The sequence below is a fragment of the Uranotaenia lowii genome, chromosome 3, assembly GCF_029784155.1.
Source record: "Uranotaenia lowii strain MFRU-FL chromosome 3, ASM2978415v1, whole genome shotgun sequence".
NCBI classification, from domain to species: domain Eukaryota; kingdom Metazoa; phylum Arthropoda; class Insecta; order Diptera; family Culicidae; genus Uranotaenia; species Uranotaenia lowii.
Window position 1 is genome coordinate 313,370,407 of NC_073693.1, and position 72,089 is coordinate 313,442,495.

The 72,089-nt window shown below is 36.4% G+C and overlaps 3 protein-coding genes and 2 long non-coding RNA genes across 5 annotated transcripts in view; 3 read left to right on the plus strand and 2 right to left on the minus strand.

The window, feature by feature from the left end:
• The first annotated feature begins 1,667 nt into the window (after positions 1-1,667).
• LOC129757829 (zinc transporter ZIP3-like) lies at positions 1,668-29,105 on the plus strand. The gene is given in 6 exon segments (XM_055755152.1): positions 1,668-1,953; positions 13,100-13,778; positions 14,215-14,221; positions 22,335-22,357; positions 28,357-28,442; positions 28,445-29,105. Coding segments are annotated over 5 exon segments (1,128 nt in total). The 5' UTR covers positions 1,668-1,953; positions 13,100-13,269; the 3' UTR covers positions 28,948-29,105.
• On the minus strand, positions 5,858-6,633 carry LOC129757830 (uncharacterized). The gene is made up of 3 exons (XR_008739820.1): positions 6,425-6,633; positions 6,037-6,279; positions 5,858-5,943 (listed from the first exon to the last, which is right to left on the minus strand). It is a non-coding gene; the product is annotated as an uncharacterized LOC129757830 (long non-coding RNA).
• Positions 29,106-43,432: 14,327 nt separating the features above from the next.
• Positions 43,433-43,725, minus strand: LOC129757832 (uncharacterized). The gene is made up of 2 exons (XR_008739821.1): positions 43,602-43,725; positions 43,433-43,531 (listed from the first exon to the last, which is right to left on the minus strand). It is a non-coding gene; the product is annotated as an uncharacterized LOC129757832 (long non-coding RNA).
• A 2,993-nt stretch (positions 43,726-46,718) lies between these two features.
• Positions 46,719-54,884, plus strand: LOC129757825 (uncharacterized). Its single transcript, XM_055755148.1, has 3 exons — positions 46,719-47,801; positions 53,798-54,195; positions 54,257-54,884. The coding sequence occupies exons 1-3, from the start codon at positions 47,581-47,583 to the stop codon at positions 54,808-54,810; spliced, it is 1,173 nt and encodes a 390-aa protein (XP_055611123.1). The 5' UTR covers positions 46,719-47,580; the 3' UTR covers positions 54,811-54,884.
• A 14,370-nt stretch (positions 54,885-69,254) lies between these two features.
• The window catches only part of LOC129753743 (uncharacterized), a 5,319-nt gene continuing 2,484 nt past the window's right edge, over positions 69,255-72,089 (plus strand). Inside the window, exon 1 of the mRNA XM_055749588.1 lies at positions 69,255-72,089. This exon is cut by the window's right edge and continues 2,484 nt beyond it. Within this exon, the coding sequence (XP_055605563.1) occupies positions 69,255-72,089 (2,835 nt within the window).

The window sequence follows — 72,089 nt, forward strand, 5'->3', positions numbered from 1 at the left end:
TTTACCGATTTTTTCCTAAGTTTTAAAACATGTTAAGACTATCTCATACCTGAATATAATTTTTGTTAAAATTGTTCTTCCAATAAATGAGAAATTTCAACTGTTACAACAATTAAACACGTTACATATTCGCCGATTTGTTGTCATTTTTCCCCAACCCCTCCTTTAGACGGGGTTTATATTTCTTCTCTTTTACCAAACCAAGTTTTTTTTTCTCGAAAATCGACCCTGAATGGCTGTGACTTTTAGACCAAACTGTTATAATTGACATGTTTCCATGAATCATCAAAAATAATGACCTAATCAAAAAATGGTGCAAGTCCAGTTTTTTCATGGTTTTAAGCTTCTTTAAGTTGTAGCTTTTAACAACAGCTTATCAAACAGTTGACATTAATGTTGATTGTTAGATTAACGTGGTTTAAAGCATAAGGAACCAAAAGTAAATTATGTTTGGACTTTGGCTAGTTGATTAAATAAAATAATGAGAAAATTCCAATTTTTTTTATAATATGCGATTGAAATAGTGATTATAATCTTTTCATATCGTTGTACAATGTCTTATTACGTTCATGAACATTTAGAACATTTAACTGCAAGTTTAATACCCAGGTTATGTTGAGTGGTCCAAAATAAGTCCTTAAGGAATTAAGTAGGACCTATTTTCGACAAGAGTCAAACGGCTATTAAACCAAGTTTTTTTTTGGTTCTTCGAGCTTTCAAATTAGTTTTCAAATGTTTTATCATAGCTGTGAACATGTTAGAAGTTGTTGAATTAATCACAGCTATGCAGAAAAACCTCTTGAAATTTGACTCTAATAATTCCACTTGAAATGGGCTTGATTCGGCCCAACTGTGAAAAATCAAAACTTTACTTTCGATTTTCTCTCCCAGCACATTTAAATGAAATTTTAGATGTAAATAGTATCATAAGAAGCAGCTCTAACTATATTTGTTGAAAATTTTCATGATAAACACGATTTATGAGAGAAATATTGGAAAAAGGTGCAAGGTGCTCCAAAATAAGTCCGTTACCCTACCATTGTTTTTCGTGAATTTTTAACGGCTTGTTTGAAAGAAAGCATTCGAAATTTTACACAGGTTTCTGAAGATTTTTTGTTCGGGCTTGTACATCTGTTCATCTGTGGCTCTAGTGAGCAAAACCTGCCATTTTCAGAAAGTAATTCGATAAATTGGAAAATGACCGAAAAAGAAACAATATTTCAATGAATCTTTTTCTTTTATCTAAAGTTTGATTTTTCCTCATGTTCATCTTCTGTTGAAGTTTCAAAGTTTTATAAATGTTTTAAAAAAGTTTATAACGTTGTTTTTTTAAAAGTTCTCAGTGTCCGTTTGTTGATTTATGAATATTTTCATCTGGTGCAACTGATTTTAAATTGAACATGTGAGTTTCAGGTAGGATGACTTACGTTCTTCCACCTGAACTATGGCCCAAGTTCGATGTGTCTTAAATCACGTTTATTTTATGTTCTATTGGACTCAAAATATCAAGCATGAAAGAGACAAAACAAATATGGCGTCGCTGTCAAACAGAGTCCATATGTCAAAACCGTCAAAACATAAACGAACACAGCCCCTCTCTAATTATACGATCTTTACAACAACAGACCAGGCAGCGGCCACAGTCGGAGGAGATTGTATCGAGGCCAAATTTTCTACCTTCCCTCTGCTTCGCTCGATTCTCAGTCAGTCACAGTCGTCAAGTGAGTCAGAGAGCCATCGCATCACTTTCTTGCGAAAAACAGTGGTGATGAAACGACAATAATCACAAAAAGTCTAACCTCCCATTTGGCTCCATTTGGTGTGACGTACCCAAAAGTGCTACTGTTTTCGGTGTTAAGTAACCATGTAAACCTCGAAAGGTTGAGTGCACAGTTTGGATTATTGTCATCTAGAACTGGAATCGACTCATTTCTCGCAGTGAACACGGAAAAGGTTAGTATAGAATCGTATCATAAAAGCTGTGCGAGTGTTTTGGAAATCCCCATGTTTATCATTCCAACGATTGGTTCAAAGCCAAGATGAGCAAAATAAGAAATGCAAATTTCTTTAGAATATTACTTTTACCAAAAGCCAAAACCGGTTTAACCCGCATAAATTCGCGATCCAGTTCGAACGGGCGCAACGATGTGTATATCCAGGAATCCCCGCCTGGCCTGGTCATTATTTTGATAATAAACCCGAAGCAGGCAAGCGAAGCGAGCAAGTATATCGTATCGCAAGTCGTCATCTTTGTCGTCGTTTCCAAAACTGTGCTCTGTTCTGACAAATGTGACCCAGGCGGCGGCAACGCTATTCAAACCGTATGGAGCACATCTCTCAGATTTCCCCTTTTTTTCCCCTCGTTTTGACAGATTTAAGCTTTTTTCCTCAGATTTGAGCTTTCGTCTCCTATGCTCTCAAGGCAAAAAAAGCTTAAATCTGAGGAAAAAAAGCTTAAAACCGAGATTCACGACCACTTATTTAAAAGATGTTGGTCGCACGATACATAGACAAATCGTGTAACGTTGCAGCCATCTGATGTGACCATGATGATCGTAAAAGAAAACACAAAGCATATGGAAGCAGATGGCTGCAACGTTACACGATTTGTCTATGTATCGTGCGACCAACATCTTTTAAATAAGTGGTCGTGAATCTCGGTTTTAAGCTTTTTTTCCTCAGATTTAAGCTTTTTTTGCCTTGAGAGCATAGGAGACGAAAGCTCAAATCTGAGGAAAAAAGCTTAAATCTGTCAAAACGAGGGGAAAAAAAGGGGAAATCTGAGAGATGTGCTCCATACGGTTTGAATAGCGTTGCCGCCGCCTGTATGGAAGAGACTGAGGTTGTATGAGTGTAGAGAAAATTCAAAACAACACCCCTCGAGTTCACTCATGGATAAATCCCCTGTGTTCTGTTTGGGTGTTGCTGAGGAAACACATTCAACAGTGGGTTTCGAGTGAACCCCAATGAACCACACCGGTCGATGGGATTTTAAGGTGGTTCACAATGCTTGTCATACAGGATATTTGCTACTGCTAATATTATTACACCACCTCTAACTTTTACTTCGGAAGTTCGCTCTTTTTCAACGTCATAATCAGCCATTGGAATATTGAAATCCAAATTCTCTCCAATTCATGAGCAGTATTATTTTGGAATGACCGATGTTGTAATGAAAAAGATTAATACATTTATTGAAGAGATTTTTATGAATTCGAGTAGATTTCCTCCTGCACAATCCGACAGAAGCACAGTAAGCGGAAAGGGGCGCACTTGATATTTTTTTCACCGAATTCTCAACATGTGGAGTCCTTTAATCAGTTCGGTTTTTTTTATAATGAGCGGTTCGACTGTGATTATGAAGGGTATTATTCGATTCAGGGTTGGTCGGCTCTTCTCAAACAACAAAGAGCCGGGAGAAACCAACACTGTTTTCAGTTCGGCTTCCGAGTGTAATCCTCTTTCGCTGATCGTGCTCCACTTGTTACCCGAGTTTACACGAGCTGTAAGTGACTCGGACGGCAAGTATGAGAGCATTTGCATCCGAGTGGGAGAAAGAGAATTCTAAACAAAGAGCGCCCTGTGTTTCAGTCATACACCTCAGAGTAAAGAAGGAAAAAAATATTTAGACTCCCACCACACAACGTAGAAAAAATATAAACAATTTCTACTCCGCTACCATGTCTGAATTTTTTTTTGCAAAAGGTAGCGTTCGAAGAAGAGGTGACAGGTGGTTTCATCATAGGACACCGCGAAGAAAAAAAACCAGGATTTTTCAAGACCCCAGTAGATTGGTGGAAATGAAATGCAGCTCTTCTTAGATTGCATAAATTAAGGCGAAATAGCAGTGCAATATACGCCTTAATTTATGCAGTAGAAGAGATATGAAGTTAGGTGGCTTTTAGTTTATACCGAAAAACACCGTTCAAATATCATTTGAACCGAAGATTACAATTGGTTTAAGAGGTTAAACTGTTTTTATTGCAAAATCAATTGCAATTAAGATCAGGACGGCTTCTAGAAAATCAGGACACCGCTGGGAGCTTTGATTCGGAAAGTAGCATCTTTTCTCGTGAACGTACCAAGAATAAACTGAGTTAGCTCTCGAATTCTCCTCAGCACATTGCGCAACAGATATTTCCGGAGAAGGGAATTCTCTTCATCAGCGGATATGAATGCTCTCGCTCACTCTTATGTGTTGACAATCTCACTCTTTATTTCAGTGCGATTTATCTCTCCCCGCACCGATTGGGGGAGCAGACCAAAAAAATTGCACACTCTCTTTCACTGGACAAGCCGATCTGAGGAGTTTTGCCACCCATGATTCGATTAAAAACAACCGAAACGATTTGAACTTTGCAATACCGAGTATTCGGTAATATATTTCGCCATTATTTTGTAAAATTTTACTGAATGTTCAGTAATTTTTTTTTTATTTACAAATGGTTTTATTAAGGCATTTTACTTATAAAGTTTTTATGTTCCTGGAGCATTTAATTTTTTTGATAATAATCTAAGCTTTTAACGACCATTTTATATTTTATCTATTCACCTACATAAATTTGATTTCATTGGTTTTAAAGTTGTTTAGTGTGTGATACAATTGTTGGATTATATATAAAAATTTAGTGTACTTACAAAAACGGTGTTTTCTTGTATTAATTGGGGTTTTCAAAATAGTGAAACTGTCATTTTGAGTAAAGAACATCGGCTTTGTGTTGTGGAAATTGACTGAAATATGTGAGGTTAGCTAATTCGTACTTAAACGAACGATTAATTTCACTGTTTTTGATTGGAGATTCTAACAGGTATTTTGAAAATGAACTGTACTGGCCGTTTCGAAAATGGTTTTGACTGCATCTGTGTTATAGAGTTGTTTTTGACATTTCTTACGCACACTTGCTTGAAATGTCAAAACATGAAATTAAACATTAATCCTTGCTTTTATTTAGTTTACCTAAACCAGTTGTAAACTCAACAGCGAAATAAGTAATAAACATTTAGACTTCCGAAAATTATAAATACACATACTTTCTTACATAAAAGAAAAATAGTTTTTTTTTACATTTTATTCTCAAACATACTGCAAAAAGTATTTTCTTTCAATTTAAAATTCATTTAGCATTAGTTTTTGTAGGGTAGCCGAGTTCTCTTACTTTTTTATTATAACACTGCTCATCAGCTTCTGCAGAGGGCTTTCTCCGACCATTTTTATCACTTTAGACCAATCTTACTTGAATTTTACAACATTGTCCTCTGGTTTAATGTATTTCCTCAGATTTGCCTTCGTCAAAGCCCAAAAGGTTTCGATTGGACGAATCTCTGAACAGTTTGATGGGTTAATGTCTTTCGAAAAACACGTGACCTTGTCGACTTCATACCAATTTATTGCATCCTTAGAATAAAGGCACGAAGCAAGATCAGGCCAAAAGATTGTAGGATTGTTATGCTGTTTGAATAAGAGTAGCAACCTTTTTTGTAAACATTCTGGCACCTAAATATTGCCAATCATTATATCTGTGGTTTTGAATGGACGAGACAGTTTACCGCATTCACACACACAAAATTTCCGAGGCCGAAAATTAGAAAAAATTTTGCCCAAATTTGACCAGCTAAAATCTTAGCAATCAATTTAGCAATTTATTTTAACTAAAATTTTAGCAAAATAACAAAATGTGTCCTGACTGAATGTTTACTAATTTTCAAGCAAACAAAAACCTTTGTTTGCTAAAATTTTAGCAAAATTTATTTTTCTAACGTTTGCTCGAATTTGAGTGAAATCCAAAATTAAATTATTTTTAATGAAGGGTTTTCATTTTCAAAAAATTAAAAAGTGAGATTTGATTTTTTTTTATCTTCTTTTTTATTATCGTTCGCATCACTCTGCGGGTTTCCAAAAGTGTATTCCATCATCGCGTTCTATTACATCTTCACCACTGAAATCTGAAAAAAACAGAAATAATTAAGTTTAGTGCATTTCATATTTAGAAGAATAGAAATAAAACTATAATAGCTAGACAGTCTATTTTTTGTTACCTGATAGTAAAAACACTGACCACCAAACAGGTCAACAACACACACAACCCGGCGGAACCACTACTGCTGCTTCCGGGTTCGGTTTTGCGCTTCACCATTTCTCCTCCTTTCTCGGTATCGCGTACCGGTATGTGCAGCGTTAGGATTCCGCTATTTTTCCACTAGTTACCGAACCGGTAACCGTTCCGCTTGAGGAAGAATGCCTACTTCAGCAGCATTCCCTCCCACGAGATGCTGTTGATCCTGGAAAAGTTCGGAAACCTGATTAGTCGATGCCGATTTGAGGATCTGCATGAATTGAATAAGGTATCGGAAGCTTTCTAAATTTTCTCTATTTTTCCTTTTAATTGCATCTACCAGTATTGTATGTACTACCAGTACTACTTACCTAATCCAAATTCTAACCAAACGACGAAAAACTGAGGAGCAGAACAAAAATGTTTTACCCGCGCGCGGTGCAAAATGAAAACAAGAATAATCTAACAGGTTCCCGCCTGTGTCGCCTTTCTAAAATTTGAGCACTTAAAGAACGCGGTTTGGGCACAGGCTAAAAGTTTGAGTCCATGCTACTATAAATGCTAAAATTAGTAGTAAATTGGTTAATTTTACCCAAATTGAGCAAAAGTCACGACAATTTGGGAAAGTGCTAACTCGACAGTAAAAAAAATTTTTTGCTAATGGAAAGTAACAGCTCATTTTTGCTAAGTGGAGCCTCGAAAGTTTTGTGTGTAGTACACACATAACTTTCGGGGCTCCACTTAGCAAAATTTCGCTGTTACTTCCCGTTAGCAAAAATATTTTTTTACTGTTGAGTTAGCAAAAAGCTAAATTTACTTGATTTTAGTAATAAAAAAAGTCATTTTACTTGATTTTAGTAAAACGAAGGTTTTTCAGCCGCTTTGTTCACAGACACCAGCCGCCGCGCCAGTAGGGAGAAAAATAAAAAGCTGTCGCGATTAAGTGCGGTTCCGGATGTTCGTTGCTGATGGTTCTTGTGGTGGCAAACTCCACAACGAAATGGTAGCTGAATCGACACCGGATGCTTACAGGGTAAGGTCTGATCTTAAAGTGTTCAGATTCTATAATTTCTCAATTTCTAATTTTTGTGTTTGTTTTTTTTTTTTCTACCAGGATAAAACCGCAACATGAAGCGCGCCACAGGCCGGTAATGAAGAAGGACCACAACTGGAAATTCAACAAGCTGCATCCGGCAAACACCCCGGTGCTTTCTTTGACGAAGGTGGCATGGCATTTCGCTCGCCAGTAGGTGCGTTCCCAGAATAGGAAAAATGTGAAAAAAATATAAAAAATGTGAAAAATAAATTATAAGTGAATGAAATTTGTGTATTTTATTCAATATTCAAACATTCCCCTGATTCTCCAGAGAAAAAATAAAGAAACATGAAATTACGGATCCGGGCAATCTTTTTCTCCGGTTTTTGCTAGAAATTTGAGTAAAAACTGCGGCGGCTAACTTTTGTACTCGTTTGCTAAAATTTTAGTTAAAAAATATTGCTAAATTGATTGCTAAGTTTCTAGCTGGTCAAATTTGAGCAAAATTTTGCTAATTTCCGGCCTCGAAAATTTTGTGTGTAATCTTTAATTTTCTTGCTCATTGTAAGTATGGTCAGCAGTGCCTGGTTTCCTACCGCGCCTCGGGGAATCTGCGAAAGTACAATATTCTCCATACTTTTCCAACGCGGGTTGAACTGCTCCGACACTCACACCTTCTTCCTTAGCTAGTTTTATTATTGAAAGACCGCTCAGAGTGCTTCATTTGTGCACAATCCGTTTTCTTCGCTAGGGAGTAAGGCTACGCATTTTCAGTACACCTACATTTTACAACGGAAACTCGTTAAAGCGTGGAATTCTTCAAAGTGTAAGCGGACTCTTTATCCGCGTGAAGCTGATGATATTGCATTTCACCACAATGACCGTTAAGCAATTCACTCCGCTCCAAAAATTTGTTCAAAATTTGATGTAACTCCAAATCTTCCGATAAATTTTGAGGTCATCAGCATACAGCATTCTGAAGCCCGACGGAAGGGCGTTGTATTAGATACAGAACAAGAGATGTCCAATATTGCTACCTTGAGGTACTCCGGAGCTATTCTGGAACACAAAAGATTCAACATTTCCCAGTCGCACAGTGAGAAAACGATTCGTGAGAAATGATTCGAACCAATTCACAAGTACGTCTCCAAGCCTAAGTTTTTGTAATTTCGGTGGTCAAATGCAGTCTTGAGGTCAGTATATACTTTGTCGACCTTACCTCCTTTGTCCATGGTACGGTTGCAAAATGAAGCAAACTCTAGAATATTTGTGTTTGTCGAACGTTCAGGGAAAAAGCCGTGTTGATCGCAAGAAATGTACGACTTGGCAGCGGTGAAAAGTCTCTGGGACTTAGAAATTTCCTATACCTTTAAACAGGAACACAGAGAAGTGATTCCTCTGTAATTCAGTATGTCGTGCTCGTTGCATCTCTTGTAAATTGGAAACATATACGACCTTTTGCGTGCACTTGGAAATTTATCAGTGCGAATAGACAGGTTGAAGATTGTCAAGAGAGGCTTCCACAGGGTATTGGCAGTTTTTCAGAACGTTGGCCGGAATTCCATCGGGACCTACAGAAATTGACGATTTGAGCTTTGGTATAGCATCTTTAATTTCGTCCTCCGAGAAGTAAATTGTTTTTAAATTGAACATACTGCTGAAACCGTCCTTCAGGTCTTCAACGATGGCAGGTGACGTGGCGTGCGATTTACTGACACGCTGGCAAAATGTTCGGCAAAAAGGTTACAAGTCTGTTTTAAGTTGGGCGATTTATGCTCGCCCAGAAACATCTCCGTTGGAAACCCAGTTTCTTTTCGCTTTTCATTGACGAAGGACCAAAAACGTTTCGGGTTGTGCTTAAACGCATTTTGCATACGCTCGACGTGCTAAGCATACAAGAGACGATTGTAGCGCTTGTAGTTGCTGCTAGCAATATTGAATCTACGTTTATTGACCATATTTTTAGCACGTGAAAAGCATCTCGTTGCGTCTGCTCTTCTTTATTTCAGCAAACGTCTTTATAGTGTATTTATGTATAATTATTGCAACAGTCTAGAATTATTTTTATTCGAAAGGAATCTATTATCAATATAAGGAGTAAGCCATGACTTTTGGGCAACGCACGCGTTTTGGTTTTCGTCCATATATTTTTTTTTAAATTAAATTAAAATAAATCTAGAAATCTTAGAACTAAACAGTGGAAAATGATAGATTAAGTGACTGGCGGTAGTTCTGGGAGTGGTTTGTGCTTTGTTTCGGAATGCTGAATCCTGGTTGGGGGAGTTTGGAAGGAATTTTAAAGTCATCTGGACTAGAGGAAGAGGGCGAGTCGAAAATTTTCAAGACTTATTTGGTGAGATCCAAACTTTTCCATTATATTAAACGTTGTTATTGTATTATTTTCCTAATACACAATGTCATTTGATTAGTGTAGCTATTTTTAAATTATGCTGTAGGTATATAAGTAATCCATTTGAAGCGTTTGGTAGGGAACTCCACGCTTTATTCCTCCCCTTGCTCCAGAATCTTTTGCGATATTCACCACATGGTTGGCCTGGCCGTAGTTATCTCAGCAATGCATGTTTTATGTAACAGAGATAAAGTTGAAAAGAAAAAAGAAGGACACAGGTCTTTCATTTTCCAAGATGTTTACACGTTTTGGCTATGTTAGTGAAAGAAGAAGAAGAAGGAATCTATTATCAATATACGAAGTTGAAAAACTAGATAACCATTATGTCGTAAGAGGTTATCTCCTACATAAAATCATGTACTTTATCCAACATTAATACTTATTGGCCAGTTACCTATATTACAGAGCTTTTGTCTCCATCAAATCAAGTTTGACTTATTTCTGACTATTTAGCTGCTGCGACAATTGACAGCTGACAAAATACGAAACATAATATAATTCAAAAACAGATTACAATAAAATCTTCGAATTTTCGGTCTTCAAGACCAAAATTTAGACAAGGTTTAAAAAATCATCGCTAACTTGATTGAAGTAAGTGGCTATAAAGTGGATCGGAAGTGTTCTAAGACAATTTTTAAAAAGATATTTAATAACGTTTTACAGCTAATAATGCTTTCACAGTCCTTTGACGAGCTTTAACCTTCCGTTAACCATCAAGAGTTTAAAATGTTTTAATGTTAGGCTTAAAAACCTTGAATTCGTTTTGCGTTCGCCACCATATCGCTGCGATATCAAAACTTTTGTTATGACGTGATCTTTATTGAGTTTTGAAACATTTTGATTGCCCAATCAATGTTTGACGGCCTGGTGTCAGTGTTTTTTCCTGATTTTTTTTTGCACATACACGCAATGATGAATAATTTTGTGCATATTTATCAATTGCGTGCGTGTCATCCGTTTAATTGTAATTTATGTTTTTGAATTGAAGTGAATGTACATTTACCAATCAATTTTAAATTAAGAAATCACCCCTTGTTGTAGGATAAACGTTTCATGTGTGTCTGTTGATTGCGTGTGCAATATGGTTGATTTGGATTCGTAGTTTGAAATTACCCTTTCTTTAGTTTTAAAAGGGTTATTTTTAATCGAAGATGGGCTAGTTTTCTCCTTTAATATACGTAAACGTCATAATTCTGGAAAGAATTTGTTTTCTCTGGCCAATAGCTTCCTTCAAAATATATGTATTTATTCCACTCTATTCTTCAAAACTCGATAAGTGTTGTTATTTTACTTGATTAGGGGAGATGGGGGCATAATGGCCACCTTAAGGAAAACAGTTGTTTAACCATAGAAAATAGCTATAATATGGAGGTTACATTACGTGAAAAACTAGATGAAAACGTTAAAAATGTATTTTAAAAAATTTTGCCAAAAGCTTAAAACCAGCCACTGTGGAGGCATAATGAGAACCCCCCCTGAGGCAGTATGAGCACCATTAATCAGAGCAAGATGTGCGTTTTTGCCGAGGAATCTAGCAGCGAATTCAATTCGATGAAGTCAGGTGAGTCGTAGATTCATCAAACAAAGCAATAACAAAATAATCTAGGTCTGTTTGTAGAATACAAACAATTCACGCACGCTCATACATTAAGTGCTTTGTTCGGAGGATGATGCTACTAGCCGTATAATGTAACAATAAAAAAAATCGACCATGAATTGTGAATGGAAAAAAATCACTTCGAACAGAAATCTAACTCTAGTCTTTTGATTACCTCTCCGACACCTTACCAATAGGGGGCCGTTCAGATACCACGTGGACAGAAAAATGAGATTTTTGACCCCCTCCTCCCCCTCCGTGGACAAGCGTGGACATTTGGCAAACCCCTACCCCCCTCCCCGGATGTCCACGTGGACAGATTTGAAATATTTTTTTTGAATACCCATAATTTGACAGTTAGAAAACACCACTTTTTGCCTTTTTGTTATAGAAATAGCTGATTTTGAAAAAAAAACCGTATAAAAATTTTCTGATATAAAATATTTTAAAAATTTTAAATTTCTAAATTATTATATTTATTCACGCAGTAAACAGTATTGTTACATTCTTGTTTATATTAGACTGAGAAACCAACAAACAACGAAAAGTATAAATCCAGTCATATTTATCCAAGGGATTGAAATCAAGAGAGAATTCTTTGCATTTGCAAAATTCCACAACTACAACAATTAGCACATTTTCACTCTCTCTGAGCTGGTTTCTCTCATTTCAACTCAAACCTTCTTATGTTCTCTAACAAATTACCACAAATTTAATCATTGGCTGCACAATTTGTGTGGTCATTGACAAATTTTCTCCCTTCATTTCAGTTCCCCGTATTTATCACTTGCTTTCAGGTAGCTACTAATTGTTTAAACTTAAACTGGTAAGCTTTGTCATTTTTAGATTTTGATTTAAACGTCTTTATATTTATTCACCTTTAGAAAATATTTTGAAAGAAAGTATGTCCACGTGGACATGACCCAAACCCCTACCCCCTCTCCGTGGACAAGCGTGGACATTTTCATACCCCCCTCCCCCCCCTAAGTTGTCCACGTGGTATGTGAACGGCCCCTAGGCTAAATTGTCGGATGAAAACTAGTCAAGGTGTGGCGCTATAAATCAATTTTAATTCGCTGCTAGATTCTACGGCAGAAAATGCTCATTATGCCTCGATAATATGGTGCTCTATATGCCCCTAGTCATCAAATTTAAGTAAAAACGTGTTTTAAAATTGATAAAAGTGAAAAATCAAAAATTTTATGATGGTAAAAATTGAGAAACAATGTGTACATCATGTTGCAGTGCGTACATTATAGATCAAGGTTATTTTAAGATCATAAGAGCTTATTTCGTGGTGCTCAAAAATTATAATATTTTCGTAACTTGAGAACCAAGCTAGTTTTTTTTAAATATCTCTGTAAAGATGATAAGGAGATTCCTTTTTTTGTGAAAAATTAATACTATAGGAAGTACGAAACAAATCCTCATGGAAATTTATTTAAGAAAATACGCACTTTCGTAGAAAAGCGTAGTTCTCATTATGCCTCGGGTGCTCGTTATGCCCTCATCTCCCCTATCGTGGTTCTGTGTTTTACTATTCAGCTGGTGATATCGTTCATTTACAAAGCCGTAAATTTTTTATATGCAAAAACAAAGATTCAAGCATGAACATTATTAGCAAAAAGTAACAAATACAATCGCTTCTTGGAGCTAGGAGGTATTGATTTTATTACTTTTTTTTTTCGTTCCGATGGAATTCAACTGATAAGTAGATGAAATCATCGATCACAACAGAAACAAAACCAGAGGTTATCAGCTTTGCGAAAACGGAGGGTTATTCGCATCAAACCCGCGCGATGGAAGGAAAGTTACAAATGATCACCGAACTTACTGTTACATTTGGTGCAAATTAGATCTCTCACCGTTTAGCATCCCTCAACCAATCGAGGGCGTTTATCGTGGCATTGGCCTACAATTATCACCCGGTGTGGCGTTGCTCCTCCACAATTACCCTCAATCTAACCATATCTGTTCTAATCTTTTCTAACTTTTTTTTTTAGATTTTGCCAACGACTAGCTACTAGCAGCTCTCAATGATAAACAAATGATAACGGAAAGTGTAACTCGTGTTGTAGTCCTCGACGTCGTCGTCTAGAAGCGACTTTTTACTCCCATTAATAGGATTTTAGTTTCGCACATCGGACCGGCATTAACGGAAACAGAATCCGGAATGGATCTAACTAGCAGCGTAACGGAGAGCTTTCAGCATGGGCTAGTAAAAAACATCACATCGGCACATCACCTGGTGGATTCGGAAGGTGGCATGAGCAAAGTCGAAGCGAAACTGTTGGCAATATTTGCACTCGGAATCGGAAGCTTCGTGTCCGGAATTTTGCCACTGTTTTGTGCCCAACGGAACCGCGATCGATTTCCGGCCCTCATCTCGTTTCTGCTCTGCTTTGGAGCAGGTGTTCTGTTGGCTACGGCCCTGGTGCATATGCTGCCGGAGGTTCGCGATGGGTTAAAGCAGTACGCGGAGATTGTATTTTGCCTGGGATTTTTCCTGATTTATACCGTTGACGAAATCAGCCACCTGCTGGGGGTGGGTCATTCACACAGTCATGGGCCGAGCGAGCGAGTTGTAAGCAACTCCCGGAGAGCTAGCCGGGATTCGACCGGTGGAGATACGGATGGCCGCGGCTATGGAACCAGCGAAGAAACGAAACTCCTGAACAAAGCGTGAGTACATTTTCAAAGCTTAATTTTGCCTATTGAAATAGGTACTTTTCGTTGTCCATAGATATCTATCTATATCTTAATTTTATATCAATTTTATAATATTTATATAATCGGAAAATCTTACATGAAGAACATAACATTCACATTTTCTTATTTGCTTAATACACAGCATGTGGTTTTAAGGTTTCTTTTCAAAAATGCCCTCACTTATCTTCAACGCCTGAAGATTTTTGTATATGCATAACATAACATACTTTCAACTTCTATAACTTTTTAATCTGATTATATTGTTTGTTTAAATTTTTATGAAATGATTTTAATTTAATGAAATTTTATGCTTATAATATGTGGGACTGAAGGTATTGCAGTTCTACTAAAAATTTTCTTTTTTGGACTTTTTCAATTCAAATCGTTATATCTCAGCTACTGCGTTAAGCCTCTTTGTCGATTTTTTTAGAGTTATTTTTGAAAATTAAAACCAACATGCGTCAAATTGACGAGAAATGCTATAAGTAGATCAAAAGTCACACGGAAATTAATTTATATACAGATTATTGAATAGAAAACTGTAATTTTTCTCATGCATCGTCAAAAATTCTAGAGAAATGATTAGGATCTATAAAGACGACTTACACGCTGTTTTTTAAATTAACGCGTTATTTTCGCAGTTTTTGGCCATCAACGCAGTATCAGTGAGAAAATGTTCTAAGTTTTGAGATTAATCATAAATAACTTGTGGCATTGAACCTCTAGATTAAAGCTATTGAATCTAGAGGTTCTATGGAATTTGAATTTGGAAAATCCAAATGTGTTTAGTTAAAAAAAATCCTTCGTTTCAAATAAAAAGGAGTTTGTTTCGACAAAAGATTTTTATGAATCAAAATCAGGTTGTTTTCCAAAGATCTAGTTTTCTCTACGTGTTATTGTTTCAGTTTTATCTATTTTTATCTTATTCTTACCATTTTTATCTTATTCTTACCATTTTTATCTTATTCTTATCATTTTTATCTAATTCTTACCATTTTTATCTAATTCTTACCATTTTTATCTTGTTTTGTCTTATTGGACATTGGTTGATTGTGTTTGATCTTTGTATATTTTGTTGAACCTCGTTCAATTTATTTAGTTTGGCTTTGTTTTATTTTCTTCAAAAATTTCCTTATTTATCTGTTTTTGGCTCGTTTATTAAATTTTGTTTAATTTTATCTAGATTTAACTTCTTCGATGATATTAGGTTTCATGCGATTTTTTAGTCTTTAAAACCATTTTTAAGTTAAGCAGAAGTCGATATTTTGGCTTTGAAGATAGTGCAAACAGCGAAATTCGACTTCTACTCGTCTTCTACTCGCAATAGGACTCGTATTTTAGGGTTGCATGCGAATTTCAGTTATTTGCGACATTTTGAGGATAAACGATTTTGCATGGAGAATTTTTCCAATGACCAACATAGGTTTAAGCCCAAGCGTTAAACTTGTACGAACTTAATGAAATTTACAGCCTTTGTTCAAGACAGTTTTACAGCGGGTATCCAAACTGACGCAATTTATACAGATTTGTCCGCCACCTTTGACAAGGTCAATCATGAAATTGCTATCGCAAAACTCGAACGTCATGGGATCTGCGGTTGCCTATTGAACTGGTTCCGTAACTACCTGATCGGAAGAAAACTGACTGTTCGAACTGAGGTTTCGTATTCCAGACAATTCCCTGCTACTTCCGGGGTTCCACAAGGGAGCCATCTAGGACCGATTGTGTTCCTCATTTTACTGACGCTCTTCTATTGCTTGACGGACTAAAACTCGCCTACGCTGATAATCTAAAATTGTTCAACGCAATCAAAGGCCCCGAAAACACTGCTTCACTTCAAAGACAATTCGACCTTTTCGTTACCTGGTTCAACAACCTGGCGTTGAAGCGCAGTAAATGTTCCATTATAACTATTTCGCGCAAATGGCATCCCATTTCCGCCGATTATTCCCTTTCGGGCCACTTAATTGCTCGTGTGAACCACATGAAGGATTGACATATACAAACTATAGAGAGAATGAGGATACTTGATCCCCGGGGATACTTGATTCCTTATCGCTATATCTCGAAACAGGAATGTCTCACAAATATCAAATGTTCTAGAAAAATGTGCCAAATAGAACAAAACGACAATGAAGTTATCTCATCTCAACTTTGTTTTCGAATTTTTGAACATTGTTTTTTTTTTTTTAAACGAACACACACACATATAGGATCTCAGTGAAACTTCATGTTTCTTTGAAGAGATCTAAATTCTACTTAAGACTAAAACGTACATCTTTCAAGGATATAATGGCTAGCATCTTATTAATGCTAACACCACCAACCCACAGAAAGAGTACTATGTATGCCGTGAACGAGACTCGATCTCATGACCTCTGGTTTAGAAGACTTGAACGCTATCCTCTAGGCCACGGCGGCGGTTTGAAAAATTTAACAAAATGTGATCTGACGATCTTTTTTATCACTTTGAAATGTTTCTCAAATAAAAAAATTAGCTTAGCTTAGCTTAGCTTGATTGACTTCTCACATCCACCCTAAATCATTGAATCTGAAATGCTTACTCAACTAATCAAATAAATTCCTTGAGTGAAATCATCATTTAAACCAATGCATTTCAAATCCCATGATCGCAGGCGTGGCTCAGCAGAACGAATTCCGCATCGCCAATGGTTGCTACTCCGTGATTGACCGAGGCCATCAATTTTGTCCAGAGGTCAAAAGAATGGTGTCTGGGATTGACAGCACATTCACAATGAACAAAACTGATGCTCTCTCTTTAAACATCAATAACGGCGCCGGCCACGTCCTAGTAGTCAATGGATAGAGAGGAAAATAAGAGAGAGGGATGATAGAAAATAAATTCATGCTTTAGGACCGAGGTTACCTCTGCATCCCAGCAAACAAAATTTTATTGGGAGTAGGGGATTGAAGGATTTGATCATGGAGACACTTTGACTGTGTTGTGATCTTATAATTCAAATATTTTTCTGCAAATGTATCCATTTTCACGACAAATCATCCGAACCAGAGATACAGAGATTTTTGATTTTCCTAAAATAATATCCATAAGTTTGAAAAACAAAGTTCATTAGATAAAAAGGGCCCATCACATTCATGTTTTGTTCAATCTGCTACATCGATAAAGCAAATTCATTTCTGAGTTTCACTTTGTTTCTCACATAAAACAAACATGATAAAAAATGTCAGTTTTGTCCGTAAGATGTAAGATGGATTTATTGCAAATAAGTTTTGGATATTTTTTCACACATTTATGCTTCCGACATGATTATATGATTCTCAAAACGAAATTGATCGTAAACATAAAAATCACAGCTTCCATTTTCTATCTTTACCCACCTAAAGTAAACCGTTTTTTCATAACCTCAATATTCTGGAAATTCTCGATTACATCTTGGGCCTTAAGCTAGCTATTTGTGTCTTTAATGTGTCTCTCATTTTGCCAGTGCATTGAATTTATTTGCGGAAGAATCATTTCAAGATATAATAAACCACTTCCTAGTGCAATGCGTTGTAAAATTGGTTTTCTTCTCATTAATGCTTATCTTATCCTCATAATGAATCATAACATTTCTCTGTAACAAAAATGCGTTGGGTATATTTGTATAACTAGAAATCTGTAACACAACGTTTTGGTACAGATTTAAGAACATTATGATGAGTTAAACTTATGAAACAGAAAACATCATATTATTTGTCCGGGTCAAAGGTATCTGCTAACAGTGAAAAATGAATTCTCGTTTTACTTTCTAATCCACATTAAAAACTTAGCCAAACTTTGGGCCACTCAGTCCCGGCAACAATAAAAGGTCTCAAATTTTATCATAAGCAACACAATCTACACAAGCTTTTTATATGGATTGAATAAAACCCACTATAGTACAAATTACACATAAAAAAATGTAAACGCTGACTCTAACTGCCCGGAGAACGGCAAAGTAATAGAAAGATAGTAAAAAATGTTTTCCAAGATACTTATCTTCGTTTTGGTGCAATTCGGATATTTTTCCAAGATCGTTAATCAGCGAGTCCCCTTTTTCAAACTAACTGTTTTCCGCAGGTTCCATAATCCCCTTATTCTCGTACCTTTAGAAATTTTTCGTAGCGTTTGCAGCAGCTTGATGAAAACACGTCACTTTTCAACAACTGATTGCTTCGATCTCTCCTGTATCTGTTTCTCAAATAAAAAAATTATGTTAAAAATGTTTATTCCAAGATGTCAATCATTAGAGTATGATATGGAGTTCATAATACCATATTTTCAAAGCAAAAGTAAATTCTCAATTTTTTTCAAGAAAATTTTTCCAAAATGTATGTTATGGGTAGAATTGGTCCCTAGAGTCCAAAAAGACATATTTTTCTTCTGAATGGATTATGATCATTGGTTATCATGAAATTACTTATATTGGTTCAATAAGTTATGTTTCGCATTCACAGGAAAAGTTGCCAAAAACTTCGGTTGGCGCTACGCAACAACTCTCCGTTTTATGAAATTACAGTCGGTCGGAATTGCAACATCTTCTCTTTCGAGATAGTTATACACTGCCTGACTTATAATTCCAATAGAAGTAAGGTCCCCCATTTTGTTGCCTCAGATTAAAAACTCCTTTAAAATGGAAAACCAGCCCCTCAAAATGTTGAGGGTGCCCTGGCCGAACCCTGCGGACTGTGTGGGGAAGATGGGAAGGAATGTTAGTTAACGTTTACTTTACAGAGATCTCTATGCCCCATCCATAAACGTGAGAAGGGTTTGGAGCGTTGTTAGTAAAGTTGGGGAAGGAGCCTAGGAGATGCTTGGCCAGCATTGCGGGTGATGATTTCGTCCTACACCTCCTATGCTCCTAAAGTTTCCTACTGAAACTCCTAGCACTGACTATGAGGCTTGTGGACAAGAAGTTATTGAACTACAAATTACTTGGACATCATAGTAAGAATTATACACAAATGTTAGTTAAAATATAAATTTACAACGTCAAATTCAAGGGGACATAAATGTCAACCGAAACAATTTAACTCAATCACAACAAAAATATTTCGAAATCCTAGCATTTATTAGTGCGATCCAACAAATTTTCAAATCGAACATGATCTGATAGTGCAATTAAATATTTTGTAGATTTGTAGTTCGTTATGTTCAAATATTATTCTCTACTGTTACAAAAGTTGTTGTTTGAGTCATTTTAATCTAACAAGAATTGGCCTAGATTGCTATTTTGAAAATTTGTTGTACAATTTCCAACTTGCCTCGTTACTATTACTGCTACACAACTACCAATGGTAATTATTAATGACAAAAAGTGACCACAAACAAACATGACATTATTAGAAGAAAACAGCTCGTGCATGTGCTTTTATAGCAAATATTTAAGCACAATTGGTGAATCATCCCTGAAGGAAACTAGGCTTTAAACTCCAAAAATTACAAAGAAAATGCAAAAGTTGAAGCAATTCAATTCGTTCTAAAACGTCGAATAGACATGTGGCTCTAAATGTTATGTGCAAAAATTGTGACCAATCCCAGTTCCCCCCTCCCAATGTGATAGTCGCATTTGAAGAATGACTAACGCGTATGGGAAGTACTGGATAAGTCGCCTCTTACGACGTAGACTAGTGTCACAGTGGTAGTATTCTCTAAGCCGCTACCACACAGTAGATTTGTTAAATAGCTAATGTTTATCCAGTAATTATCTGTTAAAAGGGACTCAATATACTATATTTATCCAAAAACCAGAAAATTGCGCCTTAAAGTATGCAATGAATATATGGTAGTAGACAAACTTCTAGAATTCTCTTTGTCTGATACTCACAAACTGTGAAATGAGAACTACCTAATATTGCGAAAAAAAAAGTCAACGGACCTTTTATTTTCGGATTTTACTAGATTTTGGCCTCGGGTATAGGGCACCCTGAACTAAGGATCAAGTCTGCTTAAGTGAAAGATCAAGTCTCCTGTAACTTAAAAAATATCACAATTTTTTTAGTCTCACGAAAATGCTTCTAGTTCATCTACGAATTCATGTACCCCTCTAACTTTTGGAGCATATAAATTTGAAGTTACATGCTGTCAGTAGAGGCAAAAGAAGGCGAGTTCCTAAATTTTCCCAAAAAGATATGATGAAAATAAGAAAGGGGGATCAAGTATCCGCATTCTCCCCTATAGTTGATAAAGCTTCTCGATGTTTGGGTTTTATTTTCCGCGTGACTTCAGAGACGTATACAGCTTGAAAAGCCTATACTGCAGCCTCGTTCGCTCCATCTCGGAATATGCATCGGCAGTTTGAAGCCCCTTCTATCAGAATGGCTCTGATAGGATCGAATCATTATAACGACGTTTTTTGAGGTATGTTGAACTTTTCTGACCCGTTCCACCTTCGTAGCTACGAGAACCGATGCGATCTCATTAGCCTAGACACGTTACAAGTCCGTCGAGCAGTCACACGGGCCTGATTTGTCTTCAATATCTTGACATCGAAAATTGACTATCCTTCGCTTTTGGAATAAATAAATAATCATTAGTGTCCAACCGCAAGGACTGCGAAAACGGAATTTACAGCTCTACACTCTACTTCGTCAAAACAACTACGGGGCAAATAGTGCATTGATCGGTGTGGTCATTTGATATTTTGTTTAGTATCCAATTGATCATTGGGGTCAACGTGTGATCCGTTGATTTGTTACCAAATCAACAAATAAACGAGAGCCGCCATCTTCGATTTCAATATGGCGTCAAAAATCTTTGTTAAATCGTCTTTGTATTGATCTCCTTAACATTTTGTCATATCCCCTGCGATCTTGTTTCCACGGTCGTGTAATAAGCAATGTCTTTTTTGTGCGGTATTCCAGACTTAAATCGGTTTCTCTTTGCGCGGTACAAGTCCTCCGTTGAAAAAAAACTTTGTTGTAGGGTAAGTGTACCTAAGACAACGGCTTAAGGAAGCTTTTTTCATTAATTCAATAGAATTGCCTTGCATTTTGATTTGAAACTAATATTTATTCATTAAACTTTATTTCGAATACTGTTTTATGAAACTATGTAGGAAATCAATCCATTACGTACTTCTTAGTCAATTTATGATTTATTTTTCTCATTCAAGTTCCTCCATTGTCGTACCAGGTTCCTAATTCCGTCGTACAAGGAGACCGGAATTGTCTCAAATTATTCCACCCTCTTCTGAAATACATTTAAAATATTGCGGTTGCGGTTCATGCAATTAGCATCAGCTTACATCGAACGGATCAACCGCGCAGGATAACAGCAGAAGTTCTCTCGAGTAACCAGTCGCAATAAGCTATGAAACTAGGATAGCTTTATTCTAAACAGGTCTACCATTGTTTGGCTAATGCATCTGCAGGCAGCAAAGTATTATAAATACCTTCTATTCAATTCTGCCGAAATTGTCTCGAACTATTCCTCCCTCATGAGTGATAGATTTGAAATTTTGCGGTTGCGGTTCATACAAATGCGATTATTTACTTCGCACGGATCAACCGCGTAGGATAACTGCAAAGTTCGAATGAGATCTGAGTCGCAATAAAATAGACTTGCCAAGAAATCCCAAGGTAGCGTTTTTGTATCTAGGTACCATTGCTTGGCTAAGGCAATTGCAGGCAGCACAATATTAGACCTCGCAAATTGAATCCACCCTGCAAATGTATTTTGTACCAACACACTCTCCAACGGACTGGGCTGCCATGATCGAGGAATTGTCCGTAAAATAAGATTTTATAACATTCAAACAGACATTTTTCATGAATTACATGGCACAAATTTACAAAGTAATTGCATATATTTAAAGAACATCAAACACTTTTAATAGTACTATATGTTTTTCTAAGCAATGAGACTGAATAGTAAGACATTTAAGGAGAGGCAGAATCACACTTGCGTTTTGTCAACATGTGTATTCTTATGCATGTGGGAACCCTGGCGAAGGATATCGACACCAGGGGTGCCAGGTGGATTTGAAAAAAATCAGGACACCGCGATGAAAAAAATCTGGATTTTTCAGGACGCCACTAAATTGATGAAAATAACATGCAGCTCCGCTTAAATTGCATAACTAAAGGCGAAATACAGATGCTGAAGACGCCTTAAATTATGCAACCAAAGCGAGAAGAACCTTGGCTGGCCTGAAATCAATATCGACAAACGATATTGAAATCAGTGTTCCGAATATCACTCAATTCTCATGAGAGACACTGAAACGTTTTCAACAGCGAAAGCTAAACCTAAATTGTCGGTTGGTTTATCTCCCAGTGGGGCAAAGATTGTGTTCGACAGCGCTGCTCCGAGAATCAAAGAAATAAAATTTGAAAGAGAGACGTTTCTTCTCCAGTTGGAATTCTCAACTGAGTGAGGAGCTACCTGATTTTCAGTTTCTTTTTTCAGTCAATAACTTTTCTTGCTCAATCACTCACTCACTCACTCGTTTACTGATCGATGATCGAATGCTGTCTGCCTGATACATCTTGCTTTGTTGTTGCTGTTGTTGGGGAGGATTAAAATAGTCATTCAAACACGCAGACAGTACGTATGAACATATGTTTCTGCCGCTTTGCCAGAAAGTACGCAGGCAGTATGAACCGATGCAAGGCCGCATTGATTGAGTTTGAGTGAGTGAGTGAGTGGATTTTCGAATTGGATCTAGTATCGGTCAGTGTCTCAATCACTTCTGATACACCAGGTAGTGAGCTTGAGAGATCGACTTAGATGCGAGTCCGCTCTCGCTTTTGAATCTTTTTTACATTGACTTCGCATTGTCGCTCTGCCGATTATCTAGGGAACAACAGGCAGCAGCAATCGGCTTTGAATGTTTCCAACTAGAAACCTATCATGAGCGTTTCTTCCGAGTGATTTTCGGAAGACTGATTGAAATATCATTTGAACCAAATATTATCTTTGGTTAAGCTGGTTATACTATTTTAATAAAGATTTGTTTGATATTCTTACTATTTAACAATAAATTTAGTTATAGTGTAAATATTTATCAAAAATCAGTACAAATCAGGACATTTTAATGGTCATTTTTAAAAAATCAGGACACTTAAAGCTTTTTTGAAAAATCAGGACGGCCTCTCGAAAATCAGGACAAATCCTGAAAAATCAGGACACCTGACACCCCTGATCGACACAAAGAAACGCCACGTTGATGCGTGTAATGCGCATTAGACTGATTCAGCTCATCTATTCAAGTTTTTTTTTGCGAGCGATAAAAGTTTTTGCAAAAATGTTTTTTTTTTCGGAAATTGACGCTTCGTTATTCTAACATTTCGTTGTTTGGGTTCAAATTTTTGGGAAATGACGTAGAGTAATCCAACTGAAATTAAACTTTTCGACTTTTTTCATTCAAATTGTAATATGTCAAAAACGTGGCAAATGTAATTTTTTGGATTTGAGATATGTTCAGAAGAATGATTCATCTACTAATAATGATTGCAAGTTAGGTGTTTTTAAAGGATTCATATAAGCAGGCTTTTTGTTTTGAAGATATGTTTTGAGCATATTTTAAAATAAATAAAAAGTATTGTGGTTGCTGTAACAATCAGTAATTGTTATAAAATAGCAACATGAACGTCTAAAAAGTAAAAATTCATTTCCGATCGTATCAATGAAAGCTTCCCTGATACTAAATATTTATGGAATTTGTGACATAGTAATCATTGTACTATTCGGTTTGCCAGTTGAAGCGTAAAGTTTTTCGAACATTTATTTGTATCGAGTATCAAATTAATACCTTATTTCTTAGGAAGAAGCCGAAGATCATACCATTTAGGAATTTCATTAGCAAATTATTAGAGATTTGTGAAACAGGTTCAAATAAACAGATCCATGCACTTGTCAAAGGTGTTTCCAGATCGTATCCTTTTACCTGCAATCCCAAACCAAATTATTTGCTAGGATGCAGAGGTGACCTCGGTCCTAAAGCGCAAATTTATGTCTTTCATCCCTTTCTCTATTTTTCCTAACTATCAATTGACTACTAGGACGTGGCCGGCGCCGTTATTGATGTTCAAAGAGAGAGCATCAGTTTTGTGCATTGAGAATGAGTTTCTAATCCTAAGAACTATTCTTTTGGCCTTTGTACAAAATTGATGGCCTCGGTCAATCACGGAGTAGCAACCATTGGCGATGTGGAACTTGTTCTACTGAGCCACGCCTGCGGTCGTGGAATTTGAAATGCATTTATTTAAAAATACTGTCAAGTATATTCAAATGTTTTCTTCCAAAATACAAAATAATAAGTTTAGAATAACTAACAAAACTGTTAAAAGATAGTTCACACTTCAAAAACTGTTGATAAAGCATTTGAGTTCCATGATTAGGGTGGATGTGAGTAGTCAATCAAGCTAAGCTAAGCTAAGCTAAATTGTAATATGTCAAAAACGACAAAACATCTTTTGTTGAAAATTCACTGAGAATTTATAAAAATGCAGCAAACATGAGTCAAGTATTAAAATTTATATGGTAGAAATCAGAATATAAGCGGGTTTGATTTTGTTGAATTTTGAACGACTATATGTACAAAAAATCATATCTACCGATTTTTTATCCAAACTTGTATTGAGATCCAAACCAGAGACTCATGAACTCTTATTTTAAAGTTTAAATGATTCATTCATCCAAATTCTCTTGTCATTTTGATCTTCAACGGGAATTTTTTTCATCGTTTTTCCATGCATCGTAAAGATTCAATAAAAATCGAGGTTTTCGGTCCAGGAATTGAAATTTTTTCATCGAGTTGATCCCCATTTAGAGAATTTCTGAAAACTGGAGAAGTTTTAGTTTTAGTTTTCAAGGATCTCTCAGTGACCATTCTGTAGAGCAAAGCGTTTGGTCGTATGTGCGATATTGCAGTTTGAATGCAAGAAGCTTAAAAAGTCTAATTTTCAAATAATTGATGTATCTCAAGTTTCAAACACTTGAGAAAGGTTTAGTGTCATCAGATAAAAGAACCAAAAATAATCAAATATAAAAATATGAAATAATTTTGAAGAAACAATTTCATTGGAGTTGAACGTTAGAAATGTGTAAAGTTGGAGATATTCTTGCGTGCACTCAAACGTTTATTAAATTATGCACGATACTGTTAGTAAATAATTTGTAAAACACCAACCACTAAGCTAAAAAATCCATCAATTCTTTGTTCATTTGAAACCATGCATTATAAGCAATGCTGAATACATTCAAGTAATTTATCAATATAAATAGACTTTTTGCACTTATCTCCCAGCGCATCAAGTTCCTAGCTTAAAAATAAACAAAATTACTGTATTGTGTTGTCATTTCTTGGAAATCCATTATTATGTTCATTCTCTATGAGTCCGACTGTGTTCAGCAAAAAATAGTAAAAATGAACCGGTCTAATTCCAATTCTTGCAAAACGGTTTCCTATTCCTGTCGCAAAATTACGACGAATTATGGGGCCCGAGCGATTCGATTTCAATCGAATATTGACAAATTTGTATAGATCAGCTTAGTTTGAAATCATTTTTTTAATTTTATTTCAACACTTTTCTGTCGAATTTTATGATTTTGATCGTTATATGCATTGACAAGAAGCGATAAAATAAAGAAACACGTTGGGGGGATCACTAAGTTCGTTTTACAATATGGCGGAGTGCATCAATAATTCAATTCACTTCGCGATTTCAATATCAAATAAATTAAGAAATAGTTTTAAAAGTGACAAATTTGTGATAGAAAATAAATTCACAAGCTTAAGTTTATCATGTGAAGTAGCAAATTAAAGTGGAAAGTGATTTTTCGGCTCTAAAACATGCATTCTTGAATTGCGACGAATCAGAGGGATACGACGGAGGAGGGTACACCTACCCTATATATTAGCCTTCAGTCAATCAAATCTTCACATTTTACATATATATTCTAGTCTTGCTTCGTGTGGCCATCATGCCCTTATTTTCCCTACCTATGAGTTCAAATAAATATCGGAACAAAATTAATTGATTCCATTCTTCATCATTTTTCAAATAAACTAAAGGTGTCCACGATGAAATTGCCACACATAAAATTGATTCGCAAAATTCGAGTTTTCATCCGATTGTCATCAAATTTTCAGGAAATGAAAAATAGCTATTAAACTTCATTTTCCCATTTAACTCGTATTCTATTTACAGTCCATACAAAAATGCCCTCACCTTGGTCTTAACCCCGGCCATAAGATTCTGCACAATCTGTGAATCAACCGTTTTTTGCATGTAAACCCATACTTTCTCCAGTTCCTCGACTTTCTTCACTACCTTAGGCCGTTTAAGAAGGTGCTGCTTCATAATCGCTCAGTACTTCTCGATGGGGCGGAGCTCCGGAGTGTTGGGAGGGTTGAACATTTTCGGCATGAAATTGACCTTATTGTTCGCATACCACTTCAGCTATTCCTTGGAATAGTTGCATAAGGCCAAATCCGGCGATGGAACGATGCGAGAGATCCTTGTTCTCGTGATGATGCACTAGATTTTATCACGCACGAGCTGTTCTTTCGACTCTATTTCCGCGAGTTTTTATCACAGGACGTTTTTATATGCTGTTTAAGAAATTTCTTCAAATTTACCGATTTGGGTCGGTTTTTTTGCCAATTAATCTGCTGAACAACAATGCTTTAGTTTTTTCTAGATTGAAAGGCAAATTGTTTTAAAAAGATAATTCCCCAATTGTTGGCATATTATGGTTGAATCTTATGGTACTACAGATTCAAAAGGCTTAAATCGCGAAAGAAATCATCTCTAAAATAGGTCTGAGAACTTCCTTGAAGGTACGATTTTATCAATTCAATTATGGACCCAGAGTCCAGACAATGAAAAATTGTTGCTTCTCATGAGATACCATTTCGAAGGCTTTTGCTAGGCCTTTAAGTAAAATAATAGTTCATGAACAGATTGAGAGCTTTTGCCAGATACGTCATTTGTAAACGATGTTTTATAATCAAGTGTTACTGCGGTATGTATTGCAGTTTCTCTATAGAGAACTGAACACAATCTATCTCTACACACAAAAAAAAAGCATAGTAAAATTACTAAATCCGTGGTTTAAATGAACAACACGCAACCATATTTTTGAGTCAATAATGTTTTGTTCTTGATATTACCATGCACATAGTAATTTTACTTTGTGTTAATTTTGGCTGCGCATAGTAATTTCGACTGCATTCGTAGTAAAACTATTAATGATAGAATGAGTTATTTTTCTTCGAGCATTGTAAAAGTGCAATTTTCCATTATTGAAATAACACATTAAAAGGAGTATCGTATCATGGTCTACTTTACAAAATTACCATGCGGCATGATATAAAGGCTTGTAAATAAAATCCATTTGTTACCAATTAAAATTTTTATTTTTTAACTCATTTTATGATTTTACGACCTTCCACGGTCGGGAAACTGGGGTTGCATCGAAGCTTACAGCTTTTCTGATTACACTTAGAGCCTGAAATGAAAATTAGAAAACAGGGAAACAATTAATTATAGGAACTAGAAAAACTGTTCAGTTTGCGTATCCCAAAGGCAGTAGAAAAATTAGTTAAAAAAAACAAAATTTCACTCACCTCAAAGACTGCATGCATTTTCCGGACCGGCAGATGTGGTGAAACTGCGTCCCGCTTAAAGTGCGCCAGTTCACCGGTTACCATCCTTCGTCCTATTATTGTCCTCCGACGTTGGCCAATTGCTGAAATAATCACTGGATACACCATCGAGGGAGGTTCCCACGGTTGGGGAACTCGAGAACAGCATTCGCTGAACTAAAATAAATAAAAAAAAAAAACTGTCAAACTTTTTTGCCTACACAAGATTTGAAAAAATGTGAAACAAAAAGAACACAATCTCACTAACCTGAAAACAGCATTTCCAACCAGACCGATATGTTGTTCGGCTCGGGGTGCGTCGGATTGAAGGCTCATTGAGGCTTTTTCGTCAACAGCAACAGTTTCTTGTTGGTTTGCCTCCTCCGCCGGGGCATTAGTCATCAGCCGACTGGTCACATCAGTGTTGTGAGGCCTGCCCCAGGTGCACATCACAATCGACCGAAACACTTATTCACGCCGGAGATTCCAAATTGACGTACCCGCGGGGCAACATTATTTTTTCCTGGTACCGAAACTGCAACCGACTGGACGATGTGTCAAAAATATCATGCGCATAGTAATTACAAGCACACGAATCGTGCAAAATCTAAATATCATGCGCATGGTAATTTAGACACGAAGAAATTACTATGAGCTGTCAAAGTTCGCATAGTAAAAATACTATGTCGTAGTATTATCGCCCAGATTTTTGGTAGAAAATACTAAATCATGGTTGAAAATACTAAATGATGGATATAGTAAAATTATCGTGAACTTGTGTTTGAAAAACCCATGCAATTTTTTTCCGTGTAGCAACGATCTACACAGAACCTAAAAAATCCTCAGATTTATAAGAATAATTGATCGATTTATGTTTTTTTCTTTTTAGCAGTCTTCTTAGCATAGAATTTTATGAAACGAATTAACGAAAACCTATTTCCTTTGCAGAGATGAAGCATTCAAGCCCCGCAACGGCCTTCAGAAAGCGATGGTGCAGGCCACTCCCACACCCTGGGCATGAGTTGTTCCGATGATAGCATCCCCACGTTATGGTTGCCGGAACCGGGGAACAAGCAACCGGCGTATTCAGTCTACTCCTAGCCCTGGTAGTGCACTCACTGCTGGAAGGTCTAGCCATCGGTGTCCAAAGTACGGCACCAGGTGTACTGCTATTGCTGGGAGCAGTCAGTGCCCACAAATACGTGGTGGCATTCTGTCTGGGAGTCGAAATCTGCACCAACGGAAGCCGAAACCGGTGCTCCCACATCATACAGATACTGATCTTCTCGGTTGGATCGGTAGCCGGTATCGCAGTTGGTATGGTGATGGACAACCTGAGCGATACCTTCAACACGCTGGTGATACCGATCCTTCAGGGCGTGGCCGGTGGCACCCTGCTTTACGTAACGGTCAGTGAAGTTCTTCCTCGGGAGCGTGGAAAGCGGAACGATGCACGATTGCGACAGATTGGCCTTCTGCAGTTGATAGCGGTGATATTAGGATTTACGGTAATGTCCACGTTGAGTCTGGTGATAAGTGAACAGTAGTGGCGAGGGAGGATGCATTGTTGGAACAATTTTAAAAATTTTATTATCAAAAACAACGATGGAATGTGTAGTTTATAGTATTTGAATGCAACACTTGAACAAAAGACGCAACAGTGTGCCGACTCATTTAAACAATACTTACTTATTAAAAAAAAATGCATGGATACATGCGAAAGAATTGTAAATAAGTGGTTTCTTTATCTTCTGATGACAAAAAGCCAAAAAATCTAATGTAGGTTCAGAATTAACAGACCTAGTAATATTTTGCTGTAGCCCACACAAAAAAACTCCCTAATAAGACCTTGAGTGTCAATATGACACTTCCCGCTAAAAATAGCTGTATATCTTTTGTTTTTCAACCGATTTGTGCTAAATTTCTTGTTTTGAAAACCTCGTAATGTAATTGAATCATGTTTTTCAGACAATATTCAGCTACAATTATTCATTTTCTCAGTTATCCTAATAAGTCTAAGAAAAAAATCCGAAAAAACATGCTTCGGAAAAAAATAATAGACCAGCTATCAATTGCTGAAAAAAAATTCACTTAGTGCACAAGACAGCTGGAGTGAGAAGCTATTTGATTGTCAGAAGGATATACTTTTTTCGAATTTTTTAAGATCAGGACCACACAAAATGTAGAAAAGTGGTGTAAAAGCGTACTTTTAAATCAAAGCACGGTCAAAATTGTTTCAGTCATAGTAGACATTTTTTTAAAAGTGGATCTTAAGGTTCTTAAAGTACGAAACACAGAATTTTTGGAATTTTCAAAGGTAGCGGTTTTTCGAACTTTTTTATCAATTTCAATTTTTCATCTAAATTCAACTTTGCACAGGATTTTGAGTATATAAACGTAAGATTTTGGCAATAAAATTTTATTCGCCGGAAGGGCTATTTTATACCGGTTCTAGTGAAGTAATAACATTACCGGTGCGATGATTCATAGAAAAATTAAATAGTATAAACTCAAAGTAAATCCAGAAAATTTACGCGAATGCTTGAATATTTGTTTGTTTCCGTTCACTCGTCGATACCGAAATTAGACATCTGTAAAGCGTGTTGACGCTGATAAAAATAAATTATTTATTATTATTAAGTTTTATTAGTGACACTTTACCATCTTCGTGGCATTCGTGTCATCTATTATATAAAATTCTCTTGTAACGGTGTTTGTAGTACTACTCCTTCGAAATGGCCCAAACGATTCAAATAAAATTATTTTTAGAATATTCTGTAGGCATGCGAATCGGTTTATATTGAATAAAAATAACAAAAAGTCGCATCCATTGTCCGTGATAATTAAATTTGTAATAATTGGAATAAAATAAAAGTCATGGCTTCCATTTTTAAGAGAGAAATTTTCTTCCTTTCGGGCGCCGGGCGGTTTGTTTTTCGTCTCCATGGTCGCGAACCAACGTCGCGAGAGAATAGTAACCATGGCATAGCATACTGATTAGAGGGAATATTTGGGCGCATATTTCTCATTCAGGCATATTGTCAATGCGCGTGGTGGCGCTATGAAGCCTAGATGAAAGTTTTTTTCATGATGCCTAGCTCATTGTACAGCACATGGCAATGAACGACGCCTAGATGTGACCCTGATTGATATTTTGACGATCGAATCAAAACAATATAAACGATTTTAAAAATTAAAACTATTTTGATCTTGTGTTATTTATGGCAGTAATTGTTGTCTAAAAATATGAATACTGATGCATATAATACAAATAATTGTATGACTCTTTGCGGACGTTTGAAAAAAAGGAAAGTGGGAAGATCTACATACAATTGTATAATCCAATAGGCCTAGAATGTTAGGTTTGTTTCTTAATTCTTCGATAACAGAAAAAGGAATAAGATGTTTTCGACGGAAATAGATCAAAAACATTTCTGGAAAATAAACTAATGTTCTTAACTGAAGATGTATCAAGCCTCTTCAAATTTTTAGAATAGCAAAAAAAATCCGATGGAAATGAACAGACACATGAACTGAAAAAGAGCCTGTCCTTTGAAATTATTTGAGGAGGAGTACTTTTTGATTGTTTGCAAACATGTGTGAAGGTTATCAATAAAATAAACCACTTTTTCATAACAAACGCATTTTCAGAAGAATTTTCAGTTTAGAAGGTTAGTGTACCAAGTGAAAGTCCAAAAATTCAACATTTACAAATGTATTAATTATTTCTTCATAAATGGTCGGGCCCAAATAAACAATCTGACTTAATAAACTCAACTTTTTTTTTTTAAATCATTCACCTAAAAACTGTTTTCCGGTTCAATGTTTGTTTACACACAATTCAAATACGTACTTTACATGAACGTGTGTTTTTGTTTTACATATTTTGGCTACATAGAAGAGATTTTAGATCCACTTTTTTGTTGAAAAGTTTTTTTTTGTGATTGATGTTCTAGAAGCATTTTTTTTTTTGAGAGCAGAATCAGGATTTTTTTTATAAGTTTTTACTTTGACCTGAAAGTGTTTAAAATAACTTTAACTCCTGTCATAACCATGAAACATATTCTTTTTTAGAATTTTAACTCCAATGTAGTCAGAAAGGGTAACTCGTGAATCTGAAGCGGAGATTCAAAATTATTAAATGTGTTTGTAAATGAAGGTCTTTTGGTTAAACAGTATTTTTATTTAGGTATTTCTTTTTGAAAGAATATGTAAGTTGAACTGTGTTGATATCCGTTTGCGCTTGCCCAGCGTTTTATTTATAAAAAAATATGTTTACTTAAAAATTTCAAGCAATGAGAATGAACTCAAGAAATCATCGTTGTCTTAACAGGTTACTTATTTTCGATCTATTTAATTTTTTTTTAATCTGCTTTTCATTTAACATATGTTTATTATTGAATCTTGAAAATATCATCAAATGAATATCATCAAAATATCTCAAATGAAATCGCCGATCACTTCCAACACTGTTCAGGAAATTTGGAAATCAGAACACCCCAATGCTTCAGTTAGAATCTTCAAAAACAATGGGTTAATGCAGGGCCGTAGGAAGAACCGACTCATGGGGGGGGTTTTGGTGACTGATTTTTACCTATGATTTTTTTTGTCCTACAATCGAACAAAAAAAAATATATCAAAATATGTATGTATGAAACTATATGATTATTCATTTTTAAGTACTCATTAATAGTTTTCGTATTAAATCGTAACTATATAAAAGTTCTCCTTAGACTAAAGGGTGAGCTTATTTTTTAATAATGAAACCTTTAGAAACAAAATATAGAATTTGCCTTCATTGATGGTTTAAATTTATAAATTTGTTCAAGAGTCTGGTAGATCGAAGTTATTTGATTTGAGCATAAAATAAGTTCTTTTTAGGGGGGTAGCCTTCTTAAAAAAGCTTGTTCTATACTCAATTCAAACAAGCCCAATCTTCCAAACTTTTAAGCAAATTCCATGATTCTAACCTTTGATAAAAAAAAATAAAAATGTTCAAATAAACAGTAAGAGATAAAACATTGTTGGATCAAATCTGCTTGATACAAGCTTGAACTAAATTCATGATATTAATTTGAAATTTGGCTTTAATAAATCTACAACATTAAAAAAGTTAAACAATACACCAAGAAAATATAGAATTTCGTGCATATTTTTAGGTAAAGATCAGGTATATGTTTCTTTAACAGATTCTTTCTTTTCTTTCAAATATATGTTCATAGAGAATCAATTCCATAATGATAATCCTGAGGATGATTTTTTTTAAATATAATTTATGAAATTTTGCCTTAAACAAAATTAAAAAAATTAACTCAAATTCTTTTTTTTTTATTTGTAATTTTCATTCATGTAATTCTTTGTACAAACTGATTCTGATTGAACAAACTGAAATCTGGAAATTGAATTGACAAGAAAATATTCAAGTTCATGTTCTCTTGAATTCCTCAGCAATTTTATGTTGATTGAAAAGCTTATTCACAAGCCAAATCTTTTTCTGAATTTTCAATCTGAATTCAAAAATTGATTATTGAATCTGTTTCCGAATTTCAATTCAATTCCTGAAATGTACAAAAAATGCGATTTCCGAATCTTATTTCCAAATCAGAATTTTATGAGCCAAGCTCTCATTCATGAATCTTTTATTTGAACTCTGTAGTGCCTTGATCTTTAATCTTAATTCATTATTTCAATTATTTATTTTTAAATCTGTTTTGTTGATCTGAATTAAAATGTGAATTTCAAATGATGAATCTGAATCTTAGTTTTCAATTTTGGATCACCACTTAGAAGCTTTAAATGTTCAAATTGTGTGTATAAATAAAGTTTAAGGGCTTCGAATTTGAATATAAACTAAACTTCTTCTTTTTTTATATTCGGAAAACTATTATAAAAATTTTGGAAATGCATATGACTTTCGAAAAACATGATTCAAATTTGATATGATATGCATTTGAACCAGGATTTCAAAGCAGCTTATCATTCCTAATTTCTTATAATCATTCGAACTGCAAATTAAGAATCCTAAACTTGATACAAAATCCGAAATACGAAAATATGTTAAAATACCAATTTGGTTACGGGAATATGGAACCAGAACCTCTAAAATGGGTTTAATTTTAAACTTAGTATTCAAACCTGAATTTCTATGATAAGGTTGCAGATATCCCGGTTTTTACCGGGTTGGCCTGGATATTTAACATAAAATTTTGGAAAAGTCCGGTTCGACCCAGTTGCCCGGATTTCATTGGAATAGCCTAGATTTTGCCCGGGTTGATTCTCATTCTCATTTTCAAATCAAACTTTAAAAAAATTGTGTTTTTAATTTATTTCTATTTATGCGTCCAAAAATTTTGAAGCAAGTTTGAAAAAAAGAATCATGAAAGGTTTTTATTCTTGATTTTGATGAGTAATTCCAAGGTTCTGAACAGAATTGCCCGTATATTCCCGGATTTTGGTCGACAATTTTGAAATCAAATAGCCGGATTTTGCCAGGTTTTTACATAAAACAGCTCGGCTTTGTCCGGCCTTGAAACGTGCTGAAAAAATTCTGGCTACCTTATTCCACGAGCAGGTGAGAAAAATTAAAAAACGGTAGCAGAATTTTAAACTTGTGATGGGTTTTTGAGGTTTTTTTCATTAGTTTTTAGTCTAGATTGTTACTCTTGAATCACTTAGCTCTATGCTCATAATTGGTTTATGAATTTAAAATTTTAAGTGTAAAGTAGAATACCTCGCATGCTTTTTTGGATCCTCATGGGGGGGGTTTAACCCCCAAAACCCCCCCCGTTCCTACGGCCATGGGTTAATGCCATTGTGCTGTAGGATAAAAATAATGCTGTGATTCGGTTCAATAACAAAGAAACTAAAGATATTTCTTTCCCTCTTTCAAAACAAATCTTTTCCTTGATTAATTGGGTTAAAGTTCAAAGGTATTTAATTTGCATTTTTTGCTTGAAAAGATAAAAAAATCGCGAGCCTATTTTGGACATGATTTTGGTGAAAATATGGATATTAATTCAAACTGCTTCGAATCGTGAGGATGGCGAATAAAAAGCTTTTTATTTCTTCAGTTTCAAAATATACCATCCAAAGCAAATCGGGAACTAAATTGGTGCGCTAGGTAGAATTCAATTTTCAATTACAGTAGTTTTTCGATTTTATCACTGTTCGATTTTTCAATACTCGCTAAATTCACGCTCGATTTGATCACGATTATTGTTTCGATTTTATCACGTTGTTTTTGGAAATCATTCAGAAATCATTTGCCATTTTTCCTTTTTCATTTCAAGTTTCGCCTATTTCACGGTGAATTAAGCGTGATAAAATCTAAAAACTACTGTAATGAGAAACTTTTGATTTAGATTTAAACCTTAATGTGAACTCGAACAAAGCGGAGTAAGTCAACTTTATGGTATTCAATAAATGAAACATAGATATTATCAACAAATAGTTATTTATTGAACAAGTTACAAAATGTGAATTTTTTTAACACGAAGCTTGCTAAGTTTGATGATTACGTTTCGGCAATATTCAAAACATCCGAATTAAAGAGAAATAAATAAAAAAGTATTCATGTAAGATTTATTGAAGGTAATTTTTTGATAATTTAAGTAAAGACCCGTAGAATTGAGTCAAAATACTGAGGTTTGATTCCGATAGAATTAAGCGTGACAATTCGAGTAAACAGAAATGAGGGAAACGTAAAAAAACTAGGACATATTCATGAAAGCGAGACGATCAACAACTCAACATTTGATGTTTTTTTTAAAGTTAAACATCGAAGAAAAAATGATAAAATGGACGCCAAGTTTAACATGGTAAGACGAAGTTTGCCGGGTCTGCTAGTAGTGTATATAAAAATAAATGTAAGCAGCGTTTAATGCCAAAATACTAAATTGATACGACACGCCCTTTAAATTGGTCGTTTTTTCCGCCCATTTCCACTCACTTTGAAAATAAAAAAGGAGCAGTGTTTTGCGCTGACTAATGAATATTCGGAAATTAGAGGGAATAAGGGCAAAATGAGCACCTTAAGGAAGACGCTTATTTAACCATATAAAACACTTTCAATATGTGAGTTACATCACTGCACAGATCGTAATCCGACAATCAAGAAATCCATTTCGTGTCCGGTTAGAAATTTTTAAAGTTGACAGTAACGTTGAAAAATGCCTTTTAAAAACGTGTGCCAAAAGCTGAAAAACAGTCACTATGTGGGGCAGGTTAAAAACGCCCAGGGGCAGAAAAAATGCCATCATTTACTACATTATTCCGTTTCTTGCGTAAATCTGGATCCGATTAGCTAGTTGAAACGGCCTTACGCTTCGTAAACTTCTGTGGCCTTCGTACGGAGCTATAAGAGATAATAAATACGGCTAATAATATCTTCCACGGATTAAATCCTTTAGAAACAGTGCGTCTATCGATTTCCTTCGGGTTTCCAGCTTGTCCAAACCTACCAGCATGCACAAAACTCGATACTCCCAAGGTTTCTCAAATCGTGTTTCAAGAACTTCTTATGAACTCTTTCTAGTCTGTTGTTGTAAACGTTGTAGTACGGTCGCCACACAATGCCGGCGTATTCAATGACGGTTCTAACTAATCCAGTGTAGATTGAAAAAATCGTATACAGGTTACCTATCCTTGAAAAAGTGAACTCCGCGTTAAAACTACACTCTCAAGTCTATCACTGAGTTTTTCCAACAATGAGCAAGTGGTATTCATATTCAAGGGTGATATCTCTTATTTTCTGAGAAAATGTTATCACGTTGCATTTCGAGGAATTGATCTTTAGGCCGAATCAACTGCAACACTCTGTGAACCTGTGTAATGCATTTTGCAGAGTCACGCCAGCATTCGGGTGACGAATAGACGAAAATATTTTTAAATCATTGCACGAACACATCTGTCAGCACTTCAAGAAATTCGTTCATAACAGCGATGAAAATAAGGGGTCCCAAATGACTCCCTTGTGGAACACCACTGTGGACCGAGAAAGTACTAGATCTCACGTTCTCCAGTTTGACGTATTGCGTTCTTTCGATCAAGTACGAACGAATCCATATAAAAGTAGGAACCGGTTATTCCGTTCTTGCACAATACCGACAGTAGAGCTTTTCTATTGATAACCGTCAAAGGCTTTGGACATGTCAGTGTATATTGCGTCAGGTTGGAATCTTTGCATCATCCACTGTGAGGTTCTCGATACAAACTTTGTTAGGTTTGTTACGGTTGAGCATTTTTTGAGAAATCCATGTTGAATGTCAGAAGTCTTCGTTTCGGTTCACGGGCTATTCTTATCGTACACAACGCTCTCAAAAAGTTAGGGTATTGCAGAGAGAAATAAATAGCACCAATTCTGTTCTAACGTCAGCTATAGAGCTTGATTCTGTGCATTACATTAGCTCTGTGAGCCAGGTTTGGCGAAATTAACTGCTGCTTTAGTGTAGAAATTTGGTATAATCCTATTTAAGCACGTTATTAGCATTGGTTGATGCTTTAGCGTTGGAGGGCAAAATGCTGGGAAAATTCAAATGGCGTTCAAATGACGACCATGCGGGATTTTTATTCCGATTTTTGTGTGGCTTCATTTTTTTGCCATGACATGATACTGAATTTTTCTTTTGTTGATATTCGCTTATGCATATTAAGGAGATCTCTCAGGTTTTTTTTTCATATTTCGGCTGAAGATGACCTGGAATTAAACTAATGACATCTATGACTCAGACATTTTTCAGTAACACAGTGGTCCAAAACCCAGAAAAGCTGGTAGTATGTCGATTTTTGAAGCGCTCATAATTATCTATCCAAATATTTCATCGTGTTCCGGCATTTTCAGGCTAGATACATGAAACCATGAAAATGATAGTCTTAAGTTGACCCGTTTTAGCAGTTTTCAAAGGAATGCTAAGAAAAGTTTGAATATTTTTTAAAAATTTCGCAAAGATTTGCTTACATTGAAAAATCAATAGGTATTCGAATCGCGAGTATATTTTGCTTTGCAATTATTTTTATATTTTTGTAAGGCATATTTTACATCTTATCTAATAAAAAAATGTGTTTTGGAATAAAGTTTTTTTTATATGGAATCTAGTTGCAAAAAACGATAAATATTTCGAATTTTATAACTTCAACTAGAGATTAAAAAAAAAACTCCACATAACTCCACTCTAATTTTACGTTAGATAGATTCCCACATTTCTGAACTACAACATATTGCAAATTGGGCTGCCTATTTTGCCATTTTTGGAGAACGACGTCAAAGAGTGGAACCATTCTAAGCCAATAACTTCTCGGATCACGAACTGAATTGATATTTGATTGACCTAGACCTAGATAGTCGATTTTTCTCAAAAATCCACTCATAAAACATCGTTTTCATATTTTGATGCACTATCAGCACTGATAAACTGATATAATATAACTCTGCACCACATTTCCATCAACCAAAGGTTCGTGTCTTAACTGCTTAGTAAGTGATTAATACACTGGAAGTGATGGCGCCAGCATTCAAAAATTACTCCACGTGTTCTAGTGACACGTAGAAAAATATATAGAAATTTCATTATCTACCAAGCATTTTTAGCCTGCTTCAATTTTTCTGCGTGCAAAAGTATATGTTGCTATGGTGTTCAATTTTTGTTATTTTTTCCTCCCAGTGAAAGAAGGTCCCGGTGGTTGAAAAGTACTGAATTCATTGAGCTTTGAAATTTGAGGAACAAAATTTGAAACGCGCCTACATATGAAAATCAATTCTTCATAGTTAAAAAATACTATTCCAATTAATAGGATATTAAAATTGAAAAAAATATTTCATAATATAATTGAAACAATGTTTAACAATTTTTAAGAATAAATTAATGAATAAACAAATGAATAAAAGTTGTAGATTTAATGACTTTCAAAGCGAATATGTTCTTTATCTTATTGAGGAAAAAAACGCAGTTCTTAAAAAAGGGACTTCTGGTGAACGATTTAGTCTAGGCATTTTATAAGAGAATATACGTTTAAGATCATCTAAAATTTCTTCAAATTTCCCCTTTGAATAAAATTTTCAAAAGATCATACACTCTTCTTCAATAAGAATGGAATTGATCCGAGACATTCAAACTAAAATTTAAACTAACTGAGTTACATAACTTTTCATAAAAAATATGTTCGGATGGTCAAAAGAGAATTGAATGATTTACGAAAAATCGAAATTTAGGTATTGGTTTCATTACATGATCGGGAAACGAAGCTTAGGGAATGATAAGCTAGTTGGTGCCAGGAGCTTTGGGCGATTTATAATTTTCTCCTACGCAGGGAGAGTTATATCAGCTTATCAGTGCTATCAGTACGCATTTCTGTGTTTTTATTTAAGTAGGAATAACTCCCAAAACATAATTAAATTACGGGTTTTCAAATAATATTCTGATTATTGATCAAATTATAGAACCTTGTTTGCTGTTCAGAATTCATGAGAATCAACTGAAACCTGAAAAGTAGTTAGAAACTTTTATGGTATTATTTAAAAAATATGAAATGTTAAATAAAATAAAAATTAAAAATTAAATAAAAAAAAAATTGAAGCACGAAGTTTGTTTTTGTCGTTTTAAATGTAAATAAAGTGTTTTGTGTTAAAACAACTATTGATACAATAAATGATTTTTAAAAAGTAATAAAACTTACATACCTTAATTTCAAAATATTGATCAGTAGTGGCGAAATTGTTAAATAATTCTCATCTATCATGCAATTTCTATATTGACACGTTAATTAATGAAAAATTAAAAAGTGATCGACATCCGAGCGTTGTCATGTTAATCTGTTTTGATTATATTTCATAAGTATTGTAATTTTGGGATAATTTTAGATTCAATTAAACTTTCTAGGATGTGAGAAATTTTGCAGAAATCTGTTGGAAAATTTTAATACAAGAATTTACTTACTGATCTACTTATTTTTTTTAAATTCTTACAATAATAGCAGAAAAAAGAAATTTCGAAGAAAATATGAGAAAAATATGTTATTTTTTGTGAAATTTTGATTATTGAACAATTTTAAAAGATTTCAGTGCAACAAATGTTGAAAACAGACTTTTTGCCAGCTTTTTTGAGAATTGGACCACTGCACAGTGGTTCAAAATTAAAAAGGTGGAAAAAATTTTTGAAAAGCTATTTTGTTGAAGATTATAGGCAGAAAATTGAAAAAAAATTAAGAAATTAGAGTTTTTTTTTTTTCAAAATTTGTTATTTTTTCTATAATTGCCAAAACGAGGTTTGAGCTTTATATTGGAAAATTGAATACTTTTTAATTATTTATTGATATTTTTGTCAAATTCAGTATAGGCTCCTAAATTCTTCTAGGTTAGTTGTATAACTATTAAAACTGATGTTTTATGGTGAATTTGCATATATATCGAAGCAAACAATGCTTGATTTACTCTGTATAAATACTTTAAAATTTTTATTTTTGAACCAAACAGCGTTCCACTCAAAGACATCGTATTCAAAATATAGCGAAAACTCAGCTGATTTTAAGATATGTTTTTGATGAGCCTTTCACCTATCCAACTGTATATAATTTTCCACGGCGATTGGCAGCGCAAACATTATTTTTGCTTCCGAAAAATAAGTTGAGTAAATCGAAAAATTTTATCATCTAATTTTGGGTTCTCAATCAAGCGAAACTTTATAAGATCATGATATTGAGGACCTTTTCCATCTCCAAGCTGTGAATTAGATTATTATATATCACTTCGGTATAGACATTTATAAATTTTTAAAGATTTATATGCTTTTATCAGTTATTTTGGGTTGAGATTAAAAAAAATCTATTTTTAATTCTTGGGTTTAAGTTGTTATTCATGATTGTTCCTTGGAAGGTGTATAAAAGATCCAATAAAATAAGTAATAACATCATAACGTTCCATAAATATTGGAGATTTGATTCCAACATAAAAAATTTGGTTGTCGACTTAAAAAATTGACTCTTCTCCAGCTTTTTGTGGATTTGAACCACTGTGCAGTGCAATAAATTTGCATTAATTCAGTATCAATCAATGCCAATCTGCTTTGGCCTAATTCCACTGTACCCCCCAAGTAACCATAAGCATTAAGCCATAACCCTTAATCAGCATTAAATCAACATTTCTAATGCAAGTTAGCATTATATCAACATTCATAATGCTTTTTAGTTTTATGTAAGCATTATTAATGCATAGAAGCAATAACAAAATTTAACACTAATGATAGTACTATATGCACATATAGAGCTACTAAATAAAGTTAAGAAGCATTAAGACTATAGCACTAGAACTCCCTGTTAATGCTTACATAAAGCTTTTGTAAAGCGCAGAAACGTCAAACCGGCGAATGTAAACAAGAATGATTTTTTCATTCGCCGCGTGTGAGTAAGCAAGACAGCAAACGAAAACAATCAGAGCGAGCAGCTGCAGTTGTCTTCTCCCATTCATGCATACATTGTCTATGAAGTTGTGTGACCCGAACAGTACTTGAAGTACGGGTTTTTTCACCTACCTTATCAGCATTAAGAGTGGTCGAAATGGTAAAGGCGCAAGGAAAGATAAAGGCTGCTGAGGGATCCTCGGTTCGAGACTCATCAAAGTATTCATAATTCAATTATAATCACTTCTCATTTCATAGAACACTTCATTGAGCAAGCATAATCCTTCATTCAGCAGGTTGATTGATGTGGTAGATAATGTTTTTTTTTAATTTTTGTTCATTTTAATAAATCAAAGAAAATTTCCTATTTTGAATTTCCGTTTCACATCAATCATGATCAATCAATTAAAAACTTGAAAGGTGTTCTAAGTATGCATTGTTAATGCTTTTATACGGCTGGCGAAAAATGACATTTCGATGGTGCTCTAATTCAGTATTTGTAATGCTTATTAAAGGCTATGTTGTGATAGCATTTATTCAGCCCGCTATTTCGCCTTTTTAGCATTAAATCTGCATTATATACGCATATAGTGCAAAAAAAGCATTAATTCAGAGTTATATATGGGAATATAGTGCTGATTAAGGGCTATATTTTAGTGCTTATGGTTACTTGGGCCAAGCAACCAAAATCCCATAAAACAGGTTAAAAAACGCTTACTCAGCCCCATCATTGATATGAAGCACGTTCTTTGCAGCTCGAAATTTAAGTTCTCATTGATACTTTCAAGTTCCAAAACAAGTCTTAATGATCTTCTATTCAGTTTCCGGCGGCCTCTTAATTCAGCTTCCAAAAAATCGCAAAATGAGCAAAAAAAATCTCTCTCTATCTCAATTGCATCCTTGGCATCGATTCATATCACCTTCTCTTGATTATTTACTGTGTTCTGTACTGGTGCCGCCATGATGCCACGCGCCGGATTTCAAACTCGACAAATTGCTCAATTGCTTCTTTCCTACATTTCCTACATATATCGGATCAGAATGGTCACTCAAGTACAAAATTACTTATTGAAAAAAAAACTTGCCCGGCTTGGGGATCGAACCCCGACCTTCGTGGTGAGAATCGAACACGCTACCACAAGACCACGCCTAGATGTTGTTCTAACTGAAACTAAAACTCGAACAGGTGATTTGATTTTGAAAGCACATCAATACACTTTTTGTGACTTATCAAATCCCGTTTGAGCACTTTTGTGCCCTTTATGTGACTTACCAAATCCCGTATTGAGCACTTTTGTGCCCTTTATGTGACTTAAGTCCCGTATAACGTACTTATAGATCGCTTTTGCAACTTTCAAGTTCGTTAATGAGTACATATAGTTCACTAATGGGAATTGGGCAAAACAAGTCACATACAACTTACATATTACCCAAGTAACCAAAAGTCGCATAGTTACTTAATCGTGTGCATTCAAAGTTCACATTTGGCTGAGTAAAAGGTACTCGAGAGCAAAAACAAAATTTTTTCGAAAAGGCTCAATTTAGACTTCTTAACGAACCAGGAAAGTCCATAGAAGTATCATAGAACATTTTTGTGCGTTCAAAGCGACTTAAAAAATTTGAAAATTATCTTTAAATATCGTGCTTTCTAATGAACTTTTTACGAACTTTTTAGTTCCATGCAGAACTTCCAACGAACTTTTAAGTTTCATATGGAACTTCTAATGAACTTGTTTTTTCCTATTCAGAACTTTTATAGACTTTGTGTGTTGTCCGAGTTGTGTCGATATTTTTCACATGATTTGTTCACATTCGCTTAGGAGTTTTTTCAAAGCCTTTTTTAATTTGTGATAGTTCAATCTGTCATGTTCATTAAGATGTTTTCCCAAAAAAAAAACAATTATTTTCCTCTACGTCGATGGTGAATTGGACAATGGGGGCAGGGGAAAACATAAAAAAGTTAAAAATTATTATTCAATGCTGAATTCGAAGATTTCGCGTAAAAACGTGCAATTCTGATTTTCGAGGGCTCAGGGTTGCAGTGGGTGATTCCCAGACATTAATTTAGCAGACACTAACTCCCAAAGTTTCGGGTAAGTTTTTCTATTCACTTTTGCGGTCAAATGATGACACAACTCGTACACAATTTAAACAATTTATTGCACTATTGGACTACACATTTATTTTACTTTAAAGGACTTTAATTACTACTTGATTTATTTTATTACTAAACACTTAACAATTAGTAGAACAGTAATTTTTGAAACTTGCGGCCTGGCCGTCTGCTCGTCGTGCTGGAACAATCTGAAGTGAAGGAATAGCGATTCAAAAATCCAAGCCAAGCCTTCCTTTTTGCTGGTGAAGAAAGCGCCCTTTCTTCCGCCAAACAATTCGCTGCTTGCAGAACAATAAATAGAAAGGGGTGAAATATTTCACGCGCCTCACGCGCCGTCGGTGAATGCGTCTTCGTTGATTGCGCCGTGTCGAAATCGCGCTGCCTAGCTCGTTGCTGTGGAGGACCGATTTCTATGCCCAAACACTGATAATTTTCTTGAGTTGTGTTTTCTGGTTTCAGCCAATTTAAATTGTACAGATATTTTCTGTTTAAAAACATAAAAAACGAGATACAAATTTTAACACCCTCCTATTGAATCTATTTCTGCAGCTCTTCAAAATTGGATTGTTACGGAAATTGCAGCGGCATGTTGATGGCCCTCATATTTAGGTATATTCCTTTCTTGAACTGCAAATAAACGTTATACAATGAGAAACAAATATTATAAAAACTAACATTCAACACATTCGCGCACTACCGTTTAATTGCAAATATTGCGGGTTCGACACGGGAAAAATTGATTACTCACACGGTGATCTCGATTCATGGTTTGCAAATTTGAAGGCAAGGATTTTTTTCATACGGCGGCTCTTGTTTACAACTTCTGGCTGTTTACCATTTTTCATCCCGCCTACTTTCAAAAGGATAACCCGTAAATTATTTCAAATAGATGTTTCAAATACCATTAAATCAGAAAACAGCCATGGTACAAAGGTAAGGAGCTCAGCTTTCATCCCGCAGGTTCAAGTTCAAATCCATATGCAGTAAAAATTTTCAAGTAAGTTTAAAATTGTTGAAAATAGAATCAAATATAAATAACAATAAAGATTAAAGCAAATCAGAATTCAAAGCAAGAAAAACGGCTTAAAATTGCTTTTTATTTTTGCATGATTTTTTTCGAAGTTTTATTTGAAGCTGAATAGCCTTCTACTCAGCTTTGTTTATGTAACTTGAAAGTATCAATAAGAACTTAAAATTTCGGCTGAGTAGAACGCTATAAAGCCTTCAATCAGGGCTGAGTAAGCTTCTAAGAGACCATTCTATGGAACTTTTGGTTACTTGGGTAATCACTTTTGCAACTTTCATTAAAGTTCATTACTGTGTACATAAAGTTCACTAAAGGGAATTGGGCAGTTAATTCTCTTTGTCAGCCAATGTATAACTTTCAATGCCTTCATTCAAATATGTGACTTTTGGTTGCTTGGGTAGAGCTGCCTTAGTGCTAAAAAGCAGAAAAGCAAGCTTGTGTGATGCCAATTTAATGCTTGGAAAATATAGCATTTGTTATTCTGATTTGGGCTATGTTGTATTTCGAAAGCATTGTGCAAAGCTGCTAGAATGCTAGTTGCATTTTAAAAGAGTGGTATATGTAATTCTAATATGATGCAGCATAGCACTCGAAGGGCTGTTATTATGCAAAATTGCACTTGATGTGCTGTGTGTATTTCTCATTTGAATGCTGGTTAAATCTATAAAAATGTAAAGCTTTAGTGCTTTTGGTTACTTGGGAGGTATAACATGCGAGATTTTCCAAACCTTCGGGAATAATCAGACACGAATCGAAGAAGAGAAGAAAAAGTGTAAGGACTCTTCAATTCAACTCACACATTTTTTCAAGAATGAGTTTAGTATTCCATCAGGGCCACAACTTATCGATTCGTCGACCGTTTAAATCTTTCTTCGTATATCAGATATCGCAATTGTGAATTCAAGTAAGATTTCTACCGGTAATTGGCGTTCTTGTCTTATTCATGCGCTGTTCGAAAGATACACACTATGAAACCGTTTGCCCAGAATTCTATCCACGTCATTTTCTGTGACATCTTCATCTTCATTCAAACTTTTTTGTCTAAGTTATCCAAGGATCCAGTTGTGTGAATGTTCAAGAACAATCAGTTTATTGAGCCAAAAACAATAACTAGCTGTCAATTAATATCTCATCTTAATCATTTGTCTTAAAATAATCGGTAGATTTCCCCTATGATTTTTCAGGAAATTTTCAACAAACTTGTGTTATCTTAGTTGAGTACGTTACTTTATTGCTCAAACCGTCCAAAATTTTGAAAAAAGTTCATGGTGCTATTAGTAAGGCATCTTTCAATGATTATTGTGTACAGTTTATGTTGCAACACACGAGATACGATTTTATCAAAAATATATACTTACTCAAGAACAACCCCACTTTTCATGATCCAAATGCTAAATATAGCTAAATTGTATAGGATGAAGGAGAGAAAATTGAAAAAATATGTAAATATCAAGCCTGTTTACAGCCGTCCACACTTACCCCAGGTAGGCTTTAGAGACAAAATTTTAGTTTTTTGTGAATAAACTCTTTTTTCTTTATTTTTATCGCCGTTTCTTTTTCTAATTGGTTGTTTTCAATGTAAGGATTGTTTCAATTTAGAGTTTTTCGTCAAGAACCACGAGAAATTTGCAATTGAAAAAGATGCACATCACCTCGACATCGTAGGTGAATATAGAAAATTCGCAAAAAGTCGTTGTAAACATCCGATATTGTCGGAATCGTATCTTTTTCACAGTTATTGGGTAGATTACAAGTAAATTTAACATTCTGCATCAAAAGTTTGAAAAAATTTAGCTCAGTTTTGTTTTAATAGCTATCCTCCACACTAACCCCGGTGTACCTTATAGTCTTTCACCATCTTCATGGCATTCGAGACTCTTTATCAAAAAACTTATCCAGTACAACTGTGTTCGATGTTCACTCTTGGGCTCGAACTTGAGGACATAGGCTCAGGAGGTAGCTGACTTGCCAACTGTGCTATTTATAACACAAGCAAAAAAAGGGTTCAATGTATCTACGATCTTTCAAATCCGAAACATCTATAATTGTCTATAGTTCATTACCGAAAAAATCTTTAACAATGCCAATCTGTGAAAAAATATTCAAATTTTTGAAAAGGTATGTATAGTAAATCTTGGTCAAAGTAAAAATACAAATCTTTCCGATACACAAATTTTTACAAAATTCATCATGTTAAAGTAAGTCTAACTTAAACTTTGATTATCGAAAATTTTTCATTATTCTTCGAAACGAAAATAGCTTAGCGTGATATTTTTAGAAATTGTTTATTTTTGTTTCGATCATAATTATGGAGCTAACTCTCCAAGGTTTCCTTAACAAACTCGACACCGAAGTCCATTACATAACGATCGCCTCGTTTTTTATCTGTTTGTTGGTTAAACCGTCGGTCGTCCTAATTGATATTACCAACAATAAATAATTATAGCTGCCATGAGCATTAATTATAAACCGATCCATACGAGATGAGATGACTCAAAAGAAAGTACCAAACGCATGCAGCGTAGCAGTTTGCGAAAAAAATGGGCTTCGATCATGCAAATTGATCGTCGAGAGATCGCCGAGATCGTGTTCGGACTCACACTCCCCGGAGAGACTGCGCCTTTCTTTCTCAAGCCTGACAAGGAGATATCAACGGTAACGTGTCTGTGTCGTTTTCTGCTGGGTCACTTCTCCCTGGGTCTGGAACTGGAACTGGCTGGAGAACGATCAGTCCATGGCCCATGCAGTTTCAGCAATCCATACCACGGTCTCAGACGAGCGCGATCGATTAAGCTGTGCACACGTGCCTGCAACTTTTGCACATTCGGGTTGCGTAGAGTTGTTCGCGAAAACTATCCCTACTTTCGGTGAAGACTCTCTCTTTCGCGGCCATCCAGGTCCTGACCTTTCTTTTCACTGCGGGTGGTGACGACGAATTAGGTATTCAGTTTTTTTTTGAGAGTTTATCTGCAGGTTTGGTTCGTGATAAAGTTTCAAGTGTGTCAACGAGTGTCGTTGTTTGCAGTTCTTCCATCGACCAAGAAGGTGATCAACCATGATGAGTAAAGCGAGGGCAAAAAGTGTTGCAAAATAGCGTATTTCCCGCCATCAACCAGCCACCCTCAAGGTCTTTGATCTAGGTAGGTGTGCGACTTCGCGGTTCCGGTTAGGTCGAGGCGTGTTGCGTGAATTGAGTAATCGGTTTAACTAGTTGATTGACACCATCGGGCACGGTGAGGCCTGGAAGAGTGGCGCTATCACCAAATGCTCAACGAATTGCACTCACAACGAAAGTGAGATTGGACATGAACGAGAGGAAAAGTGCTGTGAGATAATACGAGGTAGCTTGGAAAAAGCGACCCAAGCGAAGTTCCATGTAATAATAAATACGTGCCGCCAATCCCTTGGCGACGTCATAGATTACTCATATTGATACTTACTACTGGTGGCCTGGTCTTTGTGGCCTATAGCTTTCGCGGAAAGCCGTTGTAGCCGCATAATAATAAAGACATCATACACAAAAATTTGTGCCAAAAGGTGATTGTGAAAGAGAAATTCGTGACCAACCGTTTACGAGGGATCAGAAGAAGGCGCAAAAAAAACGCCTCTATTGATAGTCATTCAGGCATCGCGAGTCCATACGGAAGGAATGATGTCAGGGATCAGGTTGCCGGCAGTGGCGTGGCTGCTGCTGCTGCTGCTGATGTTGATCGTCGTGATGATAATAATTGAGCCAGTGAGTTGCATTTATGTGGTGGAGAAAGGTGGCCGCAAGTCCTTTGTCAAGCTGAACCCGGCGCAGTGGACTGAACCGGAAGCGGAAGAACAGCAGGGCCTGTGGTCCTCGGTGCTGGAGGAGTACACTTTGGGGTAACTATTGGCTTGTGATATGTGAGACCATAAAGCATACTTTTATAGGTGGAAGGCACTCTTGAACTCTGTTTGCAAAAAACGATTGTGCAGAGGGGGTGGTTCGAAAATAGGGTCATGTTTCGGAACCAAAACCTTGGGGGCAAATCTCGTTCATTGACCTGACAGAGGGCCCCAAGGGTTAACTCTAAAGGGTTGCTCAATGACGCCTAAGTTTCTATGGAAACTTGACACCATTTGTTCTAGCAAAACTGTAAAATGCACATTTTTGGCTTTAACTTTCATTCAGATGCACCAGTTTCTCTCAAATTTGTTTTTTTTTAAATCTTGAATCTAAACATAATTTCACACCTTTCCTTTGAAGACCGTAAGATGAATTAAGATGATACGAGTATGAATAAAAAAGTTATTAAGGATAGCAGAGAGGTATGTCAATCGCAAAGGTGAGCGTAACCGCCTTGTTGTTTCACATAGCACGGAAAAAAGGCCATTCAGTGTTGGTATAGCATATCCTTCATATGAACAAATCTCTCTTGTTTTCCTAATAGCTTTTTTGTCGTAACGCTAGTTTTTAAAGAAAATGGAAAAGAATTTGCAATTCTCTGTTTCACTGACAACCAGAACATCGAGCATTAAATTAAAACACTAGGAGTGTATCGATTACACTGTGTCACTACTCGCATAATTTTATTTTGTATTCTTTACAGTCGATTTGTTTGTGTGTCAGATTTTTTTTTAAAATATGTCTTTATTTGTACCAATTCATCATTACATTTATATTACATTATAACATTGAATTAGATGTTCAGCTCAATAATGAACTGTTCTGAGCCCTATAGTTAACTAGATAATAAAAATTTATTTATAAGACTTAAATTTGCTGAGCACAATCAAGTATTTAATGTAGGAGAACATCCTGAAATGTCAAAATATTTTAAACTTACAATTGAAAACTATTCTAAAATTAAACTAAATATAAAGAGAACGAATCTCTGCGATGGAAGACTGCATCGATTTTCCTCTGAAGTTAGAGATGATTTTGTTGGCCATCTCTTCGATCGATTCAATGCTTCGCAATCCGATGAAGATCTTCGGTGCTGTGCCAAGGTAGAAGCCGCAAAATCATTTTTAGAACTTTGTTTTGAATCGTTTGGATGGCTTTTTTCCTCGTCGCGCAGCAGCTAGACCAAATCGGAACTGTATCATTATCGCTGGTCGGAACACCTGTTTGTAGATAAGCATCTTATTCCTCAGGCACAGCTTTGATTTCCTGTTGATGAGAGAATAAAGAGATTTAGTGTATTTATTACATTTAGATTGAATATCTTCAAGGTGATTTTTAAAAGTAAGATTCCGATCAAGTGTGAGTCCCAAGAACTTCACGTGATCAGGCAATGCTAATAAAACCCCATTAAAAGTTATGGAAAGATTTTCATTAGGTTTTTAAAAAATCAGCTTTTGGCTTACGAGGAAATAAAATAAGTCGAGTTTTGGAAGCGTTGAGAGAAATTTTCCACATTTTCAAGTAATTCAAAAAGGAATTTAAATTTTATTGTAAATTACTGCGTACCACCCGTAAATTCTGACCTTTGGCTGCAAGCAAAGTATCATCAGCAAATAATCTTCTACCTTTTCCTTCTGGTACATCAGGAAGATCAGAAGTAAAAATATTGTATAAAATTGGGCCAAAATACTGCCCTGAGGGACACCAGCTCTAATGGGTGTCCTTTCAGAGCATGTTTTTTTTTAAAGCAGAGATATACAGGAAATTAAAATCGAGCTAATTCAGCAACTAAACCTTTGTGTCAAACACTGTCAAAAGCATTTTCAATATCAAGAAGAGCAATAATAATAACCTTCAGATTTGCTAGCGTTAATCATATTAGTTACACTCAAAAGTTGATGTGTAATAGAATGTCCATGACGAAAACCAAATTGTTCATCAGGGAAAATATAATTCTGATTAATGTGAATCATCATTCTATTCAAAATAACTCTCTCAAATAGTTTACTTAAAGAAGGAAGGAAACTAATTGGTCGATAACTTGAAGACTCTGAAGCACTTTTTCCAGGTTCCAAAATTGGAGTAACTTTGGCATTTTTCCATTGACTAGGAAAATAAGCAAGGAAAAAAATTTATTGAGGATTTTGACTAAAAAATTTAAAGTGCTTTCTGACAACTTTAAGCATGTAAAAAATCCTATCTTTCCCTGGAGCTTTTATATTTTCAATTTTTTTCAAAATCAATTTAAGTTCATCAACATTTGTTTCGCATGAACTTTCAAATATATTTTGCTTAGAAAGAATATCATCAAATTCAGAGGAAATTTCAGCATCGATTGGACTTCATTTAAATAAAAATCATGAGAACATTGAAATTGTTGGGCTAATTTTTGAGCTTTTTCTGCGTTAGTTGAAAGAAGTTTATCTTTCAAAGTAGGAATTGGCTTCTAGCTTTTTCAGAGTTAATTTCCAAAATGGCTTTGCGTAGGGTTTCAGTGGTTTTATGTCCTCTACTGCTTTTAAAAAATTTTCTTTACGAATAAAATTTAAACGACGTTCGATCTCTTTTTGAAGGTCGCAATAAAGATATTTCAAATAAGGATCACTAGAACGCTGATATTGGCGTCGACGAATGTTTTCCAGTCGTATCAAAAACTGAAGATCATCACAGATCAAAAGTTGATTAAATTTATGTTGAGCTTTGGGTATTGATCAAGGTTGCCGAAAAAAATTCTGTGTTTTTGAGAAAAAAAAATCTGACTTTCTGTTATTTTACCCAAAAATTCTGTGATGGTTTTCTGTGATGCTATTTCCTTTCATTTCATTGAAATTTCATGATAAATAGGGTATTTTTTAGATTTAAGTTGAATAAAATCAATTAAAATAACCAATCTTATCGAACTTTACTGAATAACAAAGTAAAAATCTTAATTTTATATTAACCAAGAAAAATATAATTTTGGTAATCCTTTCAAAATTTGAAAATTCTGTGAAATCTGTGAATTTTTCAAAATTCTGTGTTCTGTGACACAGATTCTGTGATGAAAATTTGCTCAAAATTCTGTGATATTACAGATTTTTCTGTGATTTCGGCAACCTTGGTATTGATGCGGCTTTAGCATTGACTTTTGAAGTTGTCAAATTTTCTACAGCCAAATCTATATCTTCTATTGAATTCAGTGGAACGTTTATATCTTAATTACCTTCAATAAAATTCCTATATCACTCTCAGTCAGCTTTTTGAAAGTTAAAAGTTGATTTTAAAGGGTTTTCAATGGGACTTTGGGATAAAGAAAAAGTAACTGGAAGGTGGTCTGAATCGAGGTCCGCATGAGTAACTAATTGACTACAATGCTCGCCTAAATCCGTTAGAACCAAATCAATTGTGGAGGGATTTCTAATAGAAGAGAAACAAGTATGCTCATTAGGATATTCAACAGAATAATAGCCTGCAGTGTAGTCATTAAATAAAATATTCCCATTTGAATTTGATGAAATATTATTTCAAGATCGTTGTTTTGCATTAAAGTCACAAATGATAAAAACAAAATTTTACCTGAGTAGCTTGCAGAGTCGAGATTTCAATCTGAGCCTGCTGAGTTTTTTCCCCGAATGACGTTCTTCATAAGATAGCTGCTTTGGATGAAACGAAAGGACCTGGCCCTGATGGCATTCCGCCATTCCTGGTAAAAAAATGCGCTGATTTCTTATCGTACCTCTCTCGATTATCTTCAACTTGTCGTTAATGGAGGGCATTTTTCCCGGTGCCTGGAAAACTGCATCTATAATTCCAATCCACAAATCTGGAAACATACACCAGGTGGAAAACTATCGCGGGATTTCGATTCTGAGTTGTTTTCCAAAATTGTTCGAGAGCCTTGTCTATGATTCACTGTACCAATCTGTACGTCATACTATCTCAGAAAATCAACATGGATTTATGCAACGCAGATCTACGACCAGCAACCTCATGACGTACGTTTCTAAGTTAATGAGGAGACTGGATAAACGTCAGCAAGTCGACGCCGTGTATGTTGACTTGAGCAAGGCCTTCGATAAGGTGCCACACGTATTGTCTGTAGAAAAAATGCGTCGTCTAGGTCTTGCTAGTTGGATTTGTAAATGGATCCATTCACGAACTGCTTTCGTACGACTCGGTGCAGTGAACTCGACACCATTCGAGATCACATCTGATGTTCCTCAGGGGAGCCACTTAGGACCATTGATCTTCCTTATTTTCATCATCTAGTGGATTGCTGCGCACTTCAAAAGGACATCGATTTTCTTCAGGCTTGGTGTCATCACAACGGTAAGGCTCCAAATATTGCCGAATGCACTACCATCTCGTCCACTCGTCAACGAAATCCCATCAACTTCGAATATAAAATGTCAACGACCGTTTTGAGCCGCACATTAGTCGTTAAGGACCTTGGAATCACCCTGGATAGCAAGCTCAATTTTTCACAGCATATCTCCTCAACGACAGCGAAAGGTTTTATGGTCCTTGGCTTCATCCGTCGAAACACGGAATTCTTTAATGACCTTTATAGTTTGAAAGCTCTGTATTGTGCTCTTGTGTGCAGCATTGTTGAGTACGGGGTGCAAATTTGGGCTCCATATCAAGCGGTACATTCGAATAGGATAGAGAGGATACAACGATGCTTTGATATGCTCTACGACAACTACCATGGAACGACTCATCTGATTTCCCGCCTTATAAACAACGCTGCTTGCTTCTAAATTTGCCGATGCTGGCAGCAAGACGCGTCTTCCTGCAACGGCTTTTTATTTTTGACATCCTGCATAATAACGTTGATTGCTCAGAACTGTTATCGTTGTTACCGTTCAATGCTCCTGTGAGAACAACTCGATCCCAGGATTTCTTCAGGCTTGCTGTTCGACGAACCCAATATGGTCAAAACAATCCTTTAGATTAGGGTTACCATACGTACTCTTTTAAGAGTACATGTACTCTTTTTCGATCGAGAAACGAGCGTACAACGACTTTTTGTGAAATCTTACGGTTTGTACTCTTTTTTTGTTGAAAGACATTTTTTCAGAGAAACGAACTTATTTCTTCCAAGTTTTCTATTTCATCAGCAAAAGTTTTCTATAAGTAAAACTCAACAAATTCGAAAGTTTTAAAACCGCTTTTGAGAAAAGCTTCTCCCAGGCGCCGAAATAAACTGTTGGCGAAGAGCACAACAGCAATTTGAACTCTTCTTGAAATGCAACATTTCCTCATGTTTGCGATGTCAGGATCTCTATCTTTTAGAAAAATCCAACAACCCTTAGGCTTTTCACTAAAAATATGCAAGAAAATGATAAAAAACTAAAAACGATAACTTTCAATTTGTAAAAGTTTTTTTGAAAAGTCATAATTGCCAGGTTAGTCTCTGAACTTGAGCAACTAATTGCAACTATTTGAAAGGCCTCAAATTTCCAGGTTTCTCCTTAATATTTTGAAATATGATTTCAACGTACTTTTTTTAGCGTTATGGATATGGTAACCCTTCTTTAGATACATGTTGTGCTCGTTTTAATGAAGTAGTTAGTGTTTTCGATTTTAATATTTCCAAGAATGTGTTTAAATCTAGAATAGGATAGTTTTTTAATTGTTTAAATACTGTAAACCATCTGCGAAGATCTAATAAATAAATAAAGTGTTAGTTTCATAGTTTTTAGGAGCATTGAAAGCACTTTAATATATGCACTGAACAGCTCAGTCGAAAATTCACGATTCATTGAATTCATTGTCTGGCCATAGGAAGTGTCCGGCCATAGGCAAGTTCCCCCTTACATTGTTCATTTCTCTTTGCCAAGATATAGGAATATGAAACTTAATCATAAGAACGCGTTTTCACATAAGTTTAGGCGAAATGCGGTATGAGATTTTTTTACATCACGATTATCAGATTTATTGCTGCTTTCAGATTTTCATTTCAGGTTGTTTCAAATTATAACAATCTTCCATTTTATTTCTTCTTCTTCAGCCTCAACACCTCCAGCCGAACGGGTCGTGTCATTCCAACGATAACGGTAGGCCAAACGCATCAGTACATTCCGGCATCGAGCTTCTTCATTAACAAGCGTATCGGGGAGGCTGTGGAGGTGGCGGCCCCGATCGGCAAGGTGATAGGTCCTTCCGGGTACGCCGAGAACCAGCTGACTCCACCGAGCGGCCAGAGTACTTTTACTCCGATGCGTCAAACTTTTGGCGGAGCTAGCCCTACTGAGTTGCTTTCTTCGCCGAGGGAAGTTTCTGAGACGGATCTGTACTTGCTGGGCGCCATCGAGAAGTTGGTCTATCGAGTGGATTACATGGAAAATCGGTTGAGGCGGGCTGAGCAAATAATTTACTATCTGATGGCCGGGAACAATCAAAAAGTTGGTACGTTGATTAGAATAGGATTCAGAAATGTTGAAAATTTCAATAAAATTTTCTTTTTTAGAAACGTGTCCCGATAACTTCACCAGGGTGCACGACATATGCTATCATTTTGGAGTGGATCGCGGCCTAAATTGGAAATCGGCAAATGCTTTGTGCAAATCTTACGGGGCCCATCTGGCAGAGTTTGAATCCTCGTCGGAGTTTCAGGATGTAGTTGCCTACATTTTGAACAACCAACAGCACCGAGGTAAAGAGTTTTGGTTGGGCGGTCTCAATCCCGGATTGTTGTGGATTTGGACCCAGTCGGCCAAACCGGTGAACCCAAACACAAATCTCACATCGATAACGTCTGGCAATAAAAACACTACTACGACGAAACCGGAAAACAATACAGAGGGAACGAAGATCGTTAATAAACCGCAAAAACCTGCGGAACCTACCCTGGAAATAACTGGCACCGGAAGATGTCTTACGCTAACCTACAACGGAGCTCTCTACACGTACGGGTACAAAGGTCAAGATTGCTCGGCCAGATTCAATTACATCTGCGAGAAGAAGAACAAGGCCCTGGACAACGAGATAAACCGCATAGCGAAGCAATTGGATCTGAATTAAATCAAGCGTTGATTATTTAAGTTATTTATTTGTAAAAGGAAACATAATTTATTAAAACACCATCATACTTTCAAGTCTCAGAGTCTCAGGATAGGATAACTGTAGCGATGACAAACACTGATCCGAGAAGTCCGCATAAGGCCAGTCCACAGGTGGTCAGATACATCGTATGATCCATGGGGCCCTTCAGAAAGACTGGCTTGTTGTCCCGGACTTGGAATTTGGCCTGCATTTCTTTGATCTTGTGGTAACCGGAGGCAATCTGGTACTGTTTTCCCGACCCCGACGACCGCGATGACGAACCACCGGGATGGCAAGGGGGGCATGGCCGGGGTGGTTCATTGGGACATTTCTGGGACGCCATCGATGCCCGGGGTACCACCATCAGTCTCGGGGCCTTAGAGATTTGATTCAGGCCAATATTGTTGCCAAAAACTTGACGGAAGGCCATTTTCGTGGGAAAGACTAGAATAATTTTTCAACTTCTTCCGGATGCTAAATCTTATCGAAGGTTGCTTTGTTCGGAATGATTTTATTGAATCTGGGAAAATACGCGAAACTTCTGCCATCTGAAAATGTGCAGAGTTTAAAGCAATCAAAAAATGATTTTTATGAAAAAAAAAATTTTTAATCTACTAAAACTAAAATTTCGGAGAAAAAAAATTCAAAATACATTTTAAAAATGTTCTCAACACTACCATTTTAATTGTTTATTTCTGTTGTTTCTGAACCGATCTATACTTAGTTGATTTTTTCGAGGATTTGATAGCTGTTTACTCATTCGAGACGAAGGCCTTTTCACGACATTCAAATTCATAGTCATGGACGGGATAATGTCATAGTCATGAGCCAAAAATTGCGACAAGTGATCCATTCTTTTCCTCACATGTCGTTAGTTTAAGATATTTTTTAATTGAAAGCATGCTATGAATGATTATTTTGATGAAGAAAGATTTTTTCCATTCTGTCATTGATCATTGAAATCTCCAATATATCGGTCATGACATGAAAGTCAAAATGGGTCATGAGAAATATCATCAATGCAATTTTTTGGAACTTTTTTTGCCAAGTTGATTTTCAAATGTTATACTATGCCAAATGCTAACTAATGATAGTATAAAAAATGAAAATAGAGAAAAGCGTTTCTAGACGCCTTTTTTTGTTTCCATTTAGTTCTCAAATTTCATTCATTGGCCACTCTTCTCATACGTGAAATATATTTATCATCATCACGTGAATATGAATGGTATTTACATTCACATTATCGGAATATTTCTGTCATAACATGACAGGGTATAGTGATGATCCAAAATAAATTTCGCCGTCCACGTGAATGAATGAAAATTTTCATGCCTGCTCATAGTACATTACTCTTAGATAACTTTTATGTCGTTTAATTTTCATGAAAACTATTTCTCAATATATTTTTCCTTACATTTGCCATTGGTATAAGAATATTATTTTTCCGAGCAATAGTAAACCCACAATGAATGATTGTTCTGACAAAGGCTCAAAAATTTCGTTGCACACACGGTGTGAATCGGTCTCGAACGGGTTAACAAACATTTTCTGAAGAATTTTTCTTCGATTTTTGAAAACTTTGAATATATTTTTGCGCTATGATTGCAGACGAACATAGTGTCTGAGAATCCTATTTTAGTTACGTTACGAGGTTTTCAAAACTATAAATTTTGAACACATCGAATGAAAGACAGATATTTAACGCTTTCATAAATAGATGGTGTAGAATCAAAGATCTCAAAATTTTAAGAAGAATTTTTTTATGAGTTTGAAAAAAATTACAAGCTTTCAAAATTTTAAGAGCGTCTCTTGAACGAATGAGAAAATAAGAAATGAAGTTCAAAACTAAAAACAGGGTAAATGATCTTGACTGGAACTAGCCGAAATCTGATCTTGAGCGGAACTATTAACTTTTCCTAAGATCTAGACATTGAATATTTTCAAATCTTCTAATCTTCTTTTTTTTAATCTTCTTTTTCAAGATCTTTTCATATAACCTTTGCCATTTTTGCTAAAATTTATTAAATAAAGTAATATTTTTATAAGCTTGAAAAACAACCGCCTTTTCTACTGCAATTTTCACCAATCTATGCTGACTTTGAACGCCTTGAGCGTTATGAACTGATTCTTAATGAATTCTTAATGAAAAACATTATTCGGTTTTTTGTACCGAGTTTTCCATTAAAATATCAATAAATCGCGTAGTTTTTTTAAATTACAATATGATCTTGAGTGGAGTCATCTTTGAATTTGAGTGGAACTACTAGCTTCCAAAATCAACTGCTAGGTGCGCTGCCTTATGCCTCATGTCTCACACGCAGTTTTTACTCTAAATGTATGCATCACCTTTGTATTTCCAACTGATCTGAGTTGCGTCGAATTGAGTCTTTGAGTTCCGTTTAAGATCAACCGATTTCAAAAAAAATTTCACCATTCAGCTTTCAAAAGCACTCATAAAAAGATTCCGGTTTAGAAATTTCAAAGTTTTACAGTTCAGTTTTGAAATTAGCCTCATAATTCGAAATTCAGATTCAAATTGTACTATTCAAATTCTTAATTCAGATTCACAATTCACATTTAGATTCCGGGACTAGTGATATAGCTCAGTTGGCAAGTCTGTTGCATCCTGAGCCGATGTCCGTGAGTTCGAGCCCAAGAGTAAACATCGAACACAGTTGTACCGGATAAGTTTTTCAATAACGATCCGCCAACTGCAACGTTGATAGAGTCGCGAATGCCATAAAATATGGTAAAACGACTATAATCGAAACAAAAAAAAAACATTTAGATTCCGAATTCAAATTCTAAATTGCGATTTCGGATTCAGATTCAAAATTCAGAATTCATATTCTGGGTTAAGATCCAGAGTTCATATTCAGATTCAAAACTGGGATTCCAGGCAAGGTTTTTTTTTATCCTCATTTATTAAACCGTATCTTAAACTAGAAGGCACTTTCGGAAAGCAACCATAAATGTGCCGATCATCACTTAATCGTTATTCTGACTTATAAATAAAATTAAATTGAATGAAGTATTCATTCATGACGGCAAAATGTTCGCCAAAACGGGCCAATTTTCAATCAACTTCGAGATTATTGCAACCAAAAGGGGTTCCAATTTCTGCAGCATTTCAATCCAATCAGCACCTAGATTGAAGACCATAGAAAGGAGCACAATCAAACTATCGACACTTGTCTCGGATTTGTGGGTCTCAGTTGGTTTCGGATTCGGTGGAGGCATCTTCTTGAGGGTCAGCTTCTGCGTCGTGGATGGATTTGAAGGCAATATTTGCTTACCGTGTGACATTTGTTTCTGCTCATTGTTGTCCCCCATGTTTACCAATATCGGAGGATAATTTGATGGTGGAGTACAAGTTTCCCTGGTTCGTTTGGCTGCAACATTGTTCGGAGGAAAAGAAATCGGTTTTGTTCGTTTTCGGACCTTCTGTTTGGTTGGAGTTGTTTGTTGGCTGTGATGCGGGATGTTCTCGTCCATATCAGACGAATCACTTAGAATACTGAACATATTCGCTGGTATTTTTCCAGATAGACTGCTTTTCACAATTTCTGCATAACTTTTCTGAGATTTCCTTAACAGTTTTGCTTTTTCTTCCAGAGCTCGTTTTTTGTATTCCGAACATTCAGCTAATGTGGTATGGATTCCTTTACAATGGAGACAGGTATTTAGTTTGGACGTACACATATCAGGTTCATGAAGTAGGCCACATTTGCTACACTTGGCTGGTTGTTGCAAAACTTTGCCGAATGTCCGTAACGTTGGCAACGGGTACACAACATGGGTTTCGGTGAAAACAGTCGTACTGGAATCAACACTCGTTCAATTTCTAGATAGTCCGGCAGAATGGTTCCCGCGAAAGTAATGCGAGTTGATTGCGATGGTGTAAACTGCTTCAATCCGTTCACTAGTTTGGATCCCATGAGCTGTTGACACTCCAATATAGCAACTGGTGAAACTCGAAGATCTTTAAATTTCCCTTTTCCTTCCAAAACTAACTGCTCATAATTAAGATCAGCTTGTTTGACTACTCCCGCTATTTCCACTCGATCGCTGGGTATGTAGACACGGTAAAGTGAGGTCAATTTGGGATTCTGAACAGCATCATTGTCTTCATTACGATCGTCAAATAGCACCCGTAATTTGCCGAAATTAACTTTTTTCGTTTCACGCACCGATCGGTAATTAGTAAACAATTCCTTGGATACCAAAATAATATTAATGGAACTTGCCGCACGAAAACTTCATATGGTCCCTTTGAAGATGCAGGATAGCTTCGATTTCGTTGACCAGTGGCATCGGAATGACGTTCTTCTTGGGTCCTTTGTCCATCAGGAGGTTCCGAATCCTGGTTTGTTATTACCATTGGCTGGTTTCGACAATCCATGACGCAAAAAACTGCGATGAAAGCACACAGAAAATTCAGCCCGGTTCGAAATGACGACTGCTCTCATGGCCGGCTGAGTAGCGAATTGACCAGGCAAGGTTGTCGAAAAAAAAATCTGTGTTGTTGAGAAAAAAAAATCTGACTTTTTGTAATTTTACCTAAAAATTCTGTGATGGTTTTCTGTGATGCTATTTCCTTTAAGGGGGGTGATGGATCTCGATCATTATTGGTTACCCTAATTGCAGTGTATTACTAATTATAACAAAGCCCCTTGAATTGTTTACTATAATTTGAATCTTAAATGTTGCCAGTTCGTCATTGTTTCGTTTTGTATCCATCTTCAAAGTTTTGGAGGGAAAAATTGTAATAATGAATGTTAAGAAAATAAACTGCCCTTCTCAAGTTTGTCGCGATCAAGAAAAGATGTGTTTTCTTTAACCATTCCGAAGGTCTGCCCAAACATTTTGGTGCCGTGACCAGGATGGGAAGGCTTTCGCCAGGAGTCTACCGCTCCTGATCAGCGTTAAGCTATCCCGTCGAACCGCCCTGGACCCATCCAAGTTACCCTAGACGAATTCGATTCATCCCAGGCCAAAGCGAGGCCTCCCACCAGAGTGACCCTATACCCATCCGAGTGACCCTAATTCCAATCGAATTTAACCGCCCACGGCATAATCGCATCGTTCGAACCCAGATCTAGTAAGCGTCGAGCCAAGCCACCCTGTTATGTTGTATTGTCCCGTTCCCGATCTGCTATTCGACCCAGATGGAGAGTACTGGTGCCAATACCAGCCATCTAGGTTCCTGCCGTACTGGCTACCGGCCAGTACTAACTCTCGATATAACTTTGGAGGTCCCATCGAGAGTGATCGCGCCGATAGCTGATCCCTGTGGCTCTTGGAACCCGGATCAGTGAGTCATAAACATTCCACAGACTTATGTCCCAGTCGATGAACGGAAAACATCAGTCCCAAGGTTCGTGGAATTCAGATGCCCGCAACTAATCTTCCTGTACCTACCAGTTTCTGAATGTCCGAGCATTCGTGAGCCAGTCGACAAATCCTACCGAGCACCTGAGGCTGTTTAATGCCATCAACCGTAAGCCATCATACGTAACAATAGACTGCAATCTACTAAAGATTGGGCCCAAGTGAACTTGAAAACAAAACAATCTAGGGCTACCATAGTTTAAACAGTTGTTTAAGGTGGCCGGTATGATGGATCTCGATCATTATTGGTTACCCTAATTGCAGTGTATTACTAATTATAACAAAGCCCCTTGAATTGTTTACTATAATTTGAATCTTAAATGTTGCCAGTTCGTCATTGTTTCGTTTTGTATCCATCTTCAAAGTTTTGGAGGGAAAAATTGTAATAATGAATGTTAAGAAAATAAACTGCCCTTCTCAAGTTTGTCGCGATCAAGAAAAGATGTGTTTTCTTTAACCATTCCGAAGGTCTGCCCAAACAGGGGGGTAGGGTCAAACACTTTAAAAAAATCGTTTTTTTTTATTTTCTTATTGTAAAACATTTCAAGAATGTTGTGTCAAATTTTCAAGTCAATTGAAGCAAAACTGTAGAAATTATAACCCTTTACCTCCTCCTATCTAATACTGCAAGAAAGCAAGCGCAGAAACTCCAAACGCGTTTTTCTCGAAAGCACATTTTTAAAGTCCGTGGACATCGTCATTTGAAAACTACTTATCCGATTCTTATCAAATTTGGAACATATTTTCTACATATAAAATACCAGACCCCAAAGTTTTTCTTTTTTTTACTTTGGGGAGATTTTACAGATAAAAAATGGTGGATTTTTTCGTGACAAATCGTAGTTTTTACAGCAACCAAAATTTCATAAATTTTTTTTAAGTCAAATAAAAACGTTGGGGTCCAGAAAAACATCTTTTAAAAATATTTTGCTCTGATTTTTTGACTTCAGATGCTATGTGCTGAGATACAGTGTCCACCGCAAATCCTGTTTTCTAAAAGGCATCCACCAAGGCAGGACCAAAAATAATTTATTTATATTTATATAATAATTTACCAATAATAATTTTGGAAATTCATTCGGAATTGAAAACCTCTGTGAAATCTGTGAATATTTCAAAATCTGAGTTCTGTGACTCATTTTCTTTGATGAAAATTTGCTCAAAATTCTGTGAAATTACTGTTTCTTCTGTGATTTCGGCAGCCTTGATTCTTTGTTCAGATTCAGATCTCAGAGTAAGAATTCAGTGAAAGTAAGATAAGGTTGTCAGATTTTTTTTTCAGCACGTATGTGAGTCGGCGGATCCGGGGTATTTTATCTAAAAACCTGACAAATTCGGGCATTCGATTTAAAAAATTTCGACCAAAATCCGGGCAAATCAAGACCTTTTTTAATCCAGCTTATCAGCAGATTTCAAATCGCATTTTGGTCAAAACTTGGTCAAAAATTTGTTTTTTATTATTTGGTAAATAAATTGAATAACACCGGGAAAATCCGGACAACCAGGCCGGCCGGACATTTCCTAAATTTTGTATTAAATATCCGGGCAAACCCGGATAAAACGGGGCAGTCTGGCAAGTTTAGGGTACGTTAAGGTTGCCAGATTTTTTTCAGCACGTATCCTGGCAAAATTGCTACAAATTTAGTTAAAAACCAGGAATTACTCAACAAAAATGAAGAAAAAAAAATTTGGAAAAAAAATTTTACATCAAAACTTTTCAACATATTTTAAATCGTATTTTAGGGTTCCAAAAATATTTTTATTATTATTTTTGTTAAACTTTCTCAAAAATGTCATTTTAGAGACATTAGTAAAAATTTAACAAGGTAAGTTGTTTTTTTTGTTTGATTTGCCAAAAAAAGAGAATAAATCTTGGAAAAATCCGGGAATTTTTCATTGAAATTCGGGCAACCGCACCGGATCGGATTGCTTTGGTAAAAAAACAGGAAACTTGAAATCTTTGAGTTTGCTCAAAGATCTGGTGAGTTTAGCTTTTTTAGAATACGTTTTGTTTTTAAAGAAAACCTTCAAAATAAACTTTCGAGAGTAAAAGTTTTAAAATAAAATTTTGCAGTTCAAATCTGATTCTTGCAAACTCATTCCAAATTATAGATTTTAGTTTTAAATTTGGCTTTTTGACAAAAAAAAAAACCGCAATATTAAGAATGTTTAACAATACACAAAAAAATATGGATTTCCCTGAAATTGGTTTTACAGAAAGTTTAGAGAAAATATTTTTCGTTGAAAATCAATTTCATAATTAAATTCCTCGGAATGATTAAAAAAAATAAAAATCAGGTTTTTCCTTTAAAAAGATGGCAAAATCAACTCAAATTCCACTTTAAATTTGTAATTTTCTGATGTATTCAAAATGACTTCATGAAGAATTTGAAATTTTGAAACTAAATTAACATTCAAAATTATAAGTATGCGATCTTCGGAATTTCAATACGATTTCTGAATTTATATTCCAAATCAACCTTTCCATTACGAGCCTAGAATTGAAATTTGTTTCAAATTCTCAACAATGAATCTACAGTGAGCGAAACAATAATTGTAAGTGATACGATTATTGTTTCGCTTACAGTAGATGTGTTTCGTTTGTTAAAATATGTATGATTGAAAATCGTCAAAAATTTCTTCTACAATTTGTTTTAAATTATTCATCGGATACATCAAGCATAAGTTAACATTTTTTTCTATTGAAGCAATTGGCGTTTAGAATCAAAAATTTAAAGAAAAGAGTGCGAAATAAGAATAATACCATTTATGTTTTTTTTTACAAAAATCAAGATTATTTGCTAAAATTTACTGTGTAAGTGTAAGTAAATAATAATGTTTCTAAGACCTATCTGAATAAATAACCGCACTTTAAGGAATTTTCTAGAATTCCAAAGGATTTAAAGGAGTTCCCAAGCAACCAAAAGTCCCATAAAACAGGTACAAACACGCTTACTCAGCCCTATCATTGATATGAAGTACGTTCTATGCAGCTCAAAATTTAAGTTCTTATTGATACTTTCAAAGTCAAAAACAAGTCTTAATGATCTTCTATTCAGCTTCCAGCGGCCTTCAGCAGGCTTCAGCTTCCCAAAAAACGCAAAATGAGCAAAAAAAATCTCTCTATCTCAACTGAACCGTTGGCTTCGGTTCATATCACCTTCTCTTGATTATTTACTATGTTCTGTACCGGTGCCGCCATGATGCCACGCGCCGAATTTCAAACTCAACAAATTGCTCAATTGCTTCTTTCCTACATTTCCTACATATATCGCATCAGAATGGTCACTCAAGTACAAAATTAAAACTTGCCACGCCTAGATGTTGTTCTGACTGAAACTAAAACTCGAAGAGGTGATTTGATTATGAAAGCACATCAATGCACTTTTTGTGACTTATCAATACCCGTTTGAGCACCTTTGTGCCCTTTATGTGACTGACCAAATCCCATGTTGAGCACTTTTGTGCCCTTTATGTGACTTAAGTCCCGTATAAACGTACGTATAGATCACTTTGGCAACTTTCAAGTTCGTTAATGAGTACATATAGTTCACTAATGGGAATTGGGCAAAACAAGTCACATACAACGTACATATTAATCACTTTTGCAACTTTCAAGTTCATTAATAAGTATATAAAGTTCACTAAAGGGAGTTGGGCAGTTGATTCTCTTTGTCAGCCAATATGTAACTTTCAATGCCTTCATTCAAGTAAATATGTGAATTTTGTTTGCTTGGGTTTTTATTAAAGATTTTCCTCTAGCACGAAGGAATTTGGGATTTGAGCTATGATTCTTTAACAAATTGCTTGTTTTCTTCATGAATATGACGGCAAAAAACGTTTTAAATTGATTTTCAATTAAAAAAAAACAGATTGGATAAAAAAAATTTTCTCAGAAACCCACACTGTTGACAGTTTTAAGACGTAGATGGCAGCACTATTTTACAGTTGAAATCAAATAATGTCTCAATTTTGAGGGCCGGGTTTACACGGAAAATAATAATAAAAAAAAATTTACCGAGATAGCAAGGTGAACGCTCGTGGAAGCCGAAAAGGTAACTTCTACCTTTTCGAGGTGAAATTCACCTCATAGTGAGTTAAACATGAACCTGAATCGAGCAGACAAAAAAGTACAATTCACCAAGAAAAAAGGTGAATCCAAAAAAAGTAAAAAAAAATCTTACCTCGTAACGAGGTTAGTTTGACCTGGATTGATCTAACAAAACGGTACAATTCATCTAGAAAAAAGTTACTATTTGCGAACCCATTTATTGAGGTTAAGTTGTTTTGTCAGTCAGGAAAAAAATCACTTCACTTCTCGGCATTTTTTTTTAATTTTCCCTTTCCACCATTTTGAGTCTAGGTCTGGCAAAAAGAAATTGGCTTGCAGCATTTTTGCAGTATTTTTTACTTTTCTACAGAAAAATGAGCACTTTTTGAAAAGATTTGTAATCGTTTATGATGAAAATTCGATCCGGAACCAAAAAAAATCAACAAAGCTATTGTTCCATAGATGAGGCATGCTAAGTTTGGTTAAACTTGTAAGCCTATCCAATGCAAAACTCTCTCAAAGACTTAAAAAAAGTTTTAAGAATGAACATTCTAATGTAACAAAATTTGATACCTGCTCACTGGTCGGTGATTTAATCAGTTCAATTAAACATTTGAGGGTATTTATTTGTTTTTTTTTTCTTCTGTTTTCCACCACTGATTTTGAGTTTAGAGTTTAGAGAAGAGGCAGACCCAGAAACTCGTGGCGGCGAAGCCTAGCCGCTGAAATCCGAACTGTCAACGAGAATCTTGACTGGGACCAGGTGAAGACGCTGGCTCCGGATCGTCAACAGTGGAGGTCTTTTACCACGGCCCTATGCACCGGAGGATCGGCGCGGGATCATTAAGTAAGTAAGTCACGCTGAAGAAAGCTTTTCTAGATTTTCAAAAATTCATCAGCTCAAGAATTTACCACCGTCGTAATTTCTGCTTATCTCCACTTCCGATTCAATTGCAAATCATACCGATAATGCTGCTAGCCATCTTGTTCATCAAGCTCTTTCGAAAAGTACAACATCATTCTGATAATCTGTTGTTGACGCGGCCCATAGTGGTCAGATGTCAAATCAAATAACCCATACTACAAAGGCAGGAACAGAGAGGAAATTGCTAAAATAAAAAAGAGAAGTAGGAAGAAGATTAAGGAAAGTTGTTGATGGAAAACCACCTGGTTGGGAATTTAGTTCCGCAAATATTCAGCACAAAATTATAACACGTTAGTTAAAATTCAAGGAAGTGCCCGTTTATTTAAGCCATACAATTGGGGTATGTACTTATAACCACTAGTTCGATAAATGATGAAATTCAAATCAAGTACTGATGTAGTCATGCACTTTGCTTTAGGTTGTCGATTAATGCGGCGTAGTAGAGCTACTAAATTCGGACGAATTGTTGGCTACCTGTTGGCCCAAGGCTGTTGTAGTTACACCCGTAGTTCAGCTGCTGTAAGTAAATGCCGTTTTAGTTGTACACCTGAAAAAGAAAGTAATTATAAAATTTCTAGATTACAAGACACCATCAACAGAAAATAAACTAACCTCAAATCCGGTCAATCGATCGGAAAATCATTAGTAGTAGCAATCTTTGAGAAGATTGTCTCAAATTGCTGCGCATAGTTGGCATAAACGATAGAGCGAACATCGTATGTAAGTTCAATTAAAACTAATTTGGAAATCAAAAATCTCATATAACGTTACAATTGCAATTAGGTCGATTATTAGGCAGTCAAGAAAAAGTTTAATCAAACGCAAGATTTAAGTAGTCCACGGTCAGAAACACGATATCGCAAATCAAAGAAGAAAAGAGGTTCTACTAATAAATTTGTAAGTATTGGATTTGAAATAAGCAAGGTTACGCAATTCATGTTTACCCATTCTATAATAAATTTACAGTTGAGCTGTCTGTTATTGTACTGCTGCAAAAAAGGTAGATCATCTCTCGGAGATCCGAAAATCGCCGTTACATTTCTCAAAAATTTATTATCGGATAAACGGATCAAACCTTCGAAATGGCATCGTGTGGAAAACAGGATTTTACATCAACCCCTTGCGAGTCGTGTGGTCAAGTATCCACACAAGATGAAGGAATGGTCGGATGCAACGGTTGTGCAGGGTGGTTCCACTACCGTTGCGTTGGAGTCACGGACGAGGTCAAAAAACAGAAGAAATGGTTCTGTCCGTCCGAAGCTTGTCAGCAGTTGTACGCCAAGTATCAGAAGAAGCAAGAAGCCGGTCGTAAAGGCGCTACGAAGAAAACCGATGGCTCAGATAAGTCGAGCACGACATCTGAACAACGGCCAAATCTCCTCAGCGATAATAAGGATGAAACAATTGTTACTCGGGACGAAAACCAACAGATTAGAAAAGAGAAACTCGATGTGGAAAGAAGGCAAGCGTTCGAAAAACAAGATTTGGAAATTGAATCATTGGCAAAGCAGTATGGCATCGAAACAGAAATACGTGAGAGGCAAATCAAGTTGGAACAACAGATGTTTGAAAGGGCTTTGGAAGACAAGCGAATGCATTTACAAAAACTCAAAGCTATGCGCGAATCTTATCAATCTAAAATGGACGCTCTTGATAAAGAATTAGCAGAATTCAGCTTGCAATCTCAAACTGTGCTGCCAAAGGGTACTCGTGGTAAAACTTCGACTCCTTTACGCCAACTTGATCAACAATGCTGGAAAGCACCTGGTGAGTCACTGAAGAGTAGAAACTACACTAAGAAAACTACAGTATTGGATTCGGAACCTAGCTCGACTGATAGTTCCTCGAGTAGCTCCCTCTCTGATTTCACCGATAGTTCATCGTCATGTTCATCAACTAGTTCAAAGGCTGCTTTACAAGGGAATCAAACTAGACCTTCAAAAGCACAATTGACGGCACGCAATGGAATCAATCGAAGACTTCCACCTTTCTCAGGAAAGCCGGAAGAATGACCACTTTTTCTGAGCAGCTACACATCCTCTACAGAGGCGTGCGGTTACAATAACATCGAAAACTTAGTTCGCCTCCAGGAAAGCCTAACAGGACCGGCCTTGGAAAATGTACGTGGACTCCTGCTGTATCCTAAATCTGTACCCAAAGTCATCAAAAAATTACGCAAATTATACGGTCGTCCGGAGATCCTGTTGCAACACTACATCGACAAAGTACGTAAATTGGAATCTCCAAAAGCAGAAAAGTTAACGACTTATATTCCGTTCGGAAATGCGGTAGAACAGCTTTGCAGTCACTTGGAAGCATCTGGTTTGTATGCGCACTTGATCAACCCTACTTTGATCCAGGATCTTGTAAACAAATTGCCGGCAATAAACAAACGAGAGTGGGTACGGTATAAAAGGAGAAAATCCACCGTGAATCTACGCACATTTGCAAAATTCATTTCTAAAATTGTGTCTGAAATTTGCGAAACAAATGTCGATGTAGAATCCGTACTAGATTCTCAAAAACCAAGAACCAAGGAAAGAGTAGTTTTCACTCACAGCGTTGAAGAACGACAAACACTCACAGCACAAAAACCATGTAAAGCATGTGGGCGTACGGATCATCGTCTACGCTTCTGCGATGAATTCAAGAAAATGTCTGAGGAGCAGCGTTTTGACCTTGCGGAGAAGTGGAAACTGTGCCATATTTGCCTGAATGAGCATGGACGGCTGCCATGCAGATTCCACCGAATAAAATGTGACGTTGCTGGATGTCGCGATCGTCATCATACACTCCTCCACCCATCAACCTGCCCAACTGTATCTCTAAACACGCACTTCCCTGATTCCTCCAGTATTATGTTTCGCATGATACCTGTCAGTCTTTACTTTGCGGATAAAGTTGTGAGTACTCTTGCCTTTCTCGACGAAGGCGCATCAGTTACGTTGATCGAAAACTCACTGGCAGCAAAACTGAATCTAGTAGGTGAGTCGGATCCGTTAACCATCAAATGGACAGCAGACGTGTCGCGCACCGAAAAGGACTCCATCAGAGCGGACGTCGAAATATCGTCAGGGACTAACGATCATCGATGGCAGCTAAGGAATGTTCGAACAGTTTCGCAGCTCCTCCTCCCAATGCAAGTTCTAGATACTAAAGAACTTAAACAGCAATATCCTTTCCTCGCCGAAGTACCAGTTCAGTCTTACCAAGCCGAGCGACCCGGACTCTTAATCGGACTCAATAACTTGGAGATTATAGCACCATTAGAAACGAAGGTGGGGAATATTGGTGAACCAATAGGCGTACGTTCGAAATTAGGTTGGTCAGTGTATGGTCCAGTTAAGGAGTCACCGTTTACCACCTCGAGTGGATATGTTGGGGTTCATGTACAACCTACCAACCAAGAAATCTACAACCTGTTAAAATTCCAATACTCGGTGGAAGAGAACCTTAGTTCGGTTTCGCCTGAATCAAAGGAGGAACAAAGAGCTCGTAAAATCATGGAAGCAACCACCGTACGAATCGGTAACCGATTCGAAACAGGCTTACTTTGGAGAACAGATGATCCTTGGTTCCCTGATGGTTATGGAATGGCATTGAGGCGAATGGAAGAACTAGAACGAAGACTCGCAAATAAACCACAATTGTTCTCAAATGTTCGCACACAAATTGAGCAATACTTGCAGAAGGGATACGCGCACATAGCGACAGCGGAAGAACTTTCGGTAGCCAATGCCAGCAAAACGTGGTACCTACCATTAAACGTGGTTTTAAATCGAAATAAGCCCAATAAAGTTCGTCTGGTTTGGGATGCGGCGGCAACCGTTAAAGGAATCTCGCTCAATTCCCAATTGATGAAGGGTCCGGATATGACGGTGTCTCTGCCGTCTGTCATCAGTCGCTTCCGAGAACGACGTTTAGCCTTTGGTGCAGATATTCGGGAGATGTACCATCAAATCCAAATTAGGGCAGAAGACAAACAGGTACAACGGTTTCTTTTCCGGGAAGATCGTTCGAAGCCTCAAAGCTATGCGCGAATCTTATCAATCTAAAATGGACGCTCTTGATAAAGAATTAGCAGAATTCAGCTTGCAATCTCAAACTGTGCTGCCAAAGGGTACTCGTGGTAAAACTTCGACTCCTTTACGCCAACTTGATCAACAATGCTGGAAAGCACCTGGTGAGTCACTGAAGAGTAGAAACTACACTAAGAAAACTACAGTATTGGATTCGGAACCTAGCTCGACTGATAGTTCCTCGAGTAGCTCCCTCTCTGATTTCACCGATAGTTCATCGTCATGTTCATCAACTAGTTCAAAGGCTGCTTTACAAGGGAATCAAACTAGACCTTCAAAAGCACAATTGACGGCACGCAATGGAATCAATCGAAGACTTCCACCTTTCTCAGGAAAGCCGGAAGAATGGCCACTTTTTCTGAGCAGCTACACATCCTCTACAGAGGCGTGCGGTTACAATAACATCGAAAACTTAGTTCGCCTCCAGGAAAGCCTAACAGGACCGGCCTTGGAAAATGTACGTGGACTCCTGCTGTATCCTAAATCTGTACCCAAAGTCATCAAAAAATTACGCAAATTATACGGTCGTCCGGAGATCCTGTTGCAACACTACATCGACAAAGTACGTAAATTGGAATCTCCAAAAGCAGAAAAGTTAACGACTTATATTCCGTTCGGAAATGCGGTAGAACAGCTTTGCAGTCACTTGGAAGCATCTGGTTTGTATGCGCACTTGATCAACCCTACTTTGATCCAGGATCTTGTAAACAAATTGCCGGCAATAAACAAACGAGAGTGGGTACGGTATAAAAGGAGAAAATCCACCGTGAATCTACGCACATTTGCAAAATTCATTTCTAAAATTGTGTCTGAAATTTGCGAAACAAATGTCGATGTAGAATCCGTACTAGATTCTCAAAAACCAAGAACCAAGGAAAGAGTAGTTTTCACTCACAGCGTTGAAGAACGACAAACACTCACAGCACAAAAACCATGTAAAGCATGTGGGCGTACGGATCATCGTCTACGCTTCTGCGATGAATTCAAGAAAATGTCTGAGGAGCAGCGTTTTGACCTTGCGGAGAAGTGGAAACTGTGCCATATTTGCCTGAATGAGCATGGACGGCTGCCATGCAGATTCCACCGAATAAAATGTGACGTTGCTGGATGTCGCGATCGTCATCATACACTCCTCCACCCATCAACCTGCCCAACTGTATCTCTAAACACGCACTTCCCTGATTCCTCCAGTATTATGTTTCGCATGATACCTGTCAGTCTTTACTTTGCGGATAAAGTTGTGAGTACTCTTGCCTTTCTCGACGAAGGCGCATCAGTTACGTTGATCGAAAACTCACTGGCAGCAAAACTGAATCTAGTAGGTGAGTCGGATCCGTTAACCATCAAATGGACAGCAGACGTGTCGCGCACCGAAAAGGACTCCATCAGAGCGGACGTCGAAATATCGTCAGGGACTAACGATCATCGATGGCAGCTAAGGAATGTTCGAACAGTTTCGCAGCTCCTCCTCCCAATGCAAGTTCTAGATACTAAAGAACTTAAACAGCAATATCCTTTCCTCGCCGAAGTACCAGTTCAGTCTTACCAAGCCGAGCGACCCGGACTCTTAATCGGACTCAATAACTTGGAGATTATAGCACCATTAGAAACGAAGGTGGGGAATATTGGTGAACCAATAGGCGTACGTTCGAAATTAGGTTGGTCAGTGTATGGTCCAGTTAAGGAGTCACCGTTTACCACCTCGAGTGGATATGTTGGGGTTCATGTACAACCTACCAACCAAGAAATCTACAACCTGTTAAAATTCCAATACTCGGTGGAAGAGAACCTTAGTTCGGTTTCGCCTGAATCAAAGGAGGAACAAAGAGCTCGTAAAATCATGGAAGCAACCACCGTACGAATCGGTAACCGATTCGAAACAGGCTTACTTTGGAGAACAGATGATCCTTGGTTCCCTGATGGTTATGGAATGGCATTGAGGCGAATGGAAGAACTAGAACGAAGACTCGCAAATAAACCACAATTGTTCTCAAATGTTCGCACACAAATTGAGCAATACTTGCAGAAGGGATACGCGCACATAGCGACAGCGGAAGAACTTTCGGTAGCCAATGCCAGCAAAACGTGGTACCTACCATTAAACGTGGTTTTAAATCGAAATAAGCCCAATAAAGTTCGTCTGGTTTGGGATGCGGCGGCAACCGTTAAAGGAATCTCGCTCAATTCCCAATTGATGAAGGGTCCGGATATGACGGTGTCTCTGCCGTCTGTCATCAGTCGCTTCCGAGAACGACGTTTAGCCTTTGGTGCAGATATTCGGGAGATGTACCATCAAATCCAAATTAGGGCAGAAGACAAACAGGTACAACGGTTTCTTTTCCGGGAAGATCGTTCGAAGCCACCGACGATCTATATCATGGATGTGGCCACTTTTGGGGCAACATGCTCCCCATGCTCTGCCCAGTATATCAAAAACTTGAATGCGCGTGAGTATGCAACGGAATATGCTGAGGCTGCTGCTGCGATAGTTGAAAACCACTACGTTGACGACTATTATGACAGCGTGGATACGCTGGATCAAGCGGTCGGATTAGCCACCCAAGTGCGAGATATTCATGCCAGAGGAGGATTCGAAATTCGAAACTGGGTTTCGAATTCTGAAGAAATGCTTTTAAATTTGGGAGAACCCAATGAGGAACAGGCTATCAAATTCAACAAGTGTAAAGAAACAGACACTGAACGGGTGTTAGGAATCATTTGGAACCCCCACGATGACGTTTTCTGCTTTTCCACTGCGCATCGTGATGAAGTTCGACAGTATTTAAGTGGGAACTCACGACCGACAAAACGG

What these genes read in the sequence shown, in the direction of transcription:
- LOC129757825 (XM_055755148.1), top strand. Translation starts at nt 47,581, where the DNA reads ATGATGTCAGGGATCAGGTTGCCGGCAGTGGCGTGGCTGCTGCTGCTG. An exon ending in CTGGAGGAGTACACTTTGGG is followed by an intron (nt 47,802 to 53,797) that starts GTAACTATTGGC and finishes CTTCTTCTTCAG; the next exon opens with CCTCAACACCTCCAGCCGAA. An exon ending in CGGGAACAATCAAAAAGTTG is followed by an intron (nt 54,196 to 54,256) that starts GTACGTTGATTA and finishes TTTCTTTTTTAG; the next exon opens with AAACGTGTCCCGATAACTTC.